The sequence below is a fragment of the Megascapheus bottae genome, chromosome 23 (genome assembly GCF_031878675.1).
Source record: "Megascapheus bottae isolate mThoBot1 chromosome 23, mThoBot2.hap1, whole genome shotgun sequence".
In the NCBI taxonomy this organism is placed as follows: Eukaryota; Metazoa; Chordata; class Mammalia; order Rodentia; family Geomyidae; genus Megascapheus; species Megascapheus bottae.
Genome location: NC_143531.1, coordinates 12,938,900 through 13,010,988, shown reverse-complemented (window position 1 = coordinate 13,010,988; position 72,089 = coordinate 12,938,900). Strand labels below are relative to the sequence as shown.

At 36.5% G+C, this 72,089-nt stretch overlaps 1 protein-coding gene across 1 annotated transcript; it reads right to left on the bottom strand.

The window, feature by feature from the left end:
* Nucleotides 1–19,607: 19,607 nt before the first annotated feature.
* On the bottom strand, nt 19,608–63,325 carry Tacr3 (tachykinin receptor 3). Its single transcript, XM_090356732.1, has 5 exons — nt 62,515–63,325; nt 47,163–47,351; nt 45,364–45,514; nt 24,401–24,597; nt 19,608–22,990 (listed from the first exon to the last, which is right to left on the bottom strand). The coding sequence occupies exons 1-5, from the start codon at nt 63,054–63,056 to the stop codon at nt 22,678–22,680; spliced, it is 1,392 nt and encodes a 463-aa protein (XP_090212858.1). The 5' UTR covers nt 63,057–63,325; the 3' UTR covers nt 19,608–22,677.
* Between the last annotated feature and the right edge of the window lie 8,764 nt (nt 63,326–72,089).

The following is a 72,089-nucleotide window of genomic DNA, read 5'->3' as shown; positions in this document are numbered from 1 at the left end:
TTAAAATTATTTTTAAGACATACTTCTCCCTTCTGCTATATATTTATTTATCTCTTCATTTGCTTATTTCAATGTAAGTTCATGAGTAATTATTTTGACCTTTAGATTATAATCTCATAGTATATTTATTTGATTGCTCCAATTATTTCATCTCTGGCCATCAGGATCTCTTTTAGATTGAATCAGATATTTTCTGAAATTACAAAATTTCCTTATCTACCTTAAAATTTCCCCACCCTACTCTTATTTTCAGCAATTTCTGATCAATTTACAGGAAGCTTTTAGAAACAAGATTTGAGCCCAGGATATCATTGGATCTACACTCACTATTTTTTATTTAGTATGAGATTTATAAGCATAAATTATTAAATATCTAATAAAGTAGAAGCATATAAGTAGAAGCATATAGTATGAGAATCTACCTATATACTTATATAAGTATACTTACATGTATGTGTATATACTATATATACTTTCATATATACTATATGTAAGTATATATAAGTAGATAAACTTATATGTATGTGTTTATGTAAATATATATGTATTTATATACTTGTATGTAAATAATCATATATAATAAAATAAATATAAAATAACAAATAAGTATAAATATAAAATATACTTTATAAGCATAAAGTATATAAGTAAAGTATATACTTTATTTTATATATGCAATACTTATACATATAAGTGTATATATATTTATATAAGTATATTTTTTATCTTTCCCAGAAGTCATATAAATGGGTATGATTTTTTCTAGATTTTAAAATTCTTTTAAAATGTATGCATCTTGTTGAATAAAGTGGTAGCTTATTCCATGTTTTTGAAGAGTAAAGAGAATTGCTTTACTTCCCCCATTCACATGTTAAAGGACATCTTGTTGGCTACTTCCAGTTTAGCAAAATTATGAATGAAATTGCTATAACGTGTTCAAGTTGTTGTGTACATGACATTTCAATTCACTTGGGTAAATGCCTTGGGGTGAAAATTACAGATTGGTTATGAATAGTTTATGCTCCTCTATAAGAACTCAGCACTGGAGGCTTATGCCTGCGATCCTAGCTACTGAGGAGATTTGAGATCTGAGCAGCACAGTTTCAAGCCAGCCCAAGCAGGAAAGTCTATGAGGTTCTTATGTCCAATCAACCAGCAAAAAGCTGGAGGTGGAACTGCGCTGCTAGGGGTGGTATGCCAGCATTGAGTAAGAAAGCTAAGGGACAGTTCCCAGGTTGTGTGATCAAGTTCAAGTCTCAGTACTAGTGCACACACACACACACACACACACACACACACACACACACCCTCGGTTTTCCATTGTGATTGCATCAATTTGTATTTCTATTAATATTCTTGTTACTCCTCATCTTTGTCAAAATTACGTATATTGGGGCGGGGTTATATCTCAGTGTGAAGAGTTCTTAATTTTGTATGTGTGAGGCCCTGGCTTAGCTCTTCAGCACTGGGGAAAAACACCCGAAATGGCAACTTCTTTGTGGTACAGTGGCTTTTGAAGTGGTATGACTGTCTATTCATTTAAAATGGAATACTTTCAAAATATTACTGCAGCTTTAGCTGGTGTCATAATATTTTTGAAACTCTTTTAGTGTATGACATTATATTGAGATAAATTATTCATGTCTCTAAAGCTAAGGGAAAGATAACTTTTTAATATTTTTTTTAAAAAGAAACCTTCTATACTAATAAACAGAGTATTTACTACATTACTCAGTACAAAAATACAAAAATTTAGTTGTTCTCTGGGAACAAAACTACACTATGTAAGAAATAATAGTCCAATTTTTTTATTAAAGAATTATTAACATTGATTTTTATATTTTAAGACAGTTTTCTTTCAGCTTCTTTGTAGTAGACTCCTCTCTTTCAAAGTCACTGAATGATGAAAACTATTTTAAAGTAATAATGTTGGTAATAATTATTTTAAAATAATAGATAATGGTCTGTATATAGTAGATAATAACAATAAATAACAGATAATGGTCTACATATAATTTACAATTTAGCAAAGTTTAAAAAATACTCAAAAACTTGGAAAGTTTTTGCAAAACAAGATCATATTGTAAGATTATTCATTTTGTTCTTGGATAGGTTTAAGATAAATTGCGTAACTATCACAAGATAATTCAGTTATATGTACTATTGTTAGATATTTTCATAACATAATTATAGGGAATTCAGCTATACATATTGTCCAAGTATAATCAAAGTTAGTTACTAAGAAGACAGCAGAAGTACCAGCAACAATGGATTTATTTTTGATCAAATGTCAGTTTTTACTCAAAAATCTCTATTTTAGAAAGTTCTGAAACATTTCAGACGACACAGGCATACTTTACATTCATGTCTGAGTGGTGATAAAATACATCACACACCAGACTCCCTCTGATTAGCTTGCCAAACACTTAGGAGAAAATGATTCTGGAAAAGCAAATAGCTCAGGGTTTATGATGAAAACAAATCTTTCTTTCACTTTAAGTGTTGGAACTTATTGGGGACTCCTAGTTCAGGCCCTGAACTGGCACTGACAAGTTGGGTTGCAGACAAAGATGTATGGGAACATAAATAAGATTTTAAAATTTAGGGGCTTTAGTGTGGCAATTTTAGCCACGCTAAATGTGGCTAAATGTACACTAGATGTGTACAGTGAGAGCATCAGAGGGATGATAGGAAATGAGAGACAGTAACTGAGAGACACTGTTAAAATGTATTTATCTTTCATGTTTTGCTTTTTTTGCTTTTATTTGATTTTATTAAGTTAGATCTGAATGCATCATGCTTTATCACTTGAACCACAGCCTCTCTGCTAGCTCATGAGCCTCACAGACTTTTCCTGCCTGGGGTGGCTTTGAATTGCAGCCCTCAGTTCTCAACTTCCTGAGTAGCTAGGATCATAGACAGGAACGACTTGTGCTCAGCTACATAAATAATTTCTGATATGATAAAGAGGTGCATGCACTTTGAGCAAAAAATACCAAATGATGGATCTTTAGCTTACCACTTATAACTATTATTTTGTCCATATGTACAAGTTTATCAAATATAGGTCATGTTTATGATCTTATATTGAGAGGAAAATGATTAAGTCTGTATCTTTTGAAAGGTAATGGAGATAACCAATCACAAGTTAAATCTCTCTTTTTTCTCTAGTGGCCCAAAAACCAATGCAGTTATTCTGACTGGAGATAATAGAATAAAATATTTATGAGAACATGAGCTAAAGGATTGATTTAGAAAAATCCCTAAAAATTATTCTTTTTTTCAGTATTTTCACTGGGGCTCTGAAATTTTAATTTTTTGTGTGTGGTGTTTGTTTCTAAGAAAGAAGTATCTTCATTGAACTCACAGAAGGTTGACCAAAAAAAGGCATAAATGATGTCAAAGCTGGCTGTGTATGTGAGATATTGAGTTATTTAACTCACTTTTCCTTCTATTTATAAAAAGTGGACTCTAAGGAAATTGAACCCCTTTATAAAGTCTATTGAAAGGAATAGTAGAAACTATCACAAAACTGTTTGTTCTATTTCATAGTATACATTATCTGGTATCTTTATTTTTCCCTCTTTCTGTGTAAGTTTTCAAGCATTTTTACTGAGATAGCACCTTAGGTAGAGGAAAAGGAAACAGTCTATGCTTGCTATGTTTAGATAGCCCTCTTGATACCCAATATTTACTGAAAAAGGTTTAACTGTTGGAAAAAAAAGACAATTCCTTTTCTTGCAAACCTTCTAAATGACCATATTTTCTAGCTGTGTTTTCCCCAAGCTCCACTCACAAAGCTCTCAATCAAAATGATATAACCTTCTCAGCTTTGAATAACTGCGGCTTCAAAGAAATGTTGATCTACTATCTCAGAATTCTTTCATGTTTCACACTGATTTCTATATAAAGAGGCTCTGATTTTTAAAATTTTTAATTTTTTTTGGCCTGAACTCAGGGCCTGAGTGCTGTCTGAGCTTTTATCCTCCAAGGCTAGCATTCCACAACTTGAACCACAGCCCTCCTTTCAGCTTTCTTGGTGGTTAACTATAGATTAGTGTCAGATTACTGCCTGAGCTGGCTTTGAATCTGGATCATCAGATCTCAGCCTCCTAAGTAGTGAGGGTTACGTGTGTGAGTACCTGACTTAATTTTTTAATAAGAAAAAGATCAACCGTGATAGATGACTACTTTGATTAATATTCATTGTTCCTAAAGCATTTTCAAAACTACTTCTAAGTAGCTACACATAAAAAATGCACCTGTATATACATTTGTGTATATGTTAAGATTATGCAGATCTTTATATGTGTCTGTCCGATCTTTCTCTAAAAAGCCCTGGAATATTACAGTACATATTTATATACATTATTAACACCAGTTCAAAATGCTCAAATGTATGGTAGAAAAATTATTAACAAAAGTTTCAATAGCTGATTGTTTCCTCTGCTTTTTCCTCCCCCCCCCCCCACAGTGCTCTTAATTTCTTTTCTTTTGTCTTTTTTTTTTTTTTTTGCCTGTCCTGGGCGTGAGCTCAGGGCCTGAGCACTGTCCCTGGATTTTCTCAAAGCTAGAGCTCTACACTTGAGCCTCAGCACCACTTCCAGCTTTTTTCTATGTATGCGGTACCGAGGAATCGAACCTGGGTCTTTGTGCATGCTTTGCAAGCACTTTTACCACTAGGCCAAACTCCCGGCCCTATTTTTTTTTCTCATTTTTATTTTATTGTAAGGGTGATGTTGGAGAGGTTACAGTTACATAAGTAAGGTAATGAGTGGATTTTTTTTTTGAGTGGAGAAAAGAGCTAGTTTATTGTTTTCTTTGAAACTAGTTACAGATGTAAAGATGCAGCCAACAGAGGAGGAAAAACACTTATAATTTAACCATTATAGGCAATGACTGTTCCTAATTTTTATAGAAACTATGTTTCATTTCATAAAGGTCTAGTTGAGATTAGCTGAGATGAGCCCAGAGTAGGGGAAAAAAAGCTACCAACAGCAAAGAGAACTAATAAACTGCTACTTTTAGTTCCTTTTAAAGCTATTTGTGAGTTTCTTTGTGCAGTAAAAGTTTACTGGTAGATATTATTTTTATGGGAAATGTATTTTTTTCCCTATGGACTAGTGCTGGTCACAAATGGAAAATGGGAAAATTTTGCCTTCTCAAATCCAGAAATCTCTTTGCTATATGTACTTTTAGCCATGTCAATATTTCTTTTAGTAAATAAATACATTATTCTGTTGTGAATGGCATATTAAAGCTATTTCTATGGTGAGAATCAATCTACTCACCATACATCTCTTTATCCATTCACTAATCAAAAATATTAAGCCATGATTAAGTGCTTTATTTAACCAAGTGCTTCAAGTCACCAATAATCTTGTGATAGAGATAAGGCATGTGAAATGTACGTAACAAAACAAAAATAAATGATATATAGCCAGCCATGGATCTTCAATCACTTTCTTCATGATACTGTGTCTCACTTCAGAAAGACAGAGGGAAAAGCAAAAGAAAGGTCACATTGTAATCTCTAGTTGTGATATATTAATGAAGAGAAGATGTGGTGCTGAGACATAGGTGTTATTTGGAGAAATGTTTTACTATAAGCAGTAAGATTATAGGTCAAATCACTTGTGGAGAAAAGATTTTCTTACATGCTCCTTTTTATAGTTTTATTTTGTTTTGCTTTTGATGTTACCTTAATAAATAGATTCTGACCAAGATATAACAAAGGAGGCTATCACCTTCTGTTCCATCATCAGAAAACCAAAAAAATATGTAAACATGTTCATGCAACAGTGAAGGAAGTTGAATGAATTGGAGTTTAAGATTTTGGTTTTACTTCTCTCTTGTATATATTGCCTCATAAGATATTTTTAGAAGCTGATGCAGGTAGAACGATGTTTAATATTTACTAGTATACAAGTGCTACATTTTAGGAATTGCTTAAGATTTAAATCTCATATTCTTTACTTTTAAGGGAGAAACTGGTGCCAGGGCTTGAACTCATGATCTGGGAGTTGTCCCTGAGCTTCTTTTGCTCACGGTTTATGCTCTACTCCTTAGGCCACAGCTACACTTCTGGGTTTTTGGGTAGTTAATTGGTGATAAGCATTCACAGACTTTCCTGCCTGTACTGGACTTGAACCCTGATTCTCAGATCTCAGTTGCCCAAATAGCTAGAATGACAGATGTGAGCCACTGGCACCTGGCAAAAGCTACTATTTTAATTTCCATGAAAATAGTTACCATTCTCATTGTATGGAGGAAAATTAAGATCATGAGAGATCACACAGAAAACAGGAAGTATAAACAACATAGGAATTCATACTTTCATAATTACAATACTTTGTTTTCCTTCTTTTGTCCTTTTACCCATCAGGTATTAATTTTCCATTGGGTGTCTAACATGCTTGTAGATTCTGAGATTTCAGTGGTAAATCAACCAACCAAATTCTTTGTTTCCACCAGTTTCCCATCTGAGAGGAGGACGTGGGGCAAGTATTAAGTAAATGAATGAATCCATAAAGATAAAATATGGCAATAAATGAATGAAGGAGAAGATTCTATGCAGAAACTAGAATATTAAGAAATTCATCTCAGAGGAGACATTAATTGAAGTGAGATTTGAATGATGTTAGTAACACAGCCATAGCAAGAGCAAAAGGATGCTGTGTTCAGACAGAAAGAACAGCTAATGTTAAAGTCCCAAAGGAAAAATAAGATTATCAAATGTAGCACCAGAAGATTAATGTGTTTAGCACAGTCTGGTTGATGTGAAACAAGGCAAGATGAAAATTTAGACAATGGGATGCATCAGATCATGTAAGACTTTGGGCCAAGGAAAGAATTCATATTTTAAGTGTGATGGGAAACTACTAGAGGTTTTAGATTGGTTGTCCTGTGAATTATGAATTGCTTCTTCTAAGGGTAAAGCCTGAGCCTGCCACCAGTGGCTCATGACTGTAATCCTAGCTCCTCAGGAGACTGAAATAGGAGGATCACTGTTCAAAGTCAGCCCAGGCACAGAAGTCTGTGAGATTCTTATCTCCACTTAACCACGCGAAAACCAGAAGTAATGCTGTGGCTCAAAGTGGAGGAGCTCTAGCTTTGGGCAGAAAAGCTCAGTGACAGCCCTGAGTTCAAGCTCCACAACTGACAAATGTTTCCTGTACATAGAAGGTAGTCCAGAACCAGAGAGCCTGAGTCATAAGTCGTGTTTTTCTTTTTTCTTTTTCCGGTCACGGGGGAAGCATTATGGAGGAGCATTCTATGGCAAGACTCCATTCAACTGGCAACAGAGAACTGTATCTATCAATTTGGAGCTGTGAGAAGCCAGAAGCCATGGCAAAAGACTCTGGAGAGAAGCTTTATTTTGAACTCCAACTGCATTTCACTGTTGAAAATGGAAGCCAAGAAAAGCAAATGTCAAAATAAGGAAGGTAGCTGATGAAACTGGACAAACAGCAGGGGTTGCAGACATATTATGAACCAAGAGAAGTGTTTCAGAAAAGACCCGATACTCTGGCAAATGCTACTGAGTTGTCATTGAAGACAGGCAGCCACTGGCTTTACGTAAGAACTTGACAGGGAATCCGTGGAGTTAGGAGAAACTGGATGCTGTTTGTGTGCTCATTTAAAGGTGGGTAAAACCCCAGGGTGTCTGTTGCTCTCTCGCCTCTAGTGTCATTTTATGTTAATCTCTGTTACAACAACAATATGGATTCTGAGGCAAATAGGTACAACGACTACACGTGGATCCTCCTGCAACCTTGTCTCTTTTTTAGAGGCCAACTTGAGAATCTGTGTTTCTCACTTAATGGGGAAATTGCTTATCATCTGAGAAAACACAGACAAGGCATTAGAGGCATCATGGGGTTTGGTTCTCCCTCATGGTGTATTTCTTCCATGTTGTTGATGTTCTGATTTTACAAGCAAGACTAACTTCTCCCTTGGAGTTTTCAGTCTCTCTCTCTCTCTCTCTCTCTCTCTCTCTCTCTCTCTCTCTCTCTCTCTCTCTCTCTCTCTCTCTCTCTCTCTCTCTCTCTCTCCTCTCTCTCTCTCTCTCTCCTCTCTCTCTCTCTCTCTCTCTCTACTCTCTCTCTCTCTCTCTCTCTCTCTCTCTCTCTCTCTCTCTCTCTCTCTCTCTCTCTCTCTCACCTGTTTCTTCTGCCGAATCTCAACATCAGAAGGACCTGGGATTTCTCCCTGTCCTTTCTCTCAGGACAGCCTGCTTTAGATCGTCAATTTGTCTTTGTTATTCACTAGCATTCACAATATTCCCAACCCTTCAAAGCATTTCCAGTGTACACATCCAGGAAATTATTTTGAGCATTCTTTTACCTGACTCCCTGTTCTATGAAATAGCCACCTCTGTAGATTTTGTAGATTTCTAGCATGGGCCACAAGTTCTGGCCTTAAGTGAGTGGATAAGAAATACTGTAAAAATTAAACTACAACAAATACTCAAGGGCATTTATTTTTGAAGGCCAGTGGAAGATAGTTCATTAATTCCATTTTCTGTCTTCTTTCCGTCTTGTTTTTGGCGGGGGATGTGGGGGCCAATGGTGAAGATTTGCTTTAGGATCATCATCATCACTTGCTGTCATTTTTTCTTTATTTCTTTTATTCATACGTAGATGGAAGAGATTCATTCAAAGGTAGGGATAAAGACAAAGCCCATTTTATTTTTTAAATCACTTCATATCTAGGATGAATTTAGTTAAATTATTTTATTCAATTATTGTTGAGCATGTTGGTTTCTGTGCTCTTATTTACTATTTATAAAATTTTCATCTAGTAATAAGTAGTAAGTAATCAAGAAGTAATCATTTCAAGAGGGATTCTACTAGTTTGTGTACAGTTTCATAGCAATATATCTGTCTGTCTATCCAGTTATATTTATCATTAATATCTATCTATCTATCTATCATCTATCTAGTTCTATTTATCACTCATCTTTATGTACCTAGCTATATATTTAACACTTGCATTAATACATCTTAGGATATTAATGTATAATAAACATGGTATTTTTTGTTAAAGTGAAAATGCCTAAGAATTTCCTATTAATCCATGATACATGACATTAATGTTTTCCCTGATACTGAGGACTGATCCCATGCTAGATACAAGTATTCCAGCTGTGAATACTATACTTCCAAGCCTTTTTGCCTGTAGTTTTGTCTTTGAGATAAGCTCTAAATGAACTTTTCCCATGTTGTCCTTTGGGGTTTGATCCTCCTACTTTTTGTCCCACGTAGCTGGCATGACAAATATTGAGGCACGGTATTTTGACATGTGTTCATTCCCTTTACAACATATATGATTCGTTCTCTGAATTTCACTCTGACACTGAACACAATCTTGTTCTGTTCCTAATCTTTATATCTGCTTTCCCTGCATCTCAAGATACTTTTCTTATTTCACTATTACCCTTAAGGGCTACATCTCAGCCCAAATAGCCATATCTGCTTTAACAGTTAATAAAACAAACTAGATATCTTAGCCAAGTCCTCCTGAAAGAAAAGCGACTGCGTCAATGTTGCTGTGTCAAAACGTTAAGCATCTGATAGCTTGCCAAGAGTAGAAGAGAAACCTCACTGGTCCTTTTATTACTAATAACGGTCCAGGGAATGCCCTGCTCACTGAGTTTGACATGGAATGCTACACACAGCAAGACTGTGATCATTTGTAATCGTATTAGTGTCCATCCCGTGACTTCACCCTATGACTAAGAGAAGTGGAGAGGTCTATGTGGAATGCTAGCATTTCTTCCTGTGAATAGAAGTAGAATTAATTATTTGGTCTGGTTAAGCTTCACAATAATTTGAGTGCTGCCTCATGATGTGCCATTAGTTCTCTTTTTCTTTTACTCTTCACTTTAAAAGTGATTTAGCAGTTAGTCGGGGGAAACATGGATCATTTAGGCACTGTATTCCTGTATGCTCTGTTTTTTATGCTTGGCTTTTTATTTCTTCAGAGAATTTCTATTGATCCTAAAGGATTCAGCTCAAGCATCATCTCTTCTGTGAAAATGATTCCTTGTTCATTACTTTTCCCCTCCCAATTCTTTCAGAAAAATAGGCTCCCAAATCTGCTTCTCTTTAATCATTTATTAGACAATAGTAAAATTACTTATTCAATAATATAACCAGGGCCTAAGTTGCCTTTTGATGATTTGACAAAGACACACGATGCTTTGGTCAATATGCTTTAGTCAGATAGGAATTATTCTCCAAGGAATAATACAGAAAACCAATGAGAGAAAGGGATTATATTTGCTTTTTCTTTCTCTATATTTATCAAACATTCTGAGTAATGGTCTTTCCCTACAGGAAGAAAATATGCTAGTTAGCTCATATTCTGGTATTTTCTCCAGTTTTTCTGTGGAACTTGGTGAATATTACTTGAGTCTTATGATTTGCGATGAATTCTGGGATGCCCTAAGGCTTAGCTAAGAATCAGGAAATGGGGTAAAATTGCCAGGATAATTTAGCCACATAAAATGCTTTTCTATCTATTCATCCTCTTTTCTGAAAAGTACATGTTATGAGGTGTTTGGTGATAGTAGTTTATATGCAATAGTAGCTTGAATGCTTCAAAAGTAATAATAAGTGAGTATGAAATGGATTCAAACAGTAGTAACACTGAATTATACTTGCTGAAATAAATGTTGTCTTTTTTAAAAGCATACTAATTTGGACAGTGATATTTTTCTTACCTTCTGACATATACTTTCTATTGAAAAGAGAAGAAGGTAGAGTAATAAGTTGAGCAATTAGGGGATGTGGCCAGGAGGGATCATTACTACACTGCTGGTGGGAGTGCAAACTCATTCAACCACTATGGAAAGCAGTATGGCAGTTCCTCAAAAGACTAAATATAGAGCTCCCCTATGACCCAGCAATTCCACTACTTGGCATTTACCCAATCATCCAGAAATAAGGACATACCAAATCCACTAGCACAACAATATTCATTGCAGCACTATTTACCATAGCAAAGATATGGAACCAATTTAGATGTTCCTCAGTTGATGAGAGGATCAACAAGATGTGGTATTTGTACACAATGGAATTCTATGCTGCTGTCAGAAAGAACTACCTTGCCCCATTTGTTAGGAAATGGAAAGACTTAGAAAAAAAATCATATTAAGTGAAGTAAGTCAGACTCAAAGGAACTTAGGCTCAATGGTTTCCCTCATTTGTCATAATCAGTAGAAACCTTGGGCTCTCCTAGCAGAGATTTGCAATGGAGCAAAACCTTGATACAAAAGGCCATATAGTATGATGCTAAATGAAAGGATCTCTAGGATATAGAAACATAAGCCATATAATGAGTGATTGTTGTCCTTAATGTACTATGTTATCTCTCATCTCTTTTGCTGTCCCTTGGTTATCTCATATTGTTACAGTATCTCACTTTGTTACCTGATATATCGGATATATTTGTATTTGGTTATTTGAAATTGGATAGGGAAGGCGGGAAAACAAGATGAGGGGAGGGGGTGAGGGGGAGGGAAACGGGGACCAAGACAGGTGGAAGGGTATCAATGTATGTGAATTAATGCACCTTCCATCTGGCAAATATCATGTAACCCTTCTATTAATTACAATAAAAATATATGAAAAAAAGGAAATAAGTGGAAAAGAAAATCTTATGTCCTTAGTATACTATTAAAGAATAGTTCATATTTTTTATTGTAATTAGTAAAAGGGTTACATGATATTTGCCAGATAGAAGGTGCATTAATTCACATACATTGATACCCTTTCACATGTCTTGGTACCCATTTCCCTCCCCCCCCACGCCCCCCACCCGTCTTGGTTTTCCCCCCTTCCCTATCAAATTTCAAATAAGAATAGTTCATATTTTATATATACATTCTCAGCCCCTGAGGATGATCACACCGGTAAATGGGAATGTCACAATGGGCTCCACTTAGCACTGAAATTTCATGTGCTCACTCAAGAACCTCAGCAGTGAGACTTCATAGCATTTAGATATTTTTATTTGCTTTTACTTTTATCTATAGCAGACTGACATTAATAATCATAGATTGCTCTTTAGTTATCATATGAAATAGATAGACTATATTCTCTACTAGCCTATGATGTCCATAGACTCTGACAGCATAAAAAAGAAATGCCTTGTTTTTGCAGAGTTCTTTTGATTGCGGAGAGAAATCCATAGCTGAAATCTATAACAGATTCAACCAAAGAGAAGAAGCTGCCATGTATTTGACCCTAGAACAGGATGATAGGTTTTTCAGCCTGAAAACCTAACACATACACTTCAGTCTTTAGACTCAGGACCAAAACAACTTTCAAAAAATTGCTTTTTTTGTATTACTTTGAGTTTGGAGCTGCAAGCTCAACACATGCCTTCTAATCCAAGGGCAAAGAAGGAAGGGATACTTCCAATAAAAGAAATTCTGAATGTGCATTCATATAAAACCTGAACACGAAGTTTTCTAGGACATTCGAATCTTTTAGTTTTGTTCATTAGTGTTTATATGAGATGTATTATTTGAAATCACTTAAAATAGTAAAGCATCTTTAATTATATAAAAACGTGATTGAGTAGAAGATGGTCAACAATGGAGACAGTAATAATACGAAAAGCTTGTATATGATTGGCAAAAACGTATTACGACAATAAATATTTTGTGTGCTTATGCTCTTGTATAAGGGATAGTTTTACTTATTTTATGTTTTGATATGTTACCAACATGAAGGGACGCTAACTATGTATATTTACATTGCATCTACAAATATCTTGGTGGTGTACATTTTTAGATATGACATCCATTAAAGCTAGATATTAAAATAAATCTCTACTCAGACAAACAGTGCCCATAATACTTATCCTCTGGAACTTCATCAGTGAGTTAGACTGTTAGATCTCTATCTTGCTTTTCTTGAATTTGAATTTGTAATTCTATTTATACTATCTCCTCCCTACCACTGTAGGTTGGATGTAAGGCAAAACAGATGGCTTGTCATTTGAATCATAAATGAACAGCCCTATTCATGGCCTCTGAGTTGAATGAAGTAACTGGATGCTATTTGGCTGTGTCAGCCATGAAATCTGGGATAGGTTCTGGGTTGGGCACAAATGATGCGTAGAGAGAGAGATTTGATGACCAGAGGGGAATTTGTAACATAATATTCTGTGCTACTTTAATGTAAAAGTTATTACTCAGAAGTAGCTGCCTTTTAGGGGTCTATATTTCTTAGCATCCCTTGCATTTAGGTGATATTTTGTGCCTATTTGTTGGTAGTTCAATACAGTTTTGAATCAAGTGTACCTTGAAATTAATGAGGTTCAGTGTGACACATAATGTGCACTATTCAAACCTAACCAACACTTTTCCATTTTCATCTTATTCTCTGTGATCTGTGGTAATCACCAATCTACTTTCAGGTGAAGGATATTTTAGAGAGAACAAGTAGTATTTCTTATCTTTCTATTTCAGGCTTATTTCATAATGTCATGTCCTCTGGTTCTATCCATTTTTGTTGTAAATGACAGGAATTCATTTTTCTTTGTGGCTAACACTCCATTTCATAAATATATCACATTTCTTCACTCTCTTTTTTGCCATTTATCTGTTGATAAAGCTAGGCTTATCCCATGGTTTCATTGCATGAATAGTACTGAAATACATAATGTTTACAAATATCACTTCATTACAATGGTTTAATATTATTTGGCTGTATGCCCAGAAGTTAGATAACTCAATCACATATCTGCTAGACACATTTTAAGGGTTTTTTTGAGGGTTAGAGAAAATTCCTTACTGTCTTGTATCCTGAATATATCAATTTATGTGCATGCTAATAAGGTGTAAGAGTTTTTTTCTCTCCATATTATAACCAGTATTTCATAACCTTCCTTTTCTCTTCCTTCCTTCCTTCCTTCCTTCCTTCCTTCCTTCCTTTCTTCCTTCCTTCCTTCCTTCCTTCCTTCTGTCCTTCCTTCCTCCCTTCCCTTCTTTTTTTTGTCAGTTGTGGGTCTTGGGCACCATCCCTGAGCTTTTTGCTTCAAGGCTAATGCTCTACCACTTGAACCACAGTGCCACTTTGTTTTCTGGTGGTTAATTGGAAATGAGTCTCATGGTGACTTTTCTGCCTGGGCTAGATTTGAACTGTGATCCTCAGATCTCAGTCTTTTGAGTAGCTAGGATTACAGATGTGAGCCACTGGCACCTGGCTTGATATTTCTTGTAATGACCATTTTAAAGTGACAAAGCGTGGAAATATCACAATGGTCCCCACTGGACACTGAAATATCATGAGATCACTCAAGAGCATTCACAATAGGATGATATAGCATATTGTATTTTGGCTGACCACTTTTAATACATTTATTGGCCATTTGCTTTTCTTTTGAGAAGGATCTATTCATATCATTTGCCAAAGTCGAAACTGAATTCATTGACTTTCTTATTATTATGATTTTTGAGCACCTTAAATATTCTGTATACAAAGTCTTCTCTCAGATGAATAGATGACAAATATTTTTCCCTTTGTAGATAGCCTCTTAATGCTGTTGATTGTTTCCTTTGCTATGTAGAAGCCTTTTAGCTTTTATCAATTTTGCTTTTATTTCCTGATCCTTCCAATCCTATGCTGAAAATAACGGCCTGCACCAGTGTCTTGTAAAGTTGACTTTTATATAGGGCAGGAAATAAAAGTTTTGGTTTTTCTCACATGGATAAACAATTTTCTCAGCTTTATTTTTTTGGAAAAGCTCTTCTTTGTTCAATTCAATACATGTTTTGAGAGTCTTTATTGAAGATTACTTGGCTGTAGATTCATGGGTTTATTTTGGATTTATTTTGGCTTTATTTAGTGTTCTCTATTCTGTTCTAATTTTCTGTGTGCTTCTTTTTGTGCAGTGCCATGCTATTGTATTTACAATGACTTATAGTATATCTTGAGAACAGGTATTGTGAATCTAGCCTTGTAGATTTTTTTACACAAGATTATCTGGGATCTTTATGTTTCCATGTAGCTTATATTCAAACTGCTGCTGAGGTGTGAATTTGGGGCCTCATGTTTGCTAGGTTGGTGTTCTACCATATGAGCCACACCTTTAATCCTACCTTTTGCTGGTTATTTTGGAGAACTTTTCTGCCAGGGATGGCCTTGATCTGTGATCTGATTTCAGCTTGCTGAGCCAACACCCACCTTCTTTATGGTTTCCCTCCCTCCCTCGCCCCCTCCCTTCCTTCCTTTCTTCCTTCCTTCCTTCCCTCCTTCTTTTCTTCCTTTCTTTCCATTCTTTTCTTTTGCTTCTTTTGCTCTTAATGAGCAAAAACATGGGCATGGGCACCTTTGTCTTGTTCCTGTTATTACAGGAAAAGCATACCTTGTGGGATGATCAAAGCAGGCCAGTTTAACACATTCACCACTTTAAATATTTCTCATTTTTTATGATGAGAATAATCATGTAGCATAAAGAACAATATTCTACTGACTGTTCACAAGGACCCATTTTTGTAGTCTTTCCTTTGCAATTTTGAATGAAGTCATCTTGCATAAACTTAGAGGATTCATTATAATAAAATGCAGAGCTATTTTCAAAGCAAGTTTGTTCCTTGTCCTGAAATTTCCGACCAGGTAGAGCTTCCCATTTTGGAGGGAGGAGACTATGCAACTTGTCAGAATCACAGGAGTAACTTTTTAATTAATACAGTACCATCATGGATGTGACATTATAGAGGAGACAGTAATTATGCTAATTATCCCTAATTGTGATATTATCTGCCTATCAACAGCCAACTAATCTAACCTTTAAAACTTGTAGCAATTGTTTTTTCCATTTGCCAGTCAGGGTAACAATAAACTTGAAAAAAGTGGTTTCTCCTATGAATTCAGGTAAAAAAATCAATGCTCTTTTAACATTTTCATTACTTATGCGGTACACACATACTGAAGAAAATGAACTTAACAGGAAAGAACAAAAGGATCAATCTGAACTGTGTTTCTACTAAGCCAAAGGTATCTTCCTAATACTTTGGTATATTTTTCTTTTCTTAAATCATCTTCAGTGGTTCTTTGTTATTATTACTGAATACTCAACATCCGTGGCTGGAGAATTGCTGCTTTGTGAGGTTGATCCTGAATCCTGGTCAAAAAAACCAGATACATGTATTTCCCTGGTCTTCAAACTAGACACAATAGCATTAGCTAAGGTTACAACAGTGTGACACACCTGCTATAGGCTTTGGACTGAGAATTCATGTGGCAAAACACCAGAAATGCTGTCGACATTCTTCATGTGCCACTAACATCCCTTTTCTAGAGGCCAAAGCCATGGCAATTCTACCAGTGGCTCATGGTACACCCAGTTTGGGTACTTAAAGAATTCTGCAAAGATAGCCTCAAAGAAAATAAAGTACCTAGGAATTACCTTAACTAAGAATGTAAAGGACCTTTTTGATGAAAACTTTAAAATCCTGAAAAAGGAAATTAAAGCAGAACTGAGGAAATGGAAAAATCTCCCATGCTCCTGGAGTGGAAGAATTGACATCGTTAAAATGGCAATCTTGCCAAGGGCTATCTACAAATTCAACACAATACCCATCAATATCCCAATGTCATTCTTTAAAGAAATAGAAGAGGCAATCCAAAATTTCATATAGAATAATAAAAGACCCCGTATAGCAAAAACACTTCTTAGCAGAAAGAACAGCACAGGAGGAATTTCAATACCAAACTTTTGACTCTATTACAGAGCTATAATTATCAAAACAGCTTGGTACTGGCACAGGAACAGGCCTGAAGACCAATGGAATAGAACTGAGGACCCAGATATTAAACCACACACCTATGGCCACCTAATCTTTGATAAGGGAGCCAAAAAAATAGAATGGAAGAAAGATAGCCTCTTCAACAAGTGGTGCTGGCAGAACTGGTAAAGCACCTGCAGAAAACTAAGGTTAGAGTCTTCTTTGTCACCCTGCACTAGAATGAACTCCAGATGGATCAAAGTCCTCCAGGTAAAAGCCAACACACTGAAAACTTTACAAGAAGGTATGGGAGATACACTGGGCCTCCTTGGCACAGGTCGAAACTTTCTTAATAAGGACCAAGAATCACAACAAATCAGAAAAACTGGATAAGTGGGACTGCATTAAACTGCAGAGCTTTTGTATGGCAAAGGACATAGCTAGTAAACTAATCAGGAAGCCTACAGAATGGGAGAAGATCTTCACCAACCAAACAACGGACAAAGGCCTCATATCTAAAATATATCAACAGCTCAAAAAATTGAATCAGTCCAAAGTAACAACCATCCCATTAAAAGATGGGCCAGAGACTTAAAGAGAACCTTCCCTGAAGAAGAAACAAAAATGGCCTATAGACACATGAAGAAATGCTCAACATCTCTGGTCATAAAAGAAATACAAATCAAACAACTCTAAGATTCCACCTCACTCCAGTTAGAATGGCCAGGATCAAGAAAACTAATAACAACAGATGCTGGAAGGGATGTGGCCAGGAGGGATCACTACTACACTGTTGGTGGGAGTGCAAACTCATTCAACCACTATGGAAAGCAGTATGGCAGTACCTCAAAAGACTAAATATAGAGCTCCCCTATGACCCAGCAATTCCACTACTTGGCATTTACCCAATCATCCAGAAACAAGGACATACTAAATTCACCAGCACAACAATGTTCATTGCAGCACTATTTACCATAGCAAAGATATGGAACCAACCTAGATGTCCCTCAGTTGATGAGAGGATCAACAAGATGTGGTATTTGTACACAATGGAATTCTATGCTGCTGTCAGAAAGAACTACCTTGCCCCATTTGTTAGGAAATGGAAAGACTTAGAAAAAATCATATTAAGGGAAGTAAGCCAGACTTAAAGGAACTTAGGCTCAATGGTTTCCCTCATTTGTCACAATCAATAGAAACTTTGGGCTCTCCTAGCAGAGATTTGTAATAAAGCAAAACCTTGATACAAAAGGCCATATAGTATGATGCTAAATGAAAGGATCTCTAGGATATAGAAACATAAGCCATATAATGAGTGATTGTTGTCCTTAAGGTACTATGTTATCTCTCTTCTCTTTTGCTGTCCCTTGGTTATCTCATATTGTTACAGTATCTCACTTTGTTACCTGATATATCTGATATATTTGTATTTGGTTATTTGAAATTGGATAGGGAAGGGGGGAAAACAAGATGCAGGGTGGGGATGGGGGGGAGGAAATGGGGACCAAGACAGGTGGAAGGGTATCAATGTATGTGAATTAATGCACCATCTATTTGGCAAATATCATGTAACCCTTCTATTAATTACAATAAAAATATATGAAAAAAAGAATTCTGCAAGGAATGATTGGGCCTAGCAAGTGTGCTGACATTGAAGCTACCTTGAGGGTACTAAGGTGGGATTTGTATATTGCTAACGACTGCATATCTACAGGACTGTACTTCTATCTGCTCTTTAATGGGAGTTTGGAAGTTACCTAATAAATTTTATGAAGTTCCTTTGGGCATGGTGGAATTCTATCACAACATGCTCTGAGTCAAGGTAAATTCACTATAAACTAGAATTTTCTCAAGAATTGTGTGTGTGTGTGTACACGCGCACCTGTGTATTGGTGTGTAGGCATGAAGTCCTGAGGATGTAGCATGCTTGACAGATACCGAGAGTGGTAAACAGAAAGACACAGAAGGTAAAACAGAAAATGTAGATGGGTCTCCCTCCAGAGCTTAGTGAAGACCCGAGAGAAAAGAAGAATAAAGTAAAGGGGCAAGAATTGCCCCATTATAAATGCCCACAGGCCACTGTATTTTGGTTTTTATGTTGAGTGAAATAGGAAGGCAATAAGGGTTTTATGTAGAAAGAGATGATGTGATGTTAAGTTAAAAAAAAGTTCTTTTGGTTACTTTATTGTAATCAACTTGGGGTAAAAGCTATTCTAATAATCCAGAGGGGACATGGTTGTAATTTAGAATAGGTTTGTAATAATGGTAAGTATAAAATAGAGGAACACTAAATATATGAAAAAATAAAATAAAATGCTATGCTCTTTACTCAGTTTTGTGAATTTTCTATTTGTCTTTTTCTAATTGACCTGCTTCCTATACAGGATGTTTTTCTTTCCTTTGGTAACTTCTCCCAATAAATGCTTTTTACTGAATCATAACAATTTAGAAAAACTAGGTAATTTTGCATGGAAAAGTAAAGAAGGAAGCCCAAGGGTGGCTTGATGGCTGGCTGGATGAGTTTCTAGAAATGAGAGGAGAGGATGCTCCATAAGATATGTTTTGATAAGTAATAAGAAAAAATAGAGCTTTTTATTTTGCATATTATTTTTAATGCACTTAAAGAAACACATAGGAATTAAATTTGCTGCATAGTACCACATATACAAAGAACATGGGCTTAATAACATAGCCAGTATTAATGATCACAACTTGAAAATACTTCATTCAGTAGCTGCAAATTATATATATCATTTTTATATAAACAGATTTATTTCACTAATACATTAAATCACACAACTAATGACCATATACGGTCCTGTTGGATACTACTCTCCATTCTTGCTTGGCCTGAAGGGTGTTTCTACCTCATTGCTCTGCATGGCCTGTGTCATGGTTATTTCCTTAACTTTTGGCATATTATCAGAGACCAAAGGATTGCAAGTGGTTGCTGTTAAATGCTAAATTGTTGTAATGCTCCTGATTTTGTATTGGATGGGATAATAGATCAGACATGAATCACAGGTTTTCTAAGAAAATTATGCCTTGACCAGAAACATTGATTGTTGGCTTTTATTTTATGCTTCTTGTGTATCAGACTAAACCTCTTGGTATTGTGTGTGTGTGTGTGTGTGTGTGTGTGTGTGTGTGTTAAAGTTGGAGTTACTTTGAAGTTGGCCAGACTTCTGTTTTGATACTGGAAGAGAATATGAATGTGGCTGCTAGGTCAGAAATGTCACCGTCATGAAGCTTTAAGTGGAATAATGCAAGAGCATGCTGTGCCCATAGAAGAACATTTTAGGTTGCAATCCGCAGTGAGTTTTGCTTTAAGATGAACATAATGAAAATGTTTCTTTTTATTCACTTTTTCCTCCTCTTAAAAAAAGAATACTGGAACTGGGAAAGTAGCCTGTTAGTAGAGTGCTTGCAGAAAGCTCTGGGTTCCATTCCTTGGAAACACATATACAGAAAAGACCAGAAGTGATGCTGTGGCTCAAGTGGTAAAGCTCTAGCCTTGAGCAAAAAGAGCCTACGGCAAAAAGTGCCCAGACCCTGAGTGAAGGAAAATATCCACATTGGATGTTAATATCAGAGGGTAGAGTGAGTTTTGTAGGCAAATTCTAAACCCCAGTGAGCATGAAAACACCCACATGTTTATTTCAATTGAATATACTGAAGCTGATTTCTTTGTGCTTATTTTTTAATTGTCAGTATCAAAATTCAAAGAAAAGAATCAAATTCTTCTTTCATTCATTTATTTTCTTCTTCCTCCTCTTTCTCCTTCTTTCTTTCTTTCTTTCTTTCTTTCTTTCTTTCTTTCTTTCTTTCTTTCTTTCTTTCTTTCTTCTTCTTCCTCCTCTTCCTCCTCCTCCTCCTCCTCCTCTTCCTCCTCCTCTTTCTCCTCCTCCTCCTTCATTTATTTTTTTTGCCAGTCCTGGGGCTTGGAATCAGGGCTGGGCACTGTCCCTGAGCTTCTTTTGCTCAAGGCTAGCATTCTACCACTTGAGCTATAGTGCCACTTCCTGCCTTTTCTGTTTAGGTGGTGCTGAGGAATCTAACCCAGGGCTCTGTGCATGCTAAGCAAGTCTTTTACCACTAAGCCACATTCCCAGCCCATTCTTTTCTTATTATTGTTTAAATTTCTAAACTTAAATCAGTGAAACTCTTATTTCTGGCCCCCTCCCAAAAAAAACCCCCCAACAAAATGTTGGACGTGGAGCTTGGCTCGTGTGGTAGAGTATTAGCCTTGAGCCAAAAAGCTCAGGGACAGAGCCTCGGCCTCATTACTCCGTAAGCAGTGTAATGACAGACAAATCTACTCAGAACCACACAAGCAACAAACAAATGACCAAAACAACTTTCTTTTCCTCAGAAATGTAGCAAATTCTATTGAATTCTCCTAAGAGATGTGAAGGCCACGGGTTAGTTAATCCTACGAAGTCGGTAGTAGATGACTAACTCTAAATTTGAAGGCCAACCTTCCCATGGGTAGTCTAAAGCAGAATATCGCCCCATTTATTTTACACACTAATCCAAATCCTTCATACATTTAAGAAGAAAAGTATACTTGCTTTTAGCTTTGAGCTTTTGTCTTGACACATTTATGTTTGCTAAGCAGTTAAATGTTTTAGAAATGAACATTTAAATCACTGTATTCAAATAATTAGACACTAAATTGCCGGGAGCATGCACACAAGCTTTAGAGATTTTTTGAGAGTTGCTTGAGGCAACCCTGTAATAACCACTTACTATTTCAGAATACGTTTTGAATACTTTTGTAAAGTTTTTTACATTCATCATGTGACTGTGTATGTACATTCATATATGAATCTATTTGTCTTGTTTGATGTTATTCAAAGAAATTCTGATCAAAAGTGATGTTAGGTTGTTTAAAACTGTTAACATTTTGTAACAATTGGATATTTCTGATTTTGGTTTCAGTACAAGTAGAATGTGCAGATTAATGCCATGACAGTAAAAGACTATGATTTGCCTTTGAACAATTGCTCTCATCTTGCTCTTCAAAAGTTACTTGGTTTTCATGTGAATGGAGTTCTTGCTTGAAACCAAAGCATGGAGTTACAGAGGCAAATGTGACTCTTCCCTTCTGCATTAGAAGACGTGGCCAGTATCTTACATTTTCAAGCTAAACTACCTAATTAGAAAAAAAGTATGATAAATGATGGTTACAGTCACATTCTTTGTCCTTTAAACAGACTAAATTTTGTTACATGTTAGCTTCTCATTTAAAATATGTCATGGTCAAAATGGAACAACTACTTTTGAAGTCACTCATAAGAGAAAAAATGAATCAAGAGGATGATGTGGGTTCCTACTTAACCATTTATCTAGATTTCCTTTTCAGTTAAATATCTTAGAAGAAATCTTGAAATGTTTGAAGGTCTTTATTCATTGAATTCTCTTGTGCAAAACTTCATTATTTGCTCTTTTCAGAGGTCAGTTTTCTATCATTTTTGTGGGAAAATGAAGCTTCATTTTTTATTTTAGAGCAGTAGAGGAGAAATTTTTAGTTTATATAGACTATTTTTTCTTCCACCCAGAATATTATGTTAAAGATTTTTATTCTTTGGGAAAAAATCGTCATTTTAGTGTCACAAATAAATATTGTAATTTTTAAATGAGAAAAATGGAAACATAACCAATATTTTTATACATGTCTTGTGTTGCATGTAATAATTGAGGTTTTAAAGAATAACTTTAAAATCTGCACTATTTGGGGAGGTGAGGTGGAAGCTAATATCTTAGCAGTGTTTTTGTTATATTTCTGTATTACCTTTTCCAATCTAAGCCCAGCTGCCTAAATACTGCTCTTTTCTAAAGAGCATCTAGTTGAGGATGAAAACAGGTAGAAGAGGGAATCTACACTGGGAACAAGATGGCATTACTGTCATCTTTCATTTCTAGGCATGGATTTAAGAATATTCATCCACAGATGTATGGGGAGAGCTTATAAAACTTGACGTGGTGGAGGCAGATTTGGAATTCCTGCGGGAACAACCATTGAAGCCTGGGTCTCTTGGGATAGCTCTCTTCTTCCGACTAGATTTGGTGTTGGCCCCATCACTGGGTTCATATACCACTGTCATGGACTCCATCCGTGTCACAGTGTACAGGCTGCTTTGCCGAGTTGGGTGAAACCGGGTGGTCTTGAGTTCCAGCTCGTCGTAGCTGGACACTTGGATGAAAGGACACCAGCGAAGTGCTCTCTTAAATCCAGCCCTAAATCTGAGAAGCAGGCCATGAGAAGAAAGAAAGAAAATTATCTTGCAGATGGAAATTTTCCTCCGCCACCATAGAAAAGCTTACTTAACGCTGTGACAGCATTTTGTAAAATTTGATTTTCTACTCACACTCAGAATTGATGCCACCAGTGGCACTACTCATTCTCTGAATTTTGGATTAAATGGAATCTTCATTTCCCATCAATGAGAAATGAGTTAACACTTAGCAAAAGCATTGGCAAAAGGTTATCAGTATGACCCACTTTCTGCAATGGTTTTGTACATTTACAGGAGCATAATTGCATTAAACTACCCAGTTAAGGCACTTAAAAGTGGAATACTGTATTTCAAAATAGCTTCTCCAGAAATAATGACACATTTATACATTAAAGTCTCATTTGATTGCAGAATTTATGTTTCACTTAAATGGTTTTTAATCCAATCATATATGTGAGGATAAAATCCTTGTCCTTATGAACTGATGATTGAAGCTGATTATATGCATTATATATGTGCATTGCTTGTACAATGGCTTAAACTGAGGTATGGCAATTGGTGGGAAAAGAATAGGAAGTAATTCAGTATTTAACAAATATAAGGCATAATATGGGATTGCCCCAGATGGAGAGCCACATTATGATTTTGATTATGTAATTATTTATATTTCTATTGGTGCTTAAGATATACTAGTATGTAAGGGAATTAACCTTCATGGAATTCTTCCTCTTTAGGTGGTGAATGCACAAAGAAGATAATGCACACACCACACTTTACCTTCATTCTGTCTTTAAATTTGACTGTGTCTACTTTTTAAAAATCTATACAAAGATTATTTTTTTTCTTGTCTGTTCCAAAGCCATCCTGACAGGAACTGTGCTGGTCACCCCAGCAAGGGTTCATGCAGGAGATTATGGTTCTATTTCTCCTTGATGCTCCACTACTTCTATAACAGTCTGATTTGAAGTCTATTTGTAAGATGTCCTTTCTACTATAGTCCACTCACACAGGCTCCCATTTCCCTCTTAACTGAATGATCTCTACATTTCTAGGGGGGATCCCCTTCATTTCCCTGAGAATCTGATCACATTTCAATTCAGCACCTTTATTTAGGATGGCATTTCTTTATCTTTGGCAGGTAAAACTCTGAAGAGTTTGGGGGGAGGTTGATCTGTATAAAATGACCCTCAGAGTCTCTAAGAGTATTTCACTGAGCATGTCAGCTTTAAGGCAGAATAGTTTGTGATTTAGGAGGAAATCATAAAAAGAAAATCCAATCTCTCCATTCCTCTTGGTGATTTTTTTGTTTATATCCCCCCTTATTTCTGTTTTCTAAATTAACAAGAAACTGGAACAACATGTACTTCCAAAGAAGTCGGGGGCGACAGCTAACTTGTACCCAGTGTCTTTCTTTTACCTCTTATTCAGACAGCAGTAGATGATTGGGTTATACATGGTGGAACTCATTGCTAGCCAAAAACTAGCCAGGTAGACTTGCTGGATATACTTCCACCTATTTAACTGCTGGTAGACTGCAGTGATAATGAAGTAAATGTGGTAGGGCAGCCAGCAGATGGCAAATGTCACCACGACAATGATCATCATCTTTACAACCTAGAAGAAAAGAAAGAAATCAGTGATGCCAAATCATCAAGCCTCACTGAAAATTCTATTTTTTCTATCAATATAGGTAAATGTATAAAATACATGGTATGCCTGAGGAAGGGTTAATATATTAAAATAGTAAAGGTTAATATATATATATATTAACACACATATTGTATGTGACACAATTGTCTCTACAGTAAACTAAGGTAAATCTCAAGTAAAAGATGGGGTGGTAACCATTCTATTTCAATCTACCCCAGTGAGTGAATGATATTACCCAAACATAAACTAATGTGTTTTAAGTGTTCTAAAGAAATTATTTACAAGCATCTATAAAGGCCTGACAAAGAGGGAAGCAGGAGCTAGTATTTTGAGGTGCTTACTTGTCCTGTATAATACCAGAGATATCATACTTAGGGAAACTTAGTCACTATGGAAATGAATATATTGCTTTTCAAGTCTAGGGTGATTTTTCATTATGTCTCCCAGTTTTGCCATAGCTTAAGATTATTCTAATTTCTTTAATACCATGCACACTAGGAAACTTCAGTGAATATTAATTTGCTTTCTCTTATAATAGCATACCTGAGGAATTTTCCTGTACAGTGAATGTGAATATTTGTAATAGTCTGGGGGAACTTAACTGACTTTGTATCTGTAACTAGGAAATTGGTTTATACAACTAATTTAAATTTTGGCTTTAATTAGTTTGATAATAATAGGTATAACCTGTCAACCTATAGTTTTGAGCCTTAATACCTTAAAAGGCCCAGGTTAAATAGAATGTCACCATATTTTCCCTCTATTTGTCCTTGAATTCCTAAAAGGCATAGATTTCCCAGCATTGCATGTGTGAGATATATGTATACATACAGAATGTATGGATGGTAAAGGGTGGTGTGTAAGTTATGGGAGGATGCTTTTAGTGTTTCTAAATGAAATGAAATCACTGTTTTCTCTATGAGGAAGGTAGAACCAAAGGCATTTGAAACTGAGTAGCATGATATTGTTTGGCAAGGAGAGTAAAATAATATTTTCTGATGATCACTTTAATATTTCCTTTCATTAATCAGTTTAAAATTGTTCCTACCTTTGGAACTGTAAAAAGTTTAGAATAAGTTATGTTAAGCAAAACAATGTTGGCTCTAACATTAGTGGAATTTAACATATTCAAGAGAAAATCCTGATGGGCCAATGAAGCATGGCAAAACCAGGAAACTGTATTATTTATAAACTTTGTTTGTCATCTGACTTCAAGTTGTAAATTCAAATGAGAGTTGGCAAGGTTAAGAGTCATGAGAAACATTATTCTGGAAATAGACAAAGCATGAAATAGATCAACACAGAAGGCAGAGCTTCCCTTAGGGCCTGTGACCAGCACTGTTCAGGTGACTGGGATTGAACTGATAGGAAATTGGCCATCCAAGCAGAAAATCCAGGTCAATAGCTCACAGAATATCATCACTGGACACACTACGAAGAGTCATTTGATTTTTTTAGTGTTTTTCTCTGAGGTAGCGCATTCAAATTTCTTCACTTGGCCTTCTATGTCTCATTCACACCACTGCAGAATTCAAGTAGTTGCTGCATTTTAATTTTTATTACACATGAATTTAACAGCTTATATTTTTATTGTGCATGTGCTTAACAACTTACTTTTTTTCTTATACTTTTTATTGTAATTAATAGAAGGGATACATTATATTCACCAGATAGAAGGTGCATTACTTCACATACATTAATACCCTTTCTCATGTCTTGGTCCCCATTTCCCTCACCCCACCTCCGCCCCTCATCTTGTTTTCCCCCCTTCCGTATCCGATTTCAAAAAACCAAATACGCATATATGCAATATATCAGATAACAAGGTGAAATACTGTAACAATATGAGATAACTAAGGGACAGCAAAAGAGATGGGAGATAACAGGACATTAAGGACAACAATCACTCATTATATGGCTTTTGTTTCTATATCATGGAGGTCCTTTCATTTAGCATCATCTTATACGGCATTATGTATCTAGATTTTGTTCTATTGTAAATCTCTGCTAGGAGAGTCCAAGGTTTCTATTGATTATGACAAATGAGGGAAACCATTGAGCCTATGTTCCTGGCTTACTTCACTTAATATGATTTTTTCTAAGACTTTCCATTTCCTTACAAATGGGGTGCTGTTGTTCTTTCTTACAGCAGCATAGAATTCCATTGTGTATAAATACCACATGTTGTTGATACACTCATCAACGGAGGGGCCTCTGGGTTGGTTCAATATCTTTGCTATGGTAAGTAGTGCTTCAATGAAGATGGATTTAGTATGTCCTTGTTTCTGGATGTTTGGGTAAATGTCAAGTAGTGGAATTGCTGGGTCATAGGGGAGTTCTATATTTAGTCTTTTGAGGAACTGCCATACTGCTTTCCATAGTGGTTGAACCAGTTTGCACTCCCACCAGCAGTGTAGTAGTCATCCCTCCTGGCCACATCCCCTCCAACATCTGTTGTTATTAGATTTCTTGATCCTGGCCATTCTAACTGGAGTGAGGTGGAATCTTAGAGTTGTTTTGATTTGCATTTCTTTTATGGTCTGAGATGCCGAGCATTTCTTCATGTGTCCATAGGCTATTCTTATTTCTTCTTCAGAGAAGACTCTCTTAAAGCTTTGGTTCATCTTTAAATGGATGGTTGTTTCTTTGGAGATTAGTTTTGGAATGATTCAATTTTTTGAGCTGTTGATATGTTTTAGATATGAGGCCTTTGTCTGTTGTGTGGTTAGTGAAGATCTTCTCCCACTCTGTAGGCTTCCTATTTAATTTACTAGCTATGTTCTTTGCCATACAGAAGCTCTGCAGTTTAATGCAGTCTCACTTATCCAAACTCTCTCTGGTGTGTTGTGTTTCTTGGTGTTTATTAGGAAAGTTTCGACCTGTGCCAAGGAGACCCAGTGTATCTCCTATTCCTTCTTGTAAAGTTTTCAGTGTATCTTCTTTTACCTCGAGGTCTTTGATCCATTTGGAGTTAATCCTGGTGCAGGGTGACAAAGAAGGATCCATCTTTAGTTGTCTGCAGGTGCTTAACCGTTCTGCCAGCACCACTTGCTTAACAACTTATTATATTCCAGTTGCACATCTATGATTCATAGGACTAAGTTAAGGTCTTCCCAGACTTCTTGTTGATTTGTTCCTTTGCTGGGGCCTGAGCCCAGGGTTCTATGCAACTTCTTTATCACTAAGCTACATTCCTAGGCAAAGTCAACATCTTTAAAATTCAAGATATTAAGGCTTATTCTTTCCTTCTCATAGCTCAAAATTGTTTTTAAATAGCAAGTGAATCTAGAAAAAATATTGGGAAATAGAATAGAGGACCAATTTATTACTTTGGCACTGACAATATAATGAAAAAATGTGAAATCTTTAGCAAAAATGTGAGCATAAATATGTTAATAAAATTAAAAACTATTATTTATGAGAACATAATTACTTTAGTAATAGTTCAGAACAGTTATCTAAAAATGTATCTTCTAAACTTAGGCTCAAGAGGTATTGAACATGAAGGGATTACTATTTATGTTTTATTCTTGACCAATGGTGGATTTATATTAAAAACATCCTGTAATTCCTTTAATAAAATGAATAGGCCTCTGCCATACATTTTATTCTCTCTGGCTCCTCGTTCTCTCTAGAACATTCCTACTTATAACACCCACTGCCTCATGTCTTCATTACTTCAAGCTGTTGTATAATTGTCCATTTCTCAGTGACTTGCATTTTGACTAGTTTATAAATATTGTTATCTGTTCCTCCAGAACAGCCAGAGCCCCTCAACTTGCTTCTTACTTTCTTATGCTTTACTTTGTGTCTTCTCATACCATAGTATAAAAGATCAAGACCATTCTACTTGTTTTGCTGACTGATGTATTGCAGGCATCTAGTCTAGTCTCACACATACAAGGTCCAGAAACATTTAAAAAGATGAACATGAATACAGATATGAAAGAAGCAGGTACATAGGTGGTCATAAGATTTTACACTTAGTAACTACTGGGATCATTTGTCCATTCAGTTAAAAATGGTATGTGTATATAAAATAAGCATACCATCTCATGCTATTTCCTCTTTATGGAAATAAATGAAGGTGCAGAGAATAAGCACAAAAATTATGTAAACATATATCATGTGGATATATGAAAGTATGAAGGTTTGTTCTAGATAAATAGTGAGTGCAAGTATCTACTAGTGTGTAAAGGTGATAGTTTCAGAATCAAATTGTCCACATGTGAAATTGTTTTCCAATAACAGTGAAGACCCACTAAGGTGATCTGAGTCTTTTAATGTTGTTTTCAACTACTGATCTGGAAAACGATTAAGTAGTTGTACAGAGTTTCCAGTTTCACCAACCAGGTTCTGAGTGCAGTATCATTACTTTGTCTCTCTGCCCACAAAACCTTGTAGAGTTATTATCGATACTGAACTTTCAATACCCTATTTTTTTTAATGGAAATACAAAAGTCTCTTGGGTAGGAGAAATTATTTTGCTTTGTGTTATGCTAAAAACAGATCACACAATTGTACTCATCTGCTTATAAAATGTGAAGGACGAGTGCTTCTGGAAGCATCAAGCTTGAGCAATGGCTTGTTACAAAGGCTGTGAACAGTCTCACATGCATAAGCCAGAAAGGGAATCATTTGTTCAGTCCTGAGGTCCAAAGCTCTTGAGATTATTAGGCAAGATGAAAGTGTGGGATAGAGACAAACCCCTCTTTGTGTCTTCACAAATTTTATTGTGATGGTCTGTAAAGATCAATTGAAGTTGCACATTCCTTAAGGCTGCAAGACATATCCTAATATTTCAGGCAATGGGAGTTCGATTCCACGGCAGCCTGTGTGGACAGAGGTATCTATTCTCCTTAGTTTAGGAGGTTGAAGAAGGGGTAGTGGGGACAAGTGATGAAGCTCTTACAAGCTAGAGTGCTTAGTTTTAGTATTTAAGAATCCACTTATCTATATGGACAGGACTGAAATGCGTATCATAGATTGGTAAATGCCTTTTCCTCATTTACCAAAGGGCAAATATCTCTTGCTTTTTGTAACTTGCACAGATTAGAATGAAATGCCTACAGCTATTGGTATCTATCACATTCAGTTAGAGTTGGAGGGATAGAATAGAGGTTGAGATCATAAAGCAAGAATCAGTCTAGGAAATTAAATAATACCACCTATGAGAACAGATTTTTGGGCCATATTCTTCAGAGAAGAATGTATTATTTCTGATTGTCTAGACTAGGAATAGTCAACAATGTGTGACATGAAACATCTTGTTTTGGTTACAGCCTACTCAGGGCACGTCTTGAAGAGGCAACCAGCAGGCTGCATCCTACCTGCACTTACTGTGCTTGCAGTAAGGGTTCTCCAATGGACCATTGTGCTTGCTAAAATCAAAATTACTAGCCAGGATATTTTACCCACAAGTTACCAAATGAAAAATAATGTTCTCAACTGTAATTTATAGAGAAACTATTAGTAAAATGCATGGGCTATTACAGTTTTGTTTTTGGCGTTTCAGCTTCAAAAACTACTCTTGATAACTTCTGTCCTGGGTGAAAAAACAATAACTTAATAATGCCTATGAAAACAGGGCAGAATGATCCAGAGGATAATTTTTTTGTGGGTCATAGGGCTTGAACTCTGGGCCTAGTTGCTGTCCCTGAGCTCTTCAGCTCAAGGCTACTGCCCTACTCCTGGAACCACAGCACCACTTCTGGTTTTCTAGTGGTCAATTGGAAATGAGTCTCTCGGACTTTACTGCCCGGGTGGCTTTGAACTGTGATCCTCAGATCTCAGCCTCCTAAGTAGCTAAGATTACAGGTGTGAGCCACCTCACCTAGCCAGAGGATAATTTTTTTTTTGACTGAACAAATAGTTAAAAAAAAATCCTTGGGCCGGGAGTTTGGCCTAGTGGTTAAAGTGCTTGCCTAGCATGCATGAAGACCTGGGTTCGATTCCTTGGTACCACATACATAGAAAAAAGCCGGAAGTGGTGCTGAGGCTCAAGTGGTAGAGCTCTAGCCTTGAGAAAGTCCAAGGACATTGCTCAGGCCCTGAGCTCAAGCCTAGGACTGGCAAAAAAAAATCCCATATACACATATAGCAAAATAGGGAAAATGTGCCTGCATATTGTGTTTGCAATATACTTCTTTATTTGAGAGGAGATGCAGTTGAAGAAGGAATTGTTAAACAAACAGTACAAGAGTAGCTTAACTTGAAGATTCAGAAAAATTTCAGCCTCTCCACATCATAAATTAGAGAGGATACTCTGGAGAAAACATTAGGCTATGGCCCAAACCACCATTTGATTTAAGAAACAAAAAGAGCTGATACTACAATGGGTTACTTATGGATCTTTCTAGGTATCTGAGCAGAAGGCAGAAACAGAGATGGGACTGATCAGTAGAAAAATTCCCTGTGAGTTCATACTGGAATGAGTGAAGAATTTGAGGACTATTCAGATAGAAATAAATGCAGCTTGCTGGTGAGAAGTATGTGATTTTAGGAATTATGTCCTCATCAAATCCTTATGTTGAAATTTAAATCCCTGGGGAACAGAAGGTCATCGAAGAGGTTATTAGGTAAGGCACTGATTCAATATAAATGATGACTTTATAAAAGGAAGAGATTAATGCACAGCCCCCATAGAAGAAAGACCTGGAGAAGAATGGGGTAACAGCCGTTTCTAACCCCTGGAAGAAACAAACCCTGTTGACAGGTGAATCTCAGACATTCAGCTTTCAAAACCATGATAAATAATTTCCTGTTACTTATGGCATCTGAGCTGAGGTATTTTATTATGGCTACTGAAATAGATGCTTCAAGTATAATGTTTGACTTGCTGAGGACACTACATTTTATGACTAGTAAAGTGAAAAGCAAATCTAGTAAAGTAGAAAGCAAACTACTGCATAGGGTCTTAGGAAAATGGATATCTACAGGAGTTAGATTGTTTGCAGACTTGTTTTCATCAGTATAAGTGGTAAACCAAGGTCTCCGTTGCTCCGATTGAGCTTCTTTTAGGTTATATATAGTCTGCTGTGTCTGCTGTGCTCATCTCTTACAGAAAGCCCGCTTGCTAAGAAATAAGAGAGATTCATCTTAGTTGTAACATTGCTAAGAAATAAGAGAGATTCATCTTAGTTGTAACAATGCAAAAAATGCCAACTGCAGCTGCCACTTTGAGTTTGGGTTGCAGAGTGGTCCCTCAGACACAAGCAAAGGATTTCTTAGATATCATTTGGCTATTTCTTGCTGAAATAGCAAAGGTGATATTACTTGTTGGTTTTAGAAGAAAATTAAAACAGAAGATATCTTGAAAAGAACACCAAATGTTTCAAACAACAAGAGACATTAATGTATTCACCAGTATTTGTAGGATTCAAATAACTTAGACCAATTGCAAGAATAATGTTTAGAAGTCAGATAAGATCAGAGTTGAAAGCATAGAAAATGAACAGGGATTACAGTAAGAAGGCCTGTGGAATATAATAAGGGAAATCAAATGGAAGTTTTCCTCTCCTTCAAGAAGAAATATTTCCAATACTGTAGAATACTTTTCCAAGTTTAAGTAAGAATTTAGTTTCCAGGAATACAAGAGATGGTTTAGAAAATGGCAGCTTTGTTGGAGCTGTGGGGAAAGAAACACAAACTGAAAAGGTTAGAGTCAATGAGATATGGAGGAAGCGTGTATAATTGATTTTTTAGATTATCTTTACATGATTGTGCAAAGCTGTACCAAGTAACATGTCAGTGTGTGAGTATAATGCAACTCTTCTGTTGTGCTCCACCCATTGTGCTCTCAAACGAACCCATCCCCCAAGATTGCCCGCTTCCACGTTCATATTCTTATTTGGAATATTATGACTGCATTCACTCATTCTTTCTCTATTTGTCTGCCCTCCTTTCCCGATGACTCCTCCCTCCTCATCACAACCTACATTTCCATTTCCTGGTATTTAATACATGAGTTTTGATTTTTTTGGTTGGCAGTGATGGAAGAATATAGACTGGAAGTAATAATGGAGAAAGAGAGAAACATGTCCTGTAGAATCTTTGAATGCCAAAGGAAATAGTCTATAGATCTTCAGCTTTGATGAAAGGCTTCCGATGAGCAGGACTCAGAGCAATCAATAAACAATTGAGAGGCAGGTGTTTCCTCACTGCACATGAGGTGCAAATGTGAGGAGGGAGATATGGTAGATTATACCGAGCAAAACTAGGCTAATTTCATCTGCTGTCTTTTAGACTCTGAATCCTTAGTGCTCTAGAGATCGAGAAAAGTCAGTAACACATAGGAAATATTCCAGAAATGTAGGGTAAATAAGTTAATAAAGTACGGTTAAACAAGGAGTGTATTTGATTAGAAATCTATCATTTCTATTTACATGAAATTTAAAAAATGCTTAGATATTGGACTTCTTGGGTAGAGGCACAAAATTTGATTGTGTGTGTGTGTGTGTGTGTGTGTGTGTGTGTGTGTGTGTATGTGTAAGAAGATGTATACAGTATAATGGGTATCAGAAAACAGAATTTCAGATGTACTTCTCTGCATTGTTCCACTTCCACTAAGCCTACAAAGCTATTTTCATCAGCAGACTTTTGTTCAAAGTGGTGTTGTGTTGATGTATATTTATTCACACTCTAAAGTGAGTGTACTTCAAAGTGTGTATATTAGAAGTTTGTCCTCACTTGTTCTCAATATCAACAATGCTACAAAGAAAAACATTCTTTAAGGAATAATTCAGGAGAGAACAACATGGTGGTGCATTTAGTTTTACAAGGTATCTTATTAAACATCTCAGAAAGAAAGAATGAGGTGCAAAGAGTCCCCCACTCTGGCAAGAAAAAAAATTTGCTGCAGATCTGCTCTGGGCAAAGTACTATATGTCATTTCTTCATTTGATTTAATGCAGTCTGTATATGTGAGGTGCCCAGCTAATTGTGTTTTAATGAAAGCTAAATGTCAAATGTAAACATTTCTAACAGGGATATCAAGAAGAAGATGAACAGCTTCAGATAATTCTGGAGAGAAAAGAAAACATTCTGCATAGGAAAGTCTTTATCAAGACAATAAATTTATTTCTCTAACTGAGACCTATTTACTAAGATGCTGTTATTAACATTATACAGATCAGATTGATCTTTGACTCACAGTGTAGTCAATCCAAGCTGTACTCAAATTTGCAATCCTTCAACCTCAGCTTCTGCTGCTGCTCCCCCCACCTCCTCCTCCTCCTCCTTTCCTTCTCCTTCTCCTTCTCCTCCTCCTCCTCTTCTTTTTCTTCTCTTTCCCTTCTTCCTCTTCCTCTTCTTCTCCATTGTAGGGCTTGAACTCAGGGCCTGGGGGCTGTCACTGACCTCTTTGTGCTCAAGGCTACCACTGTACCACTTGAGCCACAACTACACTTCTGGATTTTTGGTGATTAATTGAAGATAGAAGTCTGACAGATGCAGTTTTAGGTGGTGGCATTTTAATAAAATCATGTTCTTTTCTTTTTAAAAAAAATTGTAATGTATAGAGTACAGTTATATTCGCATTTCTTCTCACACATTGATACCCCTTCTCAAGTTTTTTTGTTCCCATTTCCCTCCCCCCTCTATACAATATACCAGGTAACAAAGTCAGATACTATAGCAATATGAGATTAACCAAAGGGCAACACAAGAGAAGAGAGAAAAACACAATACATTAAGAACAACAGTCACTCATAATTAAGCTCTTGTTCCCATGTCCTAGAGGTCCATTAATTTGGCCTCATCCTATATGGCCTTATGTATCTAGGGTTTGAGCTATTGTAATCCTCTGCTAGGAGAGTCCTAGATGTGTACTAATTATTACATATGAGGGAAATCATTGAGCCTATGTTCCTTTGGGTCTGGCTTACTTCACTTAATCTGATTTTTTTTCCAAGTCTTTCCATTTCGTTACAAATGGGACAATGTCATTCTCTCTTATGGCGGCATAGAATTCCATTGTGTATAAATACCACATCTTTGTGATCCAATCATTTACTGAGGGGTATCCGGGTTGGTTCCATATCTTTGCTATGGTAAATAGTGCTGCAATGAACATTGTTGTGCTAGTGGCTTTAGTATGTCCCTCTTTCTAGACCATTGGGTAAATGCGCAATAGTGGAATTGCCGGGTCATAGGAGAGATCTATGTTTAGTCTAAAAAATCATGTTCTAAGAAAAAAAAGTCCCACAGACTTTCCTAGGCTTGTCTCAAACTATGATCCTCAGATCTCAGCCTCCTATGCAGCTACCACTAGCACCTAGCTAATAAATATTTTAAAAAGTAAAACATAATACAGATAATCTAATGCTTGTGTAGTTATCCATCAAGATATAGAGTGCATAAAATCAATACAAGATATAACATATCAGCATCTTCTCTTTTGTTTAAGATAAATTGTGACATTTTTCAGACAAAAAGGAACCTCAAATGACCTGCCTGTGTCTTTACTCTCTTGATTCATTATTTTCACAGAGGGAGGAATATCCTCTGCTGTAAACATTCTAGAAATATATTTTAAAATATCATGTTCATTCCTTCCCACACTGTTTCAGGAAAACTGGAGGTGTTTCAGAAGATAAAATATCACAGATTCATGTGGATGAGAAATGTCAGAAATTAGAGGATTTGTACTAGAGGAAATGTCTATATAAAAATATTATGTATACTAAGTTACAAGTGATTTTTTATACAAGTATGGGGATCACTACATAACAGAAGATTCAGTCAAATAGTTAAAAGAATATATCACAAGGTTGTTCCCAATGTTAAAACTTAGGGGATTCTGATTCCCAATAATGGCAGCATAGTAGAAATCTGTTGGGAAGAGGAGAGGAATAGAAATAAAGATACAGAATCAACATTGTGTTTCAGATGATCTCTACATAAATTGATTTCCTTATTGCCTCACAGCATTGGGTTCAGACATCTCTGTTTCTTTCCTAGTAAAAGAGATTGGTTTGGTTCAGAAATATTTTAGGAGAGCCCTCAAAAGTCTATAGCTAGAAAATATCATGATGATGAGAGTTGGCTTGTATTCATAGTCAAATAAGTGAACCATTGTTTTCTTGTTCTCATAAAATCTTCATTTAAAAATAAAAATGTTCTGTGTTCAAGTTTGGTTTTACTGTGACACACTTATCAGTTTTCAGTTTCTGGTGAAATACGGCTTATAAGCAGGGACTTGTTTCATATTTTATTTCCTTTCATATAATCATTACGGCTGGTATTGGAAGAACATTATTTATCCTGATTAATGTTCAAGTTTTGATTACTCTTAGATGTGCAACTAATATTCCATAGGTAGCTTTCAGTTATTTTAGGGTTCTTTGGCTGTTCACAGATTTCTTATGTGGCACTTGTATGTGTTCCTTTAGAAGGGCGTCAGTGGAAATCATTTCCCTTATCTGAGTTTAGATGAGGACAGCACAAGGCTTTAGAAATTCTTATTTCAGAGATTTGTATAATGCTGCCACTTCTTGTTGGAGAATGGGGGAATAATGAGGCAGAAGTAATCTGAGGGTAATACCTGAGAATTGAAAGGCACAATGTAATCACAATGTATTATCCTATCGAATTTAAAGATTTCTAAATAAAAACAGATTAAATACAAGTTTCAGAGGGGGCATAAATGATTTGTGAGAGCCCAAAACTTGAAAATACCATGGATAAAGCACATCTAGGCTCCTTTTTGGAGCCTAATATCCAAATGCTGTAGAGGGATTTCTATCTAAATTCTTGCCTTAAATGAAATACAAATACCAACGATAGCAAAAGGACAGAGGGCAAAGAATTGTCATCCTATATAGTAAAGCATCCTGTGTAATATAATGGACAACAAAGGTGATTTTTATATCTATGACCCCCATCCAATTTGAAGGGGAGTAAAACTGAGGATATAAAAGATACTATGTTTGCTGAGTAGGGTAATGAAGGTTAGGTAGGGATTTGCAAGTTACAGATTTGGAATTATGAGAATACTGTTTTAGTTTTATTATAAGAGCAGTAGGAAACCTGTCTTTCACTTTACCCAAGCCTTAAATCCTATCGTGAACTATTGTGAACATTTTCAATGGTACTTAACCCATGTTTGATTTACATAGCTTCTCTTTTGGCAAGGATGGATGCTATGTTCGACCAGTCACTTCCAGTGGAGACAGGTTTGATATATTATCAATCCTACACTAATCCAACAGCCAAAGGGACACGAAGAGAAGATCTCTTCTTTGTTTTGTTGTGAAGGATTTGAAGAATAGATTTGTGGTTGATGTAACCACGTGAAGGACTGGGTTGAACGACAGACTTGCATAAGTATTTTCTAGGCTATTAAAAATGCGGTGGAGATTTTTAGTATTCAAGTCTAACAGGATATTTCTTGATGATTATCATGATTTTAACTTTGTCTCTTTATACATGCTTTTCTTGACCAGGAAATGTACATACATAGTGACAAATGTAGTTTTGTAAAGTGTCCACATAGTATTCTACACTATAAAATAAAATAGTAGGCTGGGAGTTTGGCCTAGTGGTAGAGTCTTTGCCTAGCATTCATGACGACCTGAGTTCGATTCCTTGGTGCCACATACATAGGAAAAAGCCAGAAATGATGCTGTGGTTGAAATGGTAGAGTTCTAGCCTTGAGAAAGCCCAAGGGCAGTGCTCAGGCCCTGAGTTCAAGGTCCAGGACTGGCAAAAAAAAGTACTAAAATAAAGCAGCAGTGTATGTCTGCAGATTTGTGTGTTTTTTTAGTATAGTTTAATATTTAGGGAATTTGAAGTTTTTATAAAGAGGAATGAGCATATGGCATAAACTCTTTTTACTCATTTGCTTTACTGGGTTGTAGTGTCAAGAATCAACATTTCTTGAAGGGCTAAGGAATATTTAATTTATTGAGAAATGTAGGGAAATAGGAGGGAGACACATTTCAAATCAGTTTAATTATTTCACCAGTAAAATTCTCTGTGCATGTGTTGAGGCCAGGGCAGAGTAACAGCTTTGGAATTTAAGACTAACCTATTCTAGAATTGTCTCCTTTTAATAATCTTGATCCTGAAGCAAATCACAGCACATAACTGCACACTATTCCTTGTATAAGATGTAAAGTAAGCTGATTCACATAAACTTCATTCATCCATTCATATTTCTAGCACTGTGCTAAGTACTGAGTCAGTAAAGAACATGGCTTCGTTCAGTATTCTAACGTTTAAAAAGCATTAGTGTTATATTATCTCTCCACTCTTTGACCTTCTCTCTTATTTCTCTAACATTCACAATAAATCACATTAACCTTTTAAAGGAAGTAGAAAGTCAGTAGATTACTTCCTTGACCTTAGTATTATGATTGTGCTCAAAATCAGATTCTCTCACTTGCCTGGCACAATGATTTTAATCAATTTAAAACCTCAAAGCCTTGGCTACATCGGCAACTGGCTAATGCTAATAAAGCTTCTAAATCATATCACGTATGTGACTAGTAGAATGTGGACCTATAGCTTTATTATAATTATAAGTAATTAACTAAAGAAAGAAGCACTGACTATCTGAGAGACAAGAACCCATATTTTATAATCCCAATTACCAAATGAAGTAACTGAGTTCCATGGAACAGCTTATTTACTCTGACTTTACATGAGATGATTTCTATTGTTAGTGGAATCATTTAAAAAAAATAGCCAGAAAATTTCTGTAGTTTATTTGTACATGCTCTGTTTTTATGACAGATTTCTCCCATTTCAATTAGTCTTTTTCCAAATAAACAGAGGCTGGGGAAAATACATAAATATGAGTCAGTACCAATCAGTCCCTCACCATGCTGCATAAACAGCCTCAAATATAACTCCTGCTGGCAAAGAGTGAGAGGCTAAAACACTACACACTGTTATTAATACAAGCCATATAATTATGAAGCAAAATTAAATCAGGACAGATAAAGGCAGCTGGTAATAACTTGCTTTTTTTTTTTGCCAGTCCTGGGCTTGAGCTCAGGGCTTGAGGACTGTCCTTGGATTTTTTCTCAAGGCTAGAACTCTACCACTTGAGCCTCAGCACCATTTGTAGCTTTTTCTAAGTATGTGGTACCCAGGAATTGAACCCGGGTCTTCGTGCATGCTGGGCAAGCACTCTACCACTAGGCCAAACTCCTGGCCCCACAACTTGCTTATTTTTTTAAGTATCCCCACATAGTTTCAAGAACCACTAGTTATTAGCTCCTCTTTTTCAAAGGATATTTTATAACCTGGCCCTGATAAATAAAAGTCTTTTTGTCAATATGGGACAGAGTAATTCTATATGTAGATGTTTTTAAATAAAATCTACTGGAATTTATTCACATCTGTATGCATACATATGTGCATGTGGGTAATCCATCTGGATATTTTCAAGTTTTATTTAACCACAAAAATGATTAGTGGGGCGATGTCATTCTTTCTGACAGCCGCATAGAATTCCATTGTGTACAAATACCACATCTTGTTGATCCACTCATCAACTGAGGGACATCTGGGTTGGTTCCATATCTTTGCTATCATAAATAGTGCTGCAATGAACATCATTGTGCTAGTGGATTTGTTAGGAAATGGAAAGACTTAGAAAAAATCGTATTAAGTGAAGTAAGCCAGACTCAAAGGAACATAGGCTCAATGGTTTCCCTCATTTGTCATAATCAGTAGAAACCTTGGGCTCTCCTAGCAGAGATTTGCAATAGAGCAAAACCTAGATATATAAGGCCATATAGTATGAAGCTAATTGAAATGACCTCCACAATATTGAAACAAAAGCCATATAATGAGTGATTGTTGTCCTTAATGTACTATGTTATCTCTCATCTCTTTTGCTGTCCCTTGGTTATCTCATATTGTTACAGTATCTCACTTTGTTATCTGATATATTGGATATATTTGTATTTGGTTATTTGAAATTGGATAGGGAAGGGGGGAAAACAAGATGAGGGATGGAGGTGGGGGGAGGAAAATGGGGACCAAGACATGAGAAAGGGTATCAATGTATGTGAATTAATGCACCTCCTATCTGGCAAATATAATGTAACCCTTCTATTACAATAAAAAATATATGAAAAAAAATGGTTAGTGGGCCCGGAGTTTGGCCTAGTGATAGAGTGTTTGCCTAGCATCCAGGAAGACCTTGGTTCGGTTCTTCCATACCACATGCATAGAAAAGGCCGAAGTGGTGCTGTGGTTCAAGCGGTAGAGTGCTAAACATTGAGGAAAGCTCAAGGACAGTGCTCAGGCCCTGAGTTTGGTCCCAAGGACTGGCAAAAAAAAAAGTTTGTGAAATACAGAGAGGAGTTAGAAAGGAAAGCACGAAGCCAATATTTCAGCTATTTGTCAATTATTTCCAACACTGACTACTGCAGATAATGTTCGGTGACAAATATATACACACTTGGTTATTCTGCTATTAAAGGGAAACAAATGTTAAGCATCACAACAGCATAAAATATGATGGGGATATTAAAAGAGAAAGGAATGCACTATCCCCATCCTGGTTCAGCCACTTCCAATGAGTTAGGCTAAATCTGAGAGATAATGAATAAAAATCTTTTCTTCTGTTCTCGCTGTTGCTATGGTTACCTTAAGTGACTCTATTCATTGGAATCTGACATTTATATTTTTGGTTACATTTAATGCATAGAAAAGAAATCTTAGGGTCATCTGAAGCTAACATGAATCTTAATATAATTTATCATGACTGTAAGCCTTGATAAAAACCTACAACTAGCCTAAAAAGCTTTTGTTTGAATTAAAGGAGAAATGTGAGCTACTGGTGGCCAAACATGAGAGTTTAAATTCCCCATATTGGAAATGGCTCCAAATGGCAGGAGACAAAGGAACTGTCAATGTGAGTAAGTTGCCTAACATGTAAAAGCTATGAGGGTTAAACATGGAATTTTGATGTATTGTTTGAAGTTTTGTCTATGGTTTTCCCCATGTTATCACTGTTTTTGATTTCTGTACCCTTCGTCTTATTTATAAGTTTATCTGATTTGGGGAAGGAAGGGGAAATCACAGAAATGACTACAGAGACAAAGGACAAAGGTTGAACCAATGCAACATTGATAATCACGGGACACTACGTTAGAAATGATCCGTACTACCTGGGGAGGGGTGTGGGGGGGAGCTGGGGAAGGAGAGTGAGTAACACTGTTGGATGATGAATGAACTCATTTCATTACTTATACAACTGCAACCCTTCCCTACATCATCGTCATGATGAAGTTAAATGAATAAATGGAATTTTGATTCCCAAATATCCTCCTATGTAATCTTCCAACTACTACAATTTTCAGCAAATAGGATGCAAAAAAATGGAGATGCATCCAAGATCGTACCCATAGCAGGACAGAACTAGAACACAAATCTTTGATCTTCAAAATCCCGCTTTCTTGTGTTCTTCCCTGGATCAAGGCACTATGGTACAGTTTAATGTGATCATGGCAGTCTGCCACTGGCCTTACTAGTTCCACACTCTGTCATCTCACATTTGTCTGCATGTATAGACTTGATTAGGATGACTATAGGGATGGTATTCTTGTGGACCAAACTTGAGCATGTCGGTAGAAATGAAGCAGAGCTCTGCGGCATGGCTGTAGAGTGTCGTCTACCTCCAATCAACATCAATAAAACTTACAGTCCATTTTTCTTTAGCAATCCACAAAGATATCATATTAGAAATCAGTTTTCCTGGAGCCAAGGGACTTCATGCATTTTTCCACAATGGGAATCTTTGGGTAGCAAACTGCATTTGCTCAAACTATTCTCATGGTTTCCTTCTATTCTCTATCTAGTCCCCATTTCTTTTTCATATTGATGGATGTGGTAATCCGCATTACTGAAAGTATTTTCTTTAAGTCCAATTTATATACCTGTTTGTTAGTGTGACTTATCATAGTCACATCTTGCTTGGGCCTGTATCATTTATATTCTACATCAACATGCCAAAGAGGATCCATCTCTTTCACTCACATGTATATTTTGAGGTATATGTTGTCATTGCCAAGAATTTCATCATCATTTATGGAAATAAATTACTACATTTCCTTACCCCTCAACTTGGAAAAAAGAGGTAGTCTTTAGTTATGAAAATACTCGGTGAGAAAAAGAAAGATCTCTTTTCAAGGTGAGTGAGTTTAATTTCTAGCCTTAAACATCTGTTTATTGTTGGGACCCTGAATCTAAAAAACATTGCAAATAACTCTGCTATAATATTCATGATTTTCTCACTTGCCGACACTTAAGGAAACACGATGTAGGCAACACAGGAAAAAAATCCTAGAACACATTTAATTTATTTACTGAAACATCTTAAATAAAAGATCTTCTAGTCCATTTCCTCATTTCCTCCTCACATGGCATTTGTCTTTAGTCCAAATGACTTCAAGCAAGAGATTCATAAAAATTTAAGGTCTTATTAGGCCTATCTTTCTAGATTCCACATATGCTCCATCATTAGGAGGCTGTAAATATATTTTAAATCAGTTTGTGTGTTGAGCTCTAGATATTTAAAATCTTTAAAATTTCAAAACTTTGTTGTATAATTCTACATGGTTTTCTGAGCCTGATTAACTTTTTTTTTTATATATGTAGGTATCTTTCCAATGGAAATTCACTGAAAAAGTCCAAGTCTTTACTCTTACTCAACCAGTCATTGTATATGAATTGGGACATACTCTGAGTGCACTATTAAATTATGCTTACAATTGAATTAATAATGCAAATACTACAGGAGAGAAATACAGTTTAGTCTCAAAGAATATGCAACATTATGAGAAGAAACACATTAAACAATACTGCATTATAAACTGGCAAATGTTTAATTTTCATTAAGTGGTATAGCTGTTTAGAAATTATAAAAATTATCTCATCCAGTGCATTTTGATTTATTCAGTAAGAATAACCATCAGTATACATTTCCCCATGTCTCCTCAACCAAATCAGAACCACAAATACAGTATATTTTTGCTAAACACACCCAGTAGATACTTCCAGTCTTAATTTTTAGTGGTGTGTGTGTGTGTGTGTGTGTGTGTGTGTGTGTGTGTGTGTGTACATGCTTGCATGTGGAGGTGGTAGTGGAGTTCTTGAGGCTTGACCTCTGGGCCTAGGTGCTGTCTTTGAGCTTTCTTACTCAATGCTAGTGCTCCACCAGTTGAGCCATAGCCTTATTTCTGGCTTTTTGGTGGTTACTTGGAGATAATCTCAAGGACTTTCCTACCTTAGCAAGCTTCAGACTCTGGTCCTCAGATCTCAGCCCTCCAAGTAGCTAGGATTTAGAGGTCTGAGCAACCAACATTGGGCATTTTACCTTTTTAAATAAAGCCAAGAGACATGATGAGGGACATGTAATAATTTTCATAGAACACATATTTCAGTAGACTTTTGAACTTATTAACTTAAAAAAATAAGGTATGTAATGGGCTTTGAAATTATGAAGTATGTTATATATGAGTTTATTAATGTATTGCTGGCATTTCTCTTTCTTCCATTACAGATCAATTCTACACCTGTGATTGAAACACAGAAACAATCCTCTGGCATTCCTTCTAAGCTCTTATTAAACTCTGCAGAGCCATTTAACTTTAAACTTGACTTTGACGTTTCATACTATCATCATAATGGAAAGTTTCTGGAAGTAGCCACTGTTATTTCGAGACCAATCATCTTACCTGGTGCTGGCTACAACTCGATGTATCATTCTCTTAAATGACACATTGGGAAGGACTGATTAATCCTAATTTATCTGGAAGTTTTGTAGTAGTTAAATTACTAATCAACATAGAAATATAATTCTTTTAAAGAGTAGTCTTTAAAAGAATTAATTCTTTCATTAAATTAATTAAATTGATCAATTAATGAATTAATCAATTTAACCCACACATTTCAAAACTAAGCACAATTCAAAAGCTTATAGGAGAAAGAGAAAGGAAAGTCACCCTCCCAAACACTTGGGAACATCTCTTAGTGACTTGATTTAGAAGGCTTTAGAGATAGGGTCTTATTATGTAGCCCAACTAGCAATGAACTTGCTATCTTCCTGCTTCTGGCTCCCAAGTCTGGGAATAGAGGTGTGTTCTACTGTATCACATTACGTGAAATTTCATCAGCATTCCTTTAGTTTGTACATGCATACTTGGGAGTCAGTCAACATCTGTCCATCTTTTGTCATTAAAGTTTGTACAAAGTTGACTAATTGACTTGTTTCTCTTGATATTTAGGCTTCATTTTTAGTATTATAGCCCAAACTTTTGTATTTGATTTCTCTCAAGCCCAGTCTGAATGATCAAGATTGGTTTGCTTTGGGAGACAGCCAACGTGCATTTGTATGTCTGGGCATATAAAAATATGAAAATCACATGATGGCTAGTAATAACTATATTTCAAATCATACCTGAAGATACTTAAATTTTAGATGTACACATTCATTATGTCGGTTAAAGTAAAAATATATTTAATAGCTTTTTATGCTCCAAAAAGAATAAACAGAAAAGTTAGCTAAGTTTCAAATATGGAAAAACCTGAATAGTAGTGTCTGTAGAATACTGACACCTATTCTATGAGTCAGTTTGGCAAAAATCCAAGGACAAGGTGACTTCTAATGAGATGTTTGTGACTTGGATGTCATTTTCTCATTATTTTAGCTCAGAGTACAGTTTGAAAGAAAAAGAAAATGGATCACAATTGTAAAATATTCTTTTCTGAAATATTCTAGAAAAGCCAGGTAGCCAGTGCTAGGTGTACATTTAGTTTAAAATAAATAAACTCAGAAAGGAATATTTATGCTTTATCCTCACCAGTTGTGCACTGACATCATTAAAAAATATATGTACACATGACTTATTCCCTTTAGGGTTCTAACTTCAAAAAAGGAGAGCATTCAACTACAAAATTTAGTACATCCTAAAAAATATTACATGTGCTGGCGAATGTAACTGTAACCCCTCTATACATAATCCTGACAATAAAAAATAAAATTAAAAAATTACATGTGTATAATGAAAAATAATTATAGTCTATATAATATAAGAAAGCTATTAAAATGAGTGTTGAAATTACAAAGGAGAGGAATATATTAATAGAATCCTACTTTTAAGATTCACTCAAGGCTTTTCACAAATATTGTTAAGGTTAGGGTTTTCTTTTTCTTGTGTTGAGAACTCAGGACCTTGCAGATGCTAAGCACAAGCTCTGATTCTGAACTACACCCCTAGTCTAAGGAAAGCTCTTTTTAAAACATTTTTTTGGAAAGAGAGATAAAATGACATTCATTGATGGGGAAGATATTATGCTTATTTTTGGTCTTTCAATTACTACAGAGTATGATAAATCTTCAGTGAACTTGAATCCTGTCTAGCAGAGAAAAAAATACAATGCTAACATAAAATCCATTTGCTACAGTATATTTTTAAGAACTTAAATGATCATAATTAAGCCAATGTTTACAGCTAGTAGTTTTAAGAATGTTGTTGTAATGTCATTTTTTTTAAACAGAAAGTCCAAGTAGTAATTCTATATAAATAAATTAATCATAATTGGGATGAATAACATTGACTGTTATACTTATCCTCATAAACCCTCTCCATTATGCATTAGACACATTGAAACAAGATTCCTTTGGATTTTAAAAAGTTATGAAAAGATTTCACCCACGGAGTCGACAATGACCAGTGACATGGGTGCTAGATGGACTCTAGGAAATCATACCTTTCGTTTGGCTTTCAGCTGCTCATGGTACTTGTCACATGTATCTCCTGGGATCTCTCCTCCCCAGAGAGTAATTCCAACGATGGTGTATGTGACACCCATGATGAGCAATGGAAAACAGTACACCAGTATAATGACAATGATGTGGTACCTGCGGGTAAAAAGGGGAAAACGTAGGCTGAAGAATCCTTTGGAATGAAATATGAGGGACGTTGAATTTGTTCCATTTTAAATCATAACAAAATTGGCAATGATCATTTTAATCTTATCGTAGTCTCCACTTTATAAATCTATCGAAATAGCATGCAATTATCACCTACAGTTGTATTTCAAATCTTGCCAATTGATTTTTTTTTCTTTCTGGTCAACCTCTGTTTGGTATATGAAAACCTGAAAAGTGAGGTGAGGATTTATATCTTTCCTTTAGTCAATATTCTGCTTAGTAACTGAACTAAACTACTAAAATGCATCATCAAAGCAAAACGACGGTAAGACAGACTGAACTAATTCACTAGCCTGTATTTTCTTCTGTGTGTGATGATTGTACACATTTTTGCGATAAAAAGATATTTGAAATGACTTGCTCTTCATCAAATTTAAGAAAGCAAAATGACACTCTGAATTGTATTCCATGCAAAATAGTTTTGGATTAAAAATTAGGTTAAAAAAACCAGTTACATGAACTTTAAAAAGTTATGATGTACCTGATTGAATTTTAACTTCCTAAATGATGGGCATACCTATAAATCATAAAAAATACATCGTCAAACTTTCAAATTACATCGTTGAATTTCATAGCTTTTAATCAAAAAATTTAGTTCAGGAGCAAGAGGAGGATAATTAATTATCTAATAGTCCAAACAGAATTCTGTAATCTTCCATGTGATTTCTCCTGTCTTCAGAAGAACTTAAGTCACTTATATTCATTTAAGTTTTGTAAGAGTTGTAAACTTCAGGGATGCATATCCATTTCTACACATTGATTTAATTCAATGGAGAAGTAATTCATTCAATAAATAATTTAAGAACACTATTATCATACCCCTAAGCATTATTAATAATAGATAAGAATACAACACTCAGGGTACAGATTTTCTTTTAGAAAGTGCCTCCTAATCAATTAATTTTCTTTAAAAATAATCTGAATTTGTGGGAGAACAGAGTTGGATAAGATGACTGCTTGAACAATAACCAATATGTAAACTATTAATTTTAAGGGGTGTAATTTATAGGTAATCAAAATCTGATAATAAGCACTTTACTGAAACTGAAGTTATCAGAATAAAAGACATAATTACATGACAACACTGTTTTTCCCCTTTTTGCTACAAAAAGGAAATACCAAATTCTATCAAGTAGCATTTCTCATGCCTTTCTAATCTAAGGTTCAAGGTTTTCATGCTGAAATACATGAACACAAACTGAATCAAACCAAAGCAAATTTCAAGGACCTCCCAAGACTTCCTAAAAGAGCAATCAACGCCTTGGGGCTTTGCTTCCTTTCAGCCTCTTTTCAATCAATAACAGTCCAACCGCCCTATGCCTTTGCCTTTTATTTCTTCCTCCAGGAAAGCACTCACGATACTTCATAGAGAGTCATCACATCTTCAATTAAATAAAAAAAAAAAAACCTTTCCTTGCTTAGCAAACTTAATGAGCACATTATACTACATTGTATCTATTTTACATGTTCCTGGTTCCCAGATTAGACATAAGCCCTGAGGGGAATGCATATACTTTTTATGTCCCCAAGTACTTGATAAACTGAATTGAAAAGCATGACAGAGAATTAAACTTACGTGAAATGCTGTTTGGGACCTTCTGGCCATTGCACGTAGCAAAGAGTACGCCCCGGCATGACTTGAATTTTGGAATACAGGCACTGCGGGAAAGCTAGCAGAAATGCTAGAATCCAAATACTTCCAATGACAATCTTAGTGGCTGTAGCAGACAGTCTGGGTTTCAGGGGGTCAATGATAGCCATATACCTATATCAAAACAAACAAGTTTATTCTGTTGGTTCTGTCATTACAATGGTTCCCCTCATTTGTCATAATCAGTAGAAACCTTGGGCTCTACTAGCAGAGATCTGCAATAGAGCAAAACTTTGATGCATAAGGCCATATAGTATGAAGCTAATTGAAAGGACCTCCAGGATATTGAAACAAAAGCCATATAATGAATGATTGTTGTCCTTAATGTACTATGTTATCTCTCATCTCTTTTGCTGTCCCTTGGGTATCTCATATTGTTACAGTACCTCACCTTGTTATCTGATATATTGGATTTATTTGTATTTGGTTATTTGAAAGTTGATAGGGAAGGGGGGAAAACCTAGGAAGGGATGGAGGGGAAGGTAATAGGGACCAAGACATGTGAAAGGGTATCAATATATGTGAATTAATGCTCCTTCTATCTGGCAAATATCATGTAACCCTTTTATTAATTACAATAAAAAATAAAAAAAATTAAAAAAAAGATATTTTTATGTTGTCTTTCGTGTTTTCTTTGAAAAACTGACTACTGTGATATCATTGCAGTTTATTCATACAGCAAGTGTTTTCTGCTTGGTAATTATTAATGGTATGTGATTCCGTCTATCATTTTATATAATCTGTGTTTCTGTGTCTTTACAGGTTTCTACACATTTCAAAGATTTTTGTAATGAGAGGTATAGCATTTGGATGTTCCTGGCAAATTCTTCGATTTTTTAAGTGAAAATCATAATCTGGTATTTAGCAGAAATTATATAAATAACCACTCTAGAATAGTTAAAAGCATTATAAATGCTTTGATTTAAATTGAAAACTAGCTTCGCTTAAAAGTGTGTGTATGTGTATGTTATCAACATTTTACTAATTCTGGAACGTCATTATCTTCAGTTTGTATCATTTACAGTGTTGATATCTCTGAGGATGCATCACTATATAAATACAATTGTCTTCCTCTAGGATATAGAAACAAAAGCCATATAATGAGTGATTGTTGTCCTTAATGTACTATGTTATCTCTCATTTTTTTTGCTGTCCCTTGGTTATCTTATATTGTTACAGTATCTCACTTTGTTATCTGATATATTGGATATATTTATATTTGGTTATTTGAAATTGGATAGGGAAGGGGGGAAAACAAGATGAGGGGTGGGAGTGGGGGGGAAGGAAATGGGGACCAAGACATGAGAAAGGGTGTCAATGTATGTGAATTAATGCACCTTCTATCTGGCAAATATAATGTAACCCTTCTATTAATTACAATAAAAATATATGAAAAAAACAATGGGAATTAAACCACAAAAAACTAAATAAATACAATTGTCTTGTAGGTCCTAATTCTTCCATATTGTATTGCTTTATTTTAATTACAGAATGAATTAATTATTCTTCTGTTTCAACATGATTCAATAAATCTATATCTTCTCTGAGAATAGCTGTGCTTGTTGACACTGAGGTGTTAGCCTTGCATAACAACAATGACTGTTAGCCATAGTATACTGCAAGTCTTAAGATGGGAAAATTTTGACAGATGGCAACAATGTTGGAACATAGATGGCTTTTAGGAGTCAGAACCTCAAAGAAATGAGATGTTAATTTTGGTGTTCATGAAGTGGGTAGAGAGACTCTCATAACAGATGTTCTATTTTCTCAGGTTTTAAATCCAGTTTTTTAAAAAAAAAAGACATCTTGGTAACCACGCCAGCAGGGAGTTGTGGCTGAATGTAGCAAAGTTGGATGACAACCGGGTTTGACTCCTTCTAATTAGTTTTATAAGAAGAATAAGATAACGTGTGTGTGTGTGTGTGTGTGTGTGTGTGTGTGTTGGGACACATGCTAGTAGTGGAGCTTGAACTCAGGAATTGTGCACTGTTCAGAAGCTTTATTTTAACTCAGTGCTGGCATTCTTGAGCTACAGCTCTACTTTGGGCTTTTTGCTGGTTAAAACTACACATAAGACTCTCACTGACTTCCCTGCCTGGACTGCCTTCAAACTGATCCCCAGATCTCAGCTTCCTAAGTCACTGGTGCCTGGCAAATAACCTACATTTAAATTTACTTTGAAGGTATAAATTTAACATTATGTAATTTTATTCTGTGATTGTATAATGATTCTAGAAAACTCTGAGAAAAATATAGTAGAATAAGACCTTGCAAGGAAATGTCCTCATTGTCTGAGAAGTAAAAGGCAATCAATTCTCGGTATTTGCCTTCCTTTTATAAATACTTGAGGTTTGAATTCAGTGCTTTGCCATGTTAAGCAGGTGCTTTACCACTTGAACCATGACTAAGCCCAATTTTTCTCTTAAAAAGATAAATCGAAACCACAGACAATCTAAGAGTTGACGTTACAAATCCTACAATATTAGGAGATAAATTTTAACAATATGGAGTTGATGTAATTAAACAAGACTTATAACTCTATGCAAGAATAAGTATATTATTATATTGATAAGTGACTTTCTTCTTTAACTCTCTTCAGTCCTTTAATGGAAAATATTCTTTAACTTTTGTCAGACTGTACTGTCTTCATATATGCAAGTAATATACTTGAAAACAGTTAAAAGATGAGTGTTCTTTGTGCTCTTTGTGGTGCTTAATGAAGGTGAGTAATCAGTGAGAAATCTCTTGCAAATCTTCTTTTGTTTTACTCATATACCTAGACAATTTAGGACCCTTCCAAAAATCCATGATCTTTAACCAATATGTACCTATTATTTATGAATTAAAGGCTTCAACTAATCACATATCCAGTCCAGTATAAAATAGAAGCAACATTCAGCCCTTAGGGTGAGTGCTTTCGAAACATTCTTCATCTAGCCAGGCACAGTGGGATCATACGTATAATCCAGCCATGTGAGAGGCTAAGAGGCTAGAGAATCTTGTTCTCAGTAGCCTGGGCAAACATGTCTCAAGACTTTAAACTTATCTCAACTAATGGCTGAGCATGTTGGTACACATGTGCCATGCAGTTATGGAAGTATTATGGCTGCTGACACAGTGGATCACATCTGTTATCCTCATTTATTTGAGGAAGCACAAATAGGAGGAATACAATCCACAATGGCTTTGGCAAAAAAATGAGATTCTATCTAAAAAAAAAACCGACTGCATAAAGAGATAGCAAAGTGCTTCAAAGGACAGAGCATTTACCCAACAAGTGAGAAAGACCCTGTGTGCAATCTCCAGCTTCTCTCCCTCCCTCCCTTCCCCTACCTCAATGTAGTCTGACTTCAAATTAGTTTTCCAAATGGGATAGAGAACAAGCTTAATTGTAACATATGTGCCATGCCATTTCCATTACCAATGCCATGCCTTTATAAGGGAAAGCTGACTTTGGGAAAACATGTGAGTTTTGATACGTTTACAATTTTCGCATAAAGAACTGAGGCCACAGTCACAGAATATCAACTGTGTTTTATGAATAGGATATCAATTGTGCTTCAAATTGTGCTTCATGTATAGGAACTAATCTGTGGTGGTTAGAAGAGATACTTAAATTCCATTAGGAAGGAAAACTCTGTACATGCCTAGTAAAAATGACATAACATGTATTATATGAAACACCACAGACATTTACTGTAGTAATAGTCCACTAAATGGTTTTCAGACTTATTTAAGAAATATCCACTTTTTCTCATCATTATTGAGTGGATAGGCCATCATAACTATGCAACCAGCCAACCATCTTATCTGTACCTTTGTCAGCAGCTCTGACTGAACACACCCTTTAGGCAGGCCAATGTCTCAGTTCTCAGCACCCGTTTCATTAACTCAGGCATCATCTGAAATTATTGACATCAACTATAGATTTTCCAATTTGGTTTTCTCACCAAGTGAGGATCCTTTTAACTCTACAAAATCAAGTATCCTATTTATGTTGTCACCTAATAGAACTAATAGAACTATTAGGAGATTGAAATGTTAGTCTGATCACTGTGGTTGTATATCTACTTATTTGATACCAATCATCTCAAAAGTTTTCAAAGGAAAAATGCTAATTCCTTGGAGATTTTCTTTCTATTTGAACGAATTCTTCCTCTAAGCCTCTATCTTTCTCCTTTATTTTTTGGGGGGAGGGAGGAGGAATTCTGGGGATGGAATTTAGGGTCAAGGCATTGTTCTTTCACTTTTTTTCCCCACCAAGCTGGAACTCTACCACTTGAGCCACAGCTCCAATTCTGGCATTTTGGTCATTAATTAGAGATGAGAGTCTCATGTTCTTTCCTGTTTGAGCTGGCTTTGAACCTTGATCCTCAGATCTCAACCTCCCACATAGGTAGGGTTGCAGGCTAAATCCACCCATGTCAGACTATAACTTAAATGTAAAATTTTAATGGAATAGTCTCCTTGCTATTCTTATGTAGAAAATATTATAACCCATGAGTTCTTCTGTTTTATAAACAGGCGACAAAGGATATTTGAAAATTCACTTTCCAAACTCAGGGAGAAAGTAGACTTTAAGACACTAAAGGAGCTTAACTGGCATATGATTTTCCATTTTTGCCAAAATGTGCACAAATTAATATTCCCAGACTTTGTGTGGAATCTCTAATGCCATTCAAGTTTTCACGATAAAACTTTACTCCAAAATGTAACATGTATTATGTCCTAGACTACATTCTTAGGAATTCAGCTTTTGCCTTGTCTGACATCAAACTTCCAGATCTTTTTTGGGGGGTTGTGGGAGGAGTCATGAGGCTTAAATCCTGGGCTGGGCGCTGTCCTTGAGCTCTCAAGGCTACCACCTTGAGCCACAGCCCTACTTCCTGTTTTCTAGTTATTGATTGAAGCTAAGAGGGTCAGCTTTGTATTACCCAGGCTGGCTTTGAACCTTGATCCTTAGATCTCAGCCTCCTGAGTAGCTAGGATTACAGGCATGAAACACCATGCCCGGCTTAAACTTCCAGATCTTTACCTCCTCTTCAGAAGCTGTGATCAGAGGCATGAGATACAATACTCATGTTGGAGTGGCTGTATTATTTATGAGACAGAGTAAAAACAGATCAAAGAAAATGACTAGCAATAAAGATGCTGTTGAATCATGCTACAATGTCAGTTTCCCAAGAAGACCTAACAGCCAACCCAAGGCACATCTATTGTAAAAATTTTCCAACTACATGAAAGAAGAATTGTATGGGAAAATTCACAATTGCACATTTGTAATTTTGGACTTCATCATTCTTTCCTTATCAGAATCATGAGTCCCTGAATGACAGGGATGCATTCTGAGGACAGCATTTGTCATTCAAACATCAAAGGTACACATTAATTAGCCATGTGACCACCCTGATACCCTCAGATTGGGAAAACAGAAAATCCATGAGGTTTTTGACATCCAGCCTAGTGTGGTTTCACAGCACACTCTTAAAGATGCACCATTTATTTTCTAGGAGTCAAGAGTCTTGGACAATTTAGTTGGGTGCTCTCCTTAGCTAAGGCTTTAATTGCTGTTTTGGCTGAGCTTGATTTTATCTGGTGAGTTGTAGCTACCAGGCTTTTTAAAAGTCACTAACTAATAGAGAAAGACAGTCATCAAGGCTATCTGCTAGTGATAAATGCAATAAAAATAAGGTAAATATCTGGCAGATAACCCTTCACCTTTGCCACATTTTATTTATATGAACACACATGCTAGGCCTTCAACAAGGCACAACTATAACAGGAGGAAGATTGGAAGGAGGATGAGGAAAATGATCTTAAATTATGCCACAAAATGGGTGGATGAAACCTCAAGAGAAATATTTAAAATATTGGAACTGAATAAAAGTGTAAATATGAAGTAGCAAAACCTGTGCCATTCCCCATAAGTGGTGTTTTGATGTAAATTTCTAAAAGGAAATGCTTAATTAGACAAAGAAGACAAATCTCCAAGTTGTTTTCATCTTTAGTTACCTGAAAAATAAACTCAAGTGACGCAAAAGAAAAGAAATTAAGTAGAAGGAGAGTTCAATAAAACTCAAAGTAGAACTGTAGAAAAAAAATTCACAAAACTGATGAGAAAAAATGAGAGGGAGAAACGCACATTGTTAATACTTGCATAAAATAAGAGGTAACACTATGAAGGTTATAACCTTAACAAAGTATAATATATTATGTTTAACATTACACATACACATTTTTAGGTTAAACAGATCAATTCTTTTCTATGATGTATTCAAAGAGAAGCAACAGCAGTGATGCAGAATAATTAAAAAGTAAGCACCATTTTGCACTTCATTTTTTAGATCAATATTGTCAAGAAATATGAAAAAAGAGTCAGGAGAGTAAAAGGGAGTCAGCGACAGAGAGACAGAGAAACAGAGGCAGAGACAGAAAGAGGAAAGATAATTGTGTTTTATCCATGTGTGTGTTCAGGATTGGATTGAGGATTTCATGCAATTTGGTTTTCATCTACCTCCACCCAAAAATATAACAATTTAGCCATGTGCCAGTGGTTTACACCTGTAATCCTAGCTGCTGAGGAGGCTCATGATGGTGGTTTGAAGCTAATCCAAGCAAGAGGGTCTGTGAGCCTCTTATTTCCAATTAACCACCAAAGGACAGAAGTGGAGTCATGGCTCAAGTATTAAAGGGCTAGCTTTGTGCAAAAAAAGAAAAAGCTCAGGAATAGTGCCCAGGCCCAGTTTAACATAAAAAAATCAGCAATCTAAAGAGTCATGTAAACTAATCAACTGATGTAGAAAATGCATTTGATAAATGTTTACCACATTATACTTCAAGAGAATTTCCCATATTCAATCACTTACAAATAATCTCAGTCTAACACCTTGTTTGATTATTAGAAGAGCTACATTTTTCTACCATGATCAGGATAATTCAGCAATATCCTTGGGGGAAAATATACAGCATTTAAAAATCACATCAGCAGATGTTTTTGTTAAATATCTGAAATCTCATTTTATAATTCATATGAAAAAAACAAGTAAAAAAAGGAGAGTAATAATAACTACTGAAGTTGAAGCAATCACGCTATCACATTTTAAGCCCTTATAATTAAGACTGTGGACTTGGTACAGACATAGATCAATGAAACAGATTCAGGAGTCCAGAAATAGACCTACATAAAGACGGCCCATTGATTTTTTTTTCGGCAAAAGTGCAAAGGCAATTAAATGGAGACATGATAGTCTTTGTACAAATTTTTTGAGACAGTTGGACATCTGAAAGTCAGAAATTTTCACTATACTCAATCTTACACTTCATACTAAAGTTAACTTGGAATAAGTTGAAAGTTAAGGAGATCGCATGGGAAGAAATCTACATAACCTGTGTAAAGATAAGTCCCTCAGAAAGGGTGCCAAAGGCATAAAGCAAACACATCACCCACTAAGCAACATTTAAAGCTTTTTCTCTGCTAAAAAAATTCTGTGAAGAAAACAGAAAGATTGGGCCTATAGGCTAGGAGATAGCCTACTTGGCTAAGAATACATTCTCAAAATAAGTTAAAAACAAAACAAAACAAAACACAACACAACACTTAAAACTTGGCAGCAAGTTAACTTTTTTTTATGAAGAACTCTGGAAATTCTTGGTTACAAAACCACTAAAACAATACAAATCGTTAAGATGAACTATTAATGAACATTAAAAAAAATTAAGTGCCAACAGAACAAGAGAAGAATGATTGATTCATTAAAGTCTGTGTGTCTATAAGCACACAGGTCTGCTCCTCTCTCTCCCCAGGGCCATGGTAAAATGCTGCATGATTGGAAGAGATATGGCTGATGACTTAGCTCTGCTGCCCTGCCAGCAGGAACTGACTTTACTCAGAACAGAACACAGAAAAATCCATACCTGGGGGTTTTAAACAATTGGCTTTTCAGGGGTAAACAGGGAAGGCTAACAGCATGGCAGTATTCTCAGTTGGAAAAGATAAACTGTAGTGCAGTTAAAAGTCAAAGCAGATATCTAGGACAAGATAAAATCCAGATCTTTGAAGGTGACATACCTCTGCTGATCTGGAAGGTTTTATGCATGCAGAGAGCTCTGCTCTCCTCAAGAGCTACTGGAAACTGGATGAACATGAAACCCAGTTCTGATTTCCTGGAAGTACCTGAGCTTCCCTATGACACAGAGTCAGTGGAAAATGGTGGACCAAGTTACTTAACACAACTCCTGACTGGACACTAGCAAATGGTCTGACCACTGACAAAGCTGACCAGATGCAAAGTTTGGGATGATAAATATAAAATTAAAAATAAGAAAAAAAGGAAGTGGTGCTGTGGCTCAGGGGTAGAGTGATAGCCTTGGGCTGAAGAGCTCAGAGACCGCACCCAGGCCAGAGTTCAAGCCCAATGACTGGCAAAAACTAAAACTAAAACAAACCCTAAACCAAAAACAAACAAAAACTTTAGTGAGGCTCTTTGAAAATGATGTTTTTCTTATAAGCTGAAGGAAATTTCTGTGAGGATTGAAATGAGTACTTAAATAGGATGGATGAATTTTTATGAGAAGTCTGCATGCATGATACAATTTCACTGTGTTTCTTAGATCTATTTAATATTCTGTGGCAAGCAGAGTTTTTTTTTCTACTTATAGAAGCTACAATAAATGGGATATTTCTTATTTAAAAAGAAAAGAAAAATATAAAACCTGAGCAGTTACATTATAGGCCACAGATGTGGGTGGAAACAGAAACTATAAAATTAATATTGGCAAGACACTATTATATAAACAATGGATAAATATGCAATGGTGGAATGAAAAAAAAAAAACTAAGAGACAGATCCCAGGCCCTGAGTTCAAGCCCCAGTACCGTTTCAATTCATCTCCTAACTGGGAATGCCTCTGGCTGATTTCCATGTTAGCATCCCACACAGGAGTTAGCTTAGGTGTGAGAGGTCTGAGGCAGACTGACACTGATGAGCTCAGGCAGAGGCCGGTAGGTGTGACTGGGTGAGCAGTGACAGCATGTGAAAATATTAAGAGCAGTTTTGCTTTGTCAGATAATATCAATTCTTCTTTTTGCTAATTTTGAAATGTATGTGTATGGATAGCAATTTCTTCTCTGAACCCACCTGAATGTTTGCCTACAGAAATCAAATAGGTTTAGTTCCAGATAAACATCAAATCATTTTTGTGTAGCAGATGAATGGAAAATATTATCTACTGTTCCATAACACCAAGGAATTGCTAGAACAGATAAACGTGAACTCAGTGTTTGAGAGTTTTAAAGGCAGGTCCCAGAGCAAAGCCAGAGCTACTGCTCTGGATTTTTATCAGTAAACCTCTGACAGAATAATGAGAAATGAGAAGGCATCGGCGCCTTCAGTTCATTTGGCAGCTAACAAAATTGTGGAAGAATACCTTTTTTTCCTGTTTCCAAAGTTACATTACTTTATCACAAATCAACACTCTCCATATATTCATATGTGGATAGATAGATAGATAGATAGATAGATAGATAGATAGATAGGTAGAGTGCCAGTCCTGGGGCTTGAATTCAGGGAGCCTGCTTGCTGTCCCTGAGCTTTTTTGATCAAAGCTAGCCCTCGACCACTAGAACTTTAGCTCCACTTCCAGCTGTTTAGTCATTTAGCAGACATAAAAGCCTCATGGACTTTCCTGGCTAGGCTGGCTCTGGACCACACACTGATACAGGCTGACTTTAGCAAGGAGTAAAATAAGGTATGAGGAAAAGAAAATTTGGATAATGCTGCTGACTTTATTACATCTATATGCATGAGCTTGCCAACTTGGGAAATTCAGGGTTATATTTAAATATCATTAGTTTATTTCTCTCTATTATGGATTTTTATTTTTACACAGACTTTCATTTTTAAATGTATTTCATTTTATTTCATTGAGGATTTTAGTTGTTTTTGATTGTCTAAATTTGAAAAAAATCCTTGAAAATAAATTTTTATTTAAATCTATTGTATGTCTTAGTCTGAATTCTTAGCAGTGGAATAATGTATGCCCTGGGAAATTGTTACTTTATATAAACTGGGGTTGTGCTGATTATGTAAGAGCCAGCTCTGATTACATCTTAGTCTGTGCTGACCTTGCACTTTACTTACTTAATGAATATATCTATTGCTTTCATGATGTATTCATGATTAATTTATAAGGATTAGCACCAGTTGCAGGTGTGGCACAAGGCGTCCAAAATCCTAGCGAGTATATGGCTCTGAATTCAAATCTCTACCTCTCAAAAAAAAAGGAAGGAAGGAAAGAAGAAAGGAGGGAGGGAGGGAAGGAAAGGGAAAAAGAAAGGAAGAGAGGGAGGGAAAAGAAAAGAATCGACATTTATTGATTTTAAAGAGAACTCTCATAGTCCACAAAAGCAATCATTTTATTGGATACAAAGGAGATCTTTGTAAGCCTTTGAATAAGAACTGTAAAAGATGTAAATGTTTAGAATATCTTTTCTAAAAGAAATACTGGTTCAAATGAATTTTTTAAATTATTATTTTGTGCATAATTCAAAGATATGAAATAATTGACCTCAGATTAACCCACATCAAGTTCATGACGTGGGCTAAATGATGAGTCAAGGGAAGTCCGTAGCTCTAATAAAGGATATTAATTGCTTGGGCAGTAAGTCCTCTTAGAGATGAGACTGGATAAGGGCACTCAAATGAAACCAAGAACAAATTAACCAGTGCATTTATATCATAATATTCATAGCCATAATGTAAATTTACCACAATATATTTAGAAATCCTGTTTCTATACTAAAATCTCACCATATTCCATTTTTGTACTGTCATCTACTCATAATCTATTTCCATAGGCCTCCCTAATAGGTCTATGAAAATTGCCATAAATTCCTTTGTAAAATATAAAATAGAATATTTCTAAAGAAATATTGGAAAATAGAGTGGCTGGTAAGGTAGTGTTTCAAAAACTAGAATTGTTTCTTAATTTAGTTAAGTATTTCTTTAAATAATTATTCATGTTGTTTGGCTTTAAAAATATGAAGCAATTTTGCTCTCCTTCTTAAGGCATTCATACTATTAGATGAAATGCATCAAATTACTTCTTGAGGGTTTACCAGTAAGAGCCAGGCACCAGTGGCTCATGCCTATGACCTTAGCTACTCAGAAGGCTGAGATCTGAGGATCTAGGTTGGAAGCCTCCATGAGACTCTTATTTCCAATAAACTACAAAAAAAGAGGCAGGAAGTGACACAGTGACTCAAGTGGTGGAGCACTAGCCTTGACCAAAAAAAAAAAAAATCAGTGAGTATAATTCTGAAATTAAGTATTCAGAACAAACTGAATCATGTGTCTCGAAATTATATTTTAATATATGTTAATTAAAACTTCCTACAGATTTGTGTTGGGAAGATGGGGAAAAAGTGTTTAACTCTTTTCTAATATCCGCATATATCACGTGATAAGCCACAAAGGAGTAGAAATACCATTATAATGTGTCAGCTGCTCTGTTAATTTTCTATCTCTGACTCTTAATTCAAATATAAATAACTTATATGATTTGTTATATAATACATGCAGCACACATTGTATGAAATTCTAACGGTCTTAAAGGTGGTGGTTTTATGTGCAGTCTTCCTAAGTAATCAGGAGATGCAATGATGTGGACCTTAAGAGAAGAATGCATCCTAGAATGGACTGATTTGAATGCTGAATGCTGACTGTGATTTTGGAAATCTTAGTATCATTTAGGTAAGTGTTTTGTCCACATGTCTTATTTTAGCATGGCAAGCCTGGAGAGGATATTTCAGAGGCAAGAAGTCTTTAGTTCTAGAGGAGACCACGACAGCAGGGAACTGGTTGTCCAGACAAAAAGGACGTAGATGGAATGGAGGGATTGGACCATAAGAAAGCATTTTTTTGCAGGAAGTTGTGTTGCTAGAGTTAGACTGGATGCTGTGACTTCATATTCAAATATTTGGTAGTTATTGGCTTAGGGAAAAGTGGAAAGAAGTAATTCTCCAAGTGTAGAAAGAGCGCTGAACGTTTCCAAGAAAACGCCTTCTATTATCGCAAAATGTATGACCATTAGCCCGCAGGTTTCCACCTGCAAGCTACAGGGAATTATCAGCAGTACTTTTCAAGTCTGAAATTTCTAAGTCATAGGAAGCTTGTAAGTGTTTTGCTGCAGCTGAAGGAAAGTTATGTCTCCCAATCAAAGCTGATTCCCTCTCCTTACCCTAAAGATCTTATTTTTAGGCAAAGAAAGAATTGATTTTTTCCCATTTAGGTTGAGATTATATAATTCTGTTTATATCAAATAGGGATGGAGAATATGTACAAGGAAATATATGAATTATTCACATTACATTCTTTTCTCAATGAGGTCCAACTAGGGATTCTTTCATCTTTATAGTTATTTTCATAAGGCATTGATTGTTGGAGAAATTATAATTTTGGCAAGTCCATATCATTAAAAAAGTTTCTAGCTAAGAAAAAGTAGTAAGTTCCTATCATTATAGCCAAAGATATCATGACTTACATGTCAGTATCAGCAGGGTTAACCTTGCAAAATTTAACCTAGAAAATGACTGCAAATACCTCAGTCAATTTCCCCCAGTTTATTTTTGATAAGATGCCAGGGCAGAAAGATTCCACCATGGAGAATTTTAGTGACTGTTATGTTTATTTAGTCTTTGATTCTAAAATTTATCAGTGAAGAGGTTTTCCTTTACTTCTACATTATTTTCCTTTTAGTGTTATTGTAGAGATGGTGTACAGAGGGGTTATAGTTATGTAAGTCAGGTAATGAATACATTTCTTTTTGAACAGTCTCAACTCTTCCCTCATTTTCTCCTAGGTTTCCCCTCCCTACTTCCTTCCTCATCAGTTGTATATTTCATTTTCAGCATATTGTTGAGTGAGCATCACTGCTGCATTTGCTCACCCTTTGTCTCAATATTTCTGTGCTTCCTCTTTGTATTTCTTTTAGGGAAGTTTCCCTCCAGTTCTGTATTTCTTTTCTTTCTCTTTTCTGGTCAAACAAGTGCATTCTCTATTTTACCCAGGCATTTTTAATTGTTATTATAAAGGTGATGTACACAGGAGTTATGATTACATAAGTCAGATACAGAGTGCATTTCATCTTGAACAGTGTCATCACCCCTTCCCTCCCGTCCCCACCCACAAGTGGTATAGCCCATTTTCAACAGTGTCCAGAGAGTATCACTGCTGCACTTAGAAATGCTTTTAGAAGTCGACCCATTTTTTCAGTATCTGAAATGAGCATGTTTCCGATGTTATAGCAAATCCTATGCTTCATAATTTGAGTAGCTTTAGGATATAAAATTTTCTATGAAGAAGTAGAAAAAAATAAACAGTATTCATTAATTTCAAACTAGTAAGTATAATATAACATTGCATCATGAATGTTTAAAAACTCCAAAACTTTTGAATATTTCAAAAGTTGGAAAAATAAACCTTTCTCGCTCAGAATTGCAATACCAATTTCAGATGTACAAAATTTCCATTGAATTTTATATTCCCTCATTATCATCTCAAAAAAGATTCTAAGCATTTTGTAACTTTATAGACTAACACCTCTCCCCCTTGCCACTACATTTTTAAAAATGCACATGCTAACAATTTTTTTAACAAAGGAAAAGAAGCCAAGACTAAAGTGAGAACAAAAAGATGTGCAAACCAAAAATAAAATAGCAACTGCCTTGGTGGAACAACAGATAGTTCTACTTTTTCCCCAACTCCTGGCTGCTTTTGTTCATTCTTGGCATTTACTTCTCTCGCTCTCTGGCAAAAATGCCAGAGTAAACAAGTGTGAAAAATCAGAGACAACAGCAAAAGGGAAGTTACTATTTCAGAGAATTTAAAAAGTATGGTTTTAGCCAGGCACTGGTGGCTGGTGCCTAGGTTTTAAGTTCAAGCCTCAGGACTGGCAATCAATCAATCAATCAATAATGAAGTATGATTTTTGCATTTAATTTTCCTCATTGAGACAACAGACCATCATTCCTCAGCTTAACCTTGTGGGCCTGGTGTATGGAAGTAGTTTCCATTGATTTCTGTTATGAATGACTTCATGCTCACTATTTCCAAACAGTGAATAATCTGAATTTATGGGAAATTTTATTCTTCTTTTTCTTTCTTATAACAGTAATGGAATGTAGTGAACGTTAATAGCCTCATCTGATTTTGAAACAGGTTTGTGAATGTAAGGCAATGCTCTGTCATCTTACACACCTGCCAGTCACAATGCAGACACAATAATCACCAGAAGCCATTCATTTCTACAAAAACATTGAACCGAAATGTGACCTGCTTTCCCTAACAAGTTACCATTCACCAGTGGGCTTTCTCACAGTGAGCTTTCTGAAATGTAGAAGTCTCAAAACCTTGACTATCGAAACAGACATTTGTGATTTTTTTTAAACTTGTTAGAGACTCTCACAATCTCCTCAACAATTCAGGAACGTTCGGAACATAATTTTTTAAAAAATGTAACTGCCAAAGAGTGTGTTTCACTTATTCCTGGGGTCCATTGGGACCCATCCTCGGAAAGATTGTTACACCCCCCCAAGCTTTACACAGCTTATGCCTTCAGTAAATTCTACCTGCAAACCCACAGTCTGGGTGAGTGGGGGCAATCTTGTGGCTTCGAATGGATGATGACTCTGAGACTTAGAGGCCAAACAGAAGCAGGCTTTAGGGTAAGGTTAAACGATGGGGTCGGATGTAGATCGGCGCATAGCACAGACAACAGAGAGAGGGGATTAGGTGAATCAAGGCTGTCGACTCTCCACCAAAACCGACCAACAGCAGAGAAAAAGAAGGGAAAATAATAATAATAATAATAATAATAATAATAATAATGTTTTACAGAGAATACAATTTTTTTCTTGATTGTTCAAAGTGATTGGAGCAAGTGGGATGATATTTAATGGTTCTTGCTCAGTGTGTCGCCCTTGGAAACAATGAGAGGTCTTTGCATGACCCCAATTGGCTTTTTCAGTCCCTTTAGATGCTTTGACTGAGCTGGAGTATGAGAGATCAGAAAAGGAGAAACAGGTTCAGCTTTCTGAAATGTCTCCCCCCCCCAAAAAAAACAAACAAACAAACAAACCTCTCAGTCCCTTTTACTTTTAAGGACCGTATAAATCTTCATTTTCTTTGAGGACCTCACCTCCAAGGGGAACTCTCTTCCTTTCCTCTCCTTCTGTCTCTCCCCCCCCCACTTCCCTGTCTTTGGAGTCTTGCACACTCACCTGTCCACGGCTATGGCTGTCATGGAATAGATGCTGGCGAACACGGCCGTGATGGGGAAGAAGTTCTGGAAGCGACAGTAGTTGGCGCCGAAGTACCATTCGCTGTGCAGCGCATAGATGAAGTTGACCAAGGTGTTGAAGGCGGCCATGGAGGCGTCGGAGAAAGCCAGGTTCACGAGGAAGTAGTTGGTGACAGTCCTCATGCGTTTGTGGGCTAGGATGATCCAGATGACAATGACATTTCCCAACACCGCCACGGCCACCACCACGCCATACGCCAGGGACCAGAGCGCGATCCTCCAGGACGGCTGCACGAACTGGTTGGTGAGGTTGGCTCGGGGCTGGGCGGGCGCGGGGGTCGCCAGCTCGGAGGAGGAGACATTGCCGGTGTAGACCAGCAGATTGAACCAATCCGCTCCAACAGCCCCGGCCGCCGCCGCCGCCGCGACCCCCAGCCTGGCGGCGCTCAGGTTCCCCGGGGCGTCGTCACCCACGCCCCCCGCGCCCTGGCTCCACGCCTCGGCCTCGGGGAAAGATGCCATCGTGTCCCCTCCACAAGCCCGATCTGTCGCTCCCCGGCCCGCCCCTCTCCCAGATGGCCAAGACCAGAAGGTTCCAAAGGAAGGACGAGGGGTTGCCCCGTCAGGGCGCGGGGGAGCCCGGACCTGCGCCCCAGCAGACGCCAGCTGCAGAGCGCGCGGTCGCGCCACGCGCAGGCATGCTTTATAGTCTCGGGAGTCAGTCCCCTGCCTCGGTGACGTGTGGGGGCCGCGGAGCTGACGAACCCCCTTTCTCGGGCTATGATTGCACTCCTGCTTTCTCCCACCCGCCCGCTCTTTTGAATCCCATCCGCAGCCCCCCACGCAGCCGGGGCCCCGGAGGAGCGGCCGAGGCGGGCGAGCAGGAAAGCCGGCTTCTTCTGTGCTTGCTCCTCCCGAGTTGGTCTTCTGCCTTTTTCACGCCAGGATTGCGCTCTGAGACAGGGGTGGTGGCACGCGCCTTTTCTACACGGATTGATGCGCTCTCCCAGAAGTGAAAGGGAGGTCCCAGAGAGTAGTGTGCAAGAAGGGGTGAGCACGGAGGTAGCCTGTTACAGGCTGTGGCTACAGAGAACTGCACACTTTCTTCAGTGCCAGGGGCTTTGGGGTTTTCATCAACACCCTGCTCCTGTACAGATACACATATATGTATGTATATATATATATATATATATATATATATATATATATATATATTTTTCCCCTGCCAGATTCCGTTTCTTCTGCTTTCCACCTTCAACCTCAACCTCTATCCATTCCCTTCTTTTTCAAACCTTTCTTTGCCCCTGGAAATCAAACCCTTCCATTCTGTCAAACAGACAGAAACACGTTTTCTTTTTTTTTTTTTCCTTCTTCTCCCTGAAGGATTTTTTCTCACATTTAAAACGGCCTGACACTCAGAAGGTAAAAACAAACAAACAAACAAACACCCTCTAAGATGTAAGTTGTTTTGAATGACTGAAAGTTAGGTCTCTGCCCAGAGATACAAATTGCATCTTCTGGATTACAATAGCTTAAATCCTAGATACATAAGGCCATATAGGATAAGGCCAAACTAATGGACCTCCAGGACATGGAAACAAGAGCTTAATTATAAGTGACTGTTATTGTTTATGTATTATGGTTTGCTCCCTTCTCTTGTGTTGCCCTTTGGTTAATCTCATATTGTTACTGTATCCCACTTTGTTACCTGTATATTGTATAGATGCTCACCTGTTTATTTGAAATAGGAGGGGAAAATGAGGATGGGGGTGGGAGGAGGGGAATGGGGACAAAAACATAAGAAAGGATACCAATGTGACAGAAGTAATGCACCCTGTATCTGGCGAATGTAACTGTAACTCCTCTATGCATTGAAAAAAAAAAATTGCATGCTCTGGGGCCAGGAGTTCGGCCTAGTGGTAGAGTGCTTGCCTAGCATGCAGGAAGGCCTGGGTTTGATTCCTCGGCACCACATACATAGAAAAAGCTGAAAGTGGTGCTGTGGCTCAAGTGGCAGAAAAAGCCCAAGGACAGTGCTCAGGCCCTGAGTTCAAGACCCAAGACTGGCAAAAAAATAATTGCATCCCCTGAGCCAGGTGAACTGTGTATAGTTGGTTTATATGGCTTCTGGGATTTGTGCATTTGAAGTCCAGTTTTGAACAAGAGGATGCACGACAATCTTTTTCTCAACGTTTTTTTTTTAACTTTAATTTTTTTTATCTTTGTACAAAGGGATTTCAATCGAACATAACAGTTTATGGGGTCAATGCATCTTGATTAGTGCCAGTCTTTCCATCACTCTCTTCCCACACAATGGTAGTCCTAGGACTGAACTTGGGGCCCTAAACTCTGGCTTGCCTAGGCTTGCTCTAGGCTTGAGCCACACTTGCACTTCTGACTTTTTGTTGTTGTTTTCTATTAGCTGATTGGAGATAAGAGTCTTATAGACTTTTTTTTCTTTTTTTGCCTGAGCTGGCTTTGAATCATAATCTTCAGATCTGTCTCCTATAGCTAGGATTACTGAACTGTGCCTAGGAAACATGTACTTTGAATTGACATAAATCTCACAGAATATTTCTAAAGACAGAACTCTCCTTTAGGCAATTGTACAGGTATTAAGAGATAAAGTGTCTCCTAAATACATGACAACTCTGCGCCTCAGTTTCCTTATTTGAAAACTGATACTCTTTTTTTCCTTTGGTGGGTCATGGGACTTGAACTCTGGGTCAGGGCAATGTCCCTGGTCTCTTCATCTCACTTGAGCCACAGAGCCACTTCTGGTCTAGGTGCTGTCTTGGGGATGTTTTATTCAAGGCTTGAACTTGACTACAGTGAAGCTAGAGTTCCACTTCCTGCTTTTTGATAATTTATCATAGATAAGAGTCTCACAAGGATAGGTGTTAGTGGCTCACTCCCATAATCCTAGCTACTCAGAAGTTTGAGATCTAAGGATGGTAGTTCAAAGCCAGACAAGGCAACAAAAAGACTCATCTCCAATTAGTCACCAGAAGAGGAAAAGTAGAGGTGCTGCACATAGTGGTAGAGTACTAGCTTTGAGCAAAACTGCTCAGGGACACTGCCCAGGCCCTGAGTTCAAGCCCAATGTCCTACAAACAAAAACAACAGCAATAACCACAATGACTTTGAGTATTACAGATTTTCAGTCTATGATCTCTCAGACTACTAAAAAGCTAGGATTATAAGAATGAGCTTCAGGTGCTTGGCAAAAATTAATATTTAAAAAAATCAAACATATCGCATGACTAGTAGAAGTTTCCTATGAGTATTAGGAGCTTCAACAGACTTCCTTCAAAGACACAGGATTGGAAAAGGACCTCAATAAACATCCTGGCCTTCTTTCTACTTATGGCTGTGTACTGTATCTGAACATTGTCAGGTGAAATGGATCCCAGTAGTAGTATCAAATAGTAGCTTGTGATTTGTAAACATTCTGCCTTCTTAAATTTTCTAAGTTTAGTCTTCACGAAGTTGACATTGATTGTCGCACGAAGGGTTTTAAGGTAATTGGTGTGGATAGCAATTTCGTTTTAACATTTTTTCTCAGCCAAATGGGTATAGCTTAGGAAAACATGATAACAAGTACATAGACAACCATTGCTTCAAAATAAATGCAAGCTGAACATGGTAGTTCTCAAAAATGGCTTCCTATTTCTTCCCAGAGAGGTTCATGAGAGCGTGTGGTAATTACTAATTACTACTTAGTAATGACTAATTCTAAATTCAACTTCTCTGTTGAAAAAGGTAGATTATGTCGTAACTGATAGTTTCTTCCGAAGGGAATTTTTGAAAATTCTTTTGTATGACATCGCTTATTCAAGATTATGAAATAGGGTATGTGGTGGCTTGGTTCATTAGACATTCTTGAATCAACATTTTAGAGTTGCAAATTCCTTTAGGTTGCATAGACCCAGCTGCTTGGAATTTAGAGTATTGTCTGTCATTCTGAGATGCAGATCTGTCATTCTGATGACACTGATACAGACAGAATTGTATGAGAGATGATATGACCCAACCAACAAAACAAAATGAAACCCTGACTGATTTGATGGCATTAGGATTAGATACCAGGATGGAATTTCAAGAGTTTACTTCTGAGCAAAGTACATCTATATCTGTACAGTTGACTCACTGTTCATTCCTGTCCTGCTCGAGAAAATGCGAGGTACTGGGAATGTAGTCACGAAGCAGCCAGGCATTAGCACAGTCCTCATAGAGCCTATAGTTTACCAATATTTTTCTCATTAAAACATGGGTAGAACTAGAAATAGGAACAGGAATGTTTTACTGTGCAAAGGAATGTTCCACTTGTTTGACTCTGATTATATCAGGTTTTCCTTAGATCTCTGTCTATATTTGTATCTGTCTATATATATATATATTGTAAAAATATATTGAACACCCCAAACGAAAGACAGAGTTACCAGAAAAGTATATAGCTCAAGAATGAACTTTATGAGGTAACAGGTAAGAATAATTGCCTGTTGGAGAGGTTTTCCTCAGGAAGCTTTCCGTTGATGTTCCCAATTCTGAATCCTGCCCTTTGAGTTCACTCAACTATGTTTTAGAAAAATATGTTAGCATTCTCTTTCTCTTACTATCAGTACTCCGTAAGTCGTAGCCCTGGGTCACTGGATGAAGCAGAAGAATTCAGAAAATGGTAGATCACCAGAGATCATTCTGAGACCTCAACCTGATTCTCTGTCATTTGAGTCATGGAAGTCCAATGGATGTATTTATTTGCATATTTGGGGTCTTTGATGAGCCGTGTCATTGGTGGCCAGTGCTAATAGGCTTTCCATACTGACAAACTAAATTAATTGTATAAAATGCTGCAAATTATGATCCTGTATGTGGTTACATGAATTTACTTCTAATAATCAAGAAGTATTGTATAATTTATTACAGTATTTTGACTGGGTCATTACATTTTGTATGCTATCTATTTAAAAAGTATATTAGAAACATGGTGATTTAGAATAAAAATAAAAACTGACAGGATAGGTAGGGTGCGGAGAGATTGTGGAAAATTATGGACTGAGTGACATTGATCAAGATGCATCATACTCATAAAAGGACACAGTGAATTGAAATCTCTTAGTACAACCACTTAAAGCCAAAGAAAATGAATTTAAAATAAGAATATGGATACTTGTCATAGGTTAACTTTTCTTTCCTTGCTTCACACTTTGGCAGTTAATATCTTATATTTGATACTTGAATTGATTTTAACAGGCCTCTTCAAAGAAATTCTACCATGATAGTATTTCATGTAATGTTTCTGGCTAGTAGATAAGCTATTTGGGGGAAGAACCTATTGTCTGAATTCTAGATTTATGTCTATGGAAATCATCATCCACTTGACAATTTTCACACACTTTTTTGCAGTATGTTTAGTCTTTTTATACTATCACGAGGTTTCTTTTCAGGGCTTTGCTCTTGCTACACTAGCACTTTACTACTTGAGCCATATCCTTAACAGATTTGTGTGTTCTTTTTTATTCTGATCCTGGTAGTCCAGCACTCTGGCTCTTCATTTAGATTGTTTTCCTTTGATATTTGCTTACAGTTATTTTGCATTTGAGTTGAATTGGTTTTTAACTTTGTACTTGGCCACCTACAACCAAACTATGGGCACTGCTAGCAATCAGTCAGTCAATACAGCCTGTTTTAATTGTGAATTCAACTGGGCCTTGAAGATTCTTTCTAACAAACCAACTATGAAAATCTATAAGCAGTTCCCAGTTTCCTAAATTTTCATCCATAACTTGACTCCCTTCCTTCTTCATTTTCTGCCCTCCCTCCCTCTTTCCCTCTTCCCTCCCTTCCTTCCTTCCTTCCTTCCTTCCTTAATTGTTTCATTTATTGGACAAATTTAATATTCATCATCCAAGAACTTCAACATTGTTATTTCAACCTTATGTTTATCATTTGAGACTATTTCAGTGATAGTCTTTCTTTCCTTTTAAAGTTCATTTTTCATATGTGATTTTTATTAAGTATGTTTCTATTTATACTTTTGAAGGCTTAATGTTATTATTCATCAACTCTGTTTACACTCTGTAGGATCGTATATTTGTCCTCTTTTTGTAAAAAGCATCTTTAAAGTAAAATTAAATAAACATTTAATAAAGAGTTCTTTTTGTTTCTTTCAAAGCCCCTATAAATGCTTACTATCCAGAAAGGAAATTCTTTTTTTTTAATTTTATTTTATTGTTGGGGTGATGTACAGAGGGGTTACAGTAACATTTATCAGGTAGTGGGTACATTACTTCTTGAACACTGTTACCTCTTCCCATGTTTTTCTCTCACTTTTCCTCCCCCATCCCATCCCAATCATCTTGTTTTTCCCTCACCTTCCCTTTTGCAAATAAACATATACAATATATCAGTGGCCACATTCAGATACAGTAACAACATGAGATAAACTGTAAGGGGAAAAGAAGAAAAAAGAAATAGCTTCACACAGTACATTAAGAGCAACCTTTTTCTTTAGTATGTAAGCATACCTAGAGTTTACGCTGGTGGGGATTTAGTTTAGCAGGAGGTTTTAGAGGTGTCTGCACACCTTGATAAGGAAATCATAATGAGTCAGAAGCAGAGCTGTTCAACTCGTAGCAGCCAGGAAGTAGTTGAGCAGTAACAGAAAAGGTTCAGGATGAGATATAGCACACCCAAGGACATGGCCAGAGGAACCCACTTCCTCCAATCAGGCCCCACTATATCCACGAATCCATCAGTGGATTGTATCATCACTTGCATCAGAACCCTAATGTATTCTAATTATCTCTGAAACTGCCTTCTCAGAGCACACTCAAGGATTAGTGAAATGCTTCGCTATTTCCTAGTCATATTTTTCATTTAATCAAAAATGAAAATTATAGCTTTATAGAGAGGGATATTTCTTAGGGTTTGGATTAACAAAGAGAACGAATGCACATTCAATGCCCAAGTAGATTGCGTGCATAAATGAAACTAGAGCAATAAAATATACGAAAATTGTTTTAAAAAGTGGGGAAAAGCAAGGGAGATTTGGATATATTGTATACATGTTTGGAAATGTCTCAAGAAGACCTCTGTTCATTATATAATTAATACATACAAGTAAATAGATTAATACCACAGTCCCCTAATGCTACAGTAACTTACTCCAGTGCAGTATGTTCAACATTCTCAACAACTTCTTTGTCAGTTTTTGTATTTCCATTCCTACTACTGCTGCTTTCTTAGTTCCTTATCAATTCCTTGTGAATTTTCTGACAGGTACATGGCTCATCTCATTTTCAGTCAGTGCTCTTTGTTTTTGTTACTGGATTACATTATTAAAAGTTTTGCTGTGATAAGCTTTAATTGCCTGTAAAATCTGCTCATGAGTTCATCAGTGAAAACATCACTGATTCTTGTGCATAAATTTCAACAAATATCGCTATTATCTATCTATCTGTCTGTCTGTCTGTCTGTCTGTCTGTCTGTCTGTCTGTCTGTCTATACACATACATATACACATACACACATGTCTGGTTTGTATTTGAAGCAGTGACTTTGTAAAAGTTTACCATTATCTAGTTAACTGAGAAGGTTTTGCAAAAATCTTAGAGGAGTAAAAGTACAAAATTCTATTACCTGGTTGGGAGTGTAAACCATTCAATAATTTGGAAGTATAGTTGCTTTCCTGGAATCTCCAAATGAATCATTTGTGGAAGTTAGATTATAATCAGTTCCTCCGGGGTTTCTGCTGCAGAGAAACATTCATTTTATTTTTTGTAATTATCTTTCCTTAACATATATAGTATTCATAAAATAAATTAATCTTTGTTCCTTTTCTCATTTTGTTTGCTACTTTTGTCTTGTGAATCACTTCTGATATTTCAGTCATGGGGAATGAATTGTCATTTCTGTAGTCATGGCTTCCTGTCCTACATATGCTTGAGAGGCAATAACCCATGCACCTTCGAAAAATAGCAACAGATTTTGAGTATGTACTGCATCCTTCTTCCTCTAGTATTGTTTTCATTTTTGTAAAAAGAGCAGGGCACCATGAATGCTTACAGTCTTGGATTTATGAGAAGGTATTTCTTGCAGGCATTTATTGGAGCAGCCTTCTTACAGTATATTCTTTCATTTCTTTTTTTTTTTGTGGGTCATAGGGATTGAACTTGGCCTGGGCACTGTCCCTTAGCTCTTCAGCTCAAGGCTAACATCCTATCCTTGAACCAAGCCCCACATCCTGTTTTCTAGAGGTGAATTGGAGATAAGAGTCTCTGGTCCTTTTGTGCCTGGGCTGGCTTTGAACCTCAGATCTCAGCCTCCTGAGTAACTAGGATTACAGGCATGAGCCACCGTGCCTGGCTTTATAGACTATTCTTGAGGGAATAAATTGGGGGTCTTGCAAGAACTATCTTAATGCTTGCTGAAGGTAGCGAATCCAGTGGCTGTTTAACTTCCTACTTGGCTTACCTTTTATAGCTTCCACCAGCTGCTAATATTACCACACTGAGAGATACATTTCCAGCACACAAATCTTTAGGGGCTACCTACAAACCATACTCAGGGCCTGGGCACTGTCTCTCAGCTCTTTTGCTCAAAGCCAGCCCTCTACCCCTTTGAGCCATTGCACCTCTAGTGGTTAATTGGAGATAAGAGTCTCAAAGACTTTCTTGCTTGGACTGGCTTTAAACCATGAGATCTGCGTAGTTAAGATACAGGCAGAGCCAGAGGCTCACATGTCTTACTAGCTATATTTTAGTATGAACTGTGCACTTGATTCAAATAGCTGCCATTTGTGGATTATTTATTCTGAAACACATTGCATTCTATAGATCCTTCTTATCCCAACAACAGTATGGTGCTAAAGCCCCCATTTACAGATGAGAAAAGAGAAGCTTGAGAAAAGTTTTGCCCCAAACTAAAGGATAATAAATGTAAGAAACATTACACAGGTGTATGGCTTTTATAAAAGAATCTCATTGTGATATTTTCATATAAGGTACCTTGATCATATTTACCTCCTTATTATTCTTCCTTATTTCACCTTGTATTTGCTCTTTAAAAAATTGTTCATGGGTTCATTATAATATTTTTATATGTGCATATATTGTACTTTGATCACACTCCCCGTATCAATCTGCTGCTTTCTTCTCAGAGTCTCCTTTTAAAATGTATATGTGTTTATCATATACATACATCATATATCTCCATTCTATATGAGACTAAACATGCTAAATTTCATTTTCTAAGTCTGACATTTTGTTAACTGGATCCATAAACACAGGCAGCTGAAAGGATGTCCTTATTTAATAGTTTGGGAAACATGACCAAGAATTGACAAATGGATTTTCATCAAATTATAATCCTTTACACAGCAAAGGAAGTAATTACCAGAATAAAGAAACAGCTTATATAACAGGAGGCAATGTCTGCCACGCATTCACTCCAACAAGGACTTAATACATAAGATGTATGTGTGTGTGTGTGTGTGTGTGTGTGTGTGTGCATACATACATATGGTTCCAAAAAATGAAAACCAAAAACTAAATG

Excerpts from the sequence above, each read along its gene's own strand:
- Tacr3 (XM_090356732.1), bottom strand. The coding sequence starts at position 63,056 with ATGGCATCTTTCCCCGAGGCCGAGGCGTGGAGCCAGGGCGCGGGGGGC. Across the intron at positions 47,352-62,514 it reads ACAGCCATAGCCGTGGACAG|GTATATGGCTATCATTGACC; the intron begins GTGAGTGTGCAA and ends GTTTTGATATAG. Across the intron at positions 22,991-24,400 it reads TACTGCTGTCTGAATAAGAG|ATTTAGGGCTGGATTTAAGA; the intron begins GTAAAAGAAAGA and ends CCTGCTTCTCAG.